The sequence below is a fragment of the Macrotis lagotis genome, chromosome 2 (assembly GCF_037893015.1).
Source record: "Macrotis lagotis isolate mMagLag1 chromosome 2, bilby.v1.9.chrom.fasta, whole genome shotgun sequence".
NCBI classification, from domain to species: domain Eukaryota; kingdom Metazoa; phylum Chordata; class Mammalia; order Peramelemorphia; family Peramelidae; genus Macrotis; species Macrotis lagotis.
The window spans coordinates 177105378-177177466 of NC_133659.1; the positions used below are offsets into that span (position 1 = coordinate 177105378).

Consider the following 72089-nt stretch of genomic DNA (forward strand, 5'->3'; position numbering starts at 1 on the left):
AAGTGAGGGATAATCATGAATTGGCTCTTAATCAGCACATATGCCCCAGGGGGCATGAGCAAACCACCAGAGACTGACAGAGGGACTTCCCTTTAAGTAGGTATCAGCACCACCTTGTGGTTAAATGAGCAAGAATTCTAAGTCACCCAACTGTTCCTCCAATGACATGCTTACTTGCTGGTTATTGGACACATGTATATGTATATATACATATGCATAGTTAAGTTAATGTTTATAGATAACCTAAAAAATTCTTCATAACCTCTGTTCCTGTTTTCTCACACTGATACCATTATTGTAGAAACAGGAGATCAAAAATGTCTTAAGAACCATTTTCTATTTATTTTCCTGCTTCATTAGTTGCTATAGTCAAAAAGTATGTCATCCAAGTGAGCAGTTTCCTGGTGTTGGATTTTTCTATTCTTAGCTAGGATGCTCCCTAAAAAGAAGGATCGATGTGTTAACAGACCTGTATCCAAAGTTTCTCTAATATGAAAGAACTTATGCTTAAGTTACATACTTTTCCGGAATCAACCTTCACACCACAATGAGGTATAAGAGGTAGAACTTAAGAGATAGAACTTAGTCATCAGCTCCTTCTAACCATTTACCATTGCTTGGCAACAATAACTTCTTTAAATAGATTAGACTGGAGTGTTTGATTGTATACCTAAACTGTAAAGAAGAATGGAAGCATGAAGAGGTTACATTATAAACAAGAGATCACTACATGTGAAGGATGTCATCTAAGGAATATCCTCTTAGAAAGAAAGAAGGAAGGATTGATCACATGATGAAAGAGAGATAACCCATGAATAGTTTGGTACATTGTTATCCTCAAGTTAAGATACCTCAAGAGTCCTAGAATCTCCTCTTCCATCTGCCCCATCCCCCATTCCCACCTTCAACTAAGAAACTTGTTTCATATTTTACAGAAAAAGTTGAAGCTATTCAACATGAGCTCCCTCTTCTCTTTATTATCTTCCATCACCTTCTGATAACTTTCTCCTTCTTTACCCTATCTTCCATGAATTATGAGATGAAAGGACCTTATTCCTTACTACCAGTCTCCAACCTACCTTTCTAATGTATACTAAAGTTAACTCATCTACTTGTTCAAGTGATCCCATTCAATCACATTTCTTCCAATAGTTTGCTCCCTCTGTCATTTCCCCACCCTTTATCCAAGCCATTACAGAAGTGCTTATAGAAGTTCTTCTTCTTCTTCTTCTTCTTCTTCTTCTTCTTCTTCTTCTTCTTCTTCTTCTTCTTCTTCTTCTCTCTTCCTCCTCCTCCTCCTTCCTCTTTCTCTTCTTCTTCCTTCTTTTATCTCTCTCTCTCTCTCTCTCTCTCTCTCTCTCTCTCTCTCTCTCTCTCTCTCTCTCTCTCTCTCTCTCTCTCAGACTTTACCTGCAAAGATAATTCTCTCTCTTTCTTAGGTCACCTGCTCCCGACTTAGGCATTCAAGCACCACAGGCCCCTATGCCTTGTGACCAGATTAGGCCTGCCCTAATGATTGTCTGCCCTTTCTCTCTTTCTCTTTCTCACTCTCTTTCTCTTTCAATCTCACTTTCACTAAAACTTCAGCCTAATCTGTCCTCAAAGTGGCTACCACTTTTCTAGAAGTTTTAATCTGTATACTTTGTAAGCCTTCTATAATAAATCCTGAGCAGTTTTTTTAAATCCCAAGGAATACATGAATTTATTCACTATTCAAGGCCGCTCAATCTTCATTTGATGACCCCAGATCTCTCCCACCACACAGGGACTGTCTTTTGTCTATTTTTGTATCCCCCAGTCCTTAGCATAGTACCCAGTGTGCAATAAGCACTTAATAAATGTTGGCTGATTATTGGCATATTGAGTGCAATTAATATATAAAGACATGGACAGTAGTGTCCCAAGATGAACAGGTATACATGGATTGTATTCTACACCACTAGAGGAAATGAACCACAGCTTCTACAAGAGCATTTTATAAAAGGCATAAAACATAATGCTTTAAAGGTGGCTGCATGAGTTTATATTTTAGAGTCTTTAAGGAGAGAGCGGTTAACAATCACGCTTTTATACTTATTCGAATTCATATCACCTTTCATTACAGGTTGTGACTCACAGTGCCTTCTTATCCTGTCTGATTCTTGCCCACAATCTCCCATAAATTTTTATGTGGGATCCATAAAATGCATTTGAGGACTTTAATCCTTATTAACTTTAAGAACACAAGTGCTATAAAGCTACCTATATGTAGTTCTTCTTCCTATCTGCTCCTTGATTGGATCAGCTCCTTTTCAGATCATAGATTACAGGTTCTCTGTATTGGCACCCCATACAGTGGCATATTTACCAGTCTCTAACCTACCTTTCTAGTGTACATTCTGAATTTTAATCAGTCTCTTTGTTTGATTTTGTCTCTTGGGAACATCTTGCATCCTCCAGGATAAGCTGATCACCTGAAATCTCAACAGTATGTGAAATAATTTCTCAAAACTTTTTTTGTTTCTTTTTTTGTTTTGTTTTGTTTTTCAAGCCAATGGAGTTAAGTGACTTGTCCAGGGTTACTCAGCTAGGTAATTTTTAAGTGTCTGAGGCTGGGTTTGAACTCAGGTGCTCCTGACTCCAGGGCTGGTATTCTATCCACTGTGCCACCTAGCTACCCCTCAAAACCTTCTTAACCCACTCAATTGCCTCTTTCCTCTAATCAGAAGGTTGGAGGGTGAAGAAATAAACTCCATTCCACCCCCACCCCCAAAAAACATTTTCTTTTTATAGTTCTTAGTACTTTCAATTAGGTGGCATAATGGGTAGAACCCTGGGCCTAGACTCAGGAAGACTCATCTTCCTGAGTTCCCATCTGAACTCAGACACTTACTAGTTGTGTGACTCTGGACAAGTCACTTAAAAGCCTGTTTGCTTAAGTTTCCTCATCTTAAAATAAGCTGGAGAAGGAAATAGCAAACCATTCCAGTATCTTTGCAAAGAAAACCCCAAATAGGGTTACAAAGAATTGGACATAACTAAAAGACTAACTGAACAACAACTTTCAGAACTTTCCAGATAACTTTGCATTATCTATCAATAGTCCTATTTTGACTCTGCAAAGCATCATGCTTCTAGACCATGCATCCTCTGGGGTTCCTTCCTCAACCCCAGTTATATTCCAGATTCCTTTTGTATGCTGTCTTCCCCCATTAAATTTTAAGCTCCATGAAGATAGGATTTGTCTTTCTTTTTCTTGTGTCTTCATAACTTAGTAGAGAGATTGGCACCATAGTAGGTGCTGAATAAGTCTCCTGAATTAAATTTAATAACATTATTATACATTCCTCCCTTATGGTTCAGGTAAACTATCCCATTTCCTTATTTTTTTTAGGGTTTTTTTTTGCAAGGCAAATGGGGTTAAGTGGCTTGCCCAAGGCCACACAGCTGGGTAATTATTAAGTGTCTGAGACTGGGTTTGAACCCAGGTACTCCTGACTCCAGGACCAGTGCTTTATCCACTGTGCCACCTATCTGTCCCCATTTCCTTATATTTTACACATCAAATCACTCTGCCTTTGTTCAAGTTATTCCTCATTCTAGGAAACCATTCTTTCTTCATCTCTACCTCTTAGAATTCCCAGTTTTCCTAAAATTTAAATTTAAGAATAACCTTTTGCATGAGGTCTTTCTCATGTCACTAAAAATTATCTTCTACTTATTTTGTACAAATCTTTTTCATACTTATATATGCCCATGTTTTATCTAAAAGAACTTAGGTTCTTAGATAGGGTCTGTTAATTTTTTCCTCTTTGTCAGAAATTGTAGCAAAGAAGGAGGGAACTGAGGGTAATTACTATGTCAGCAACTACCTAGTAGGAACAAGTAAAGATTCCTTCTCTATTTTGCCACAGAAGGGAATTGATTTTCTACTGCTAGTTCTGTTATTGGCACCATCCTCCAATCCTGCTTTCTCACTAGCTAACCTTCTTGGGGCTCTAATATTTTATTGTCATTACCAGTAAAGCAGTGGAGGACAAAGAAGGGTCTGGCACAGAGACAAATGCTTTCAGTCTCAGTTCCTCCCATTCTACTCATGAGCTCTATCCCTTCTTGTGGGGTTCAGTTCCAATGTTATTTTCTCTCCATCATTTTATCATTTTTGCATATTTAGTCAAAACTTTATGAAAATTGTCAAACAGAAACATGAGATCATTAAATGGGGATATGGATAGAATATGTTTTTACAATAATATTTTGTAACTATTGTGAATTGTTTAAAATAGTCTATCCAATTTAAGCCCTCTAAACCATAGTTAACTGAAAAATATGACTATGTAAGAATTTGTATAGTGTGCTAAAACTTATAAAGCAATTTATAAATGTTATCCCATTTAATCCTCACAACAACTTTGTGAGGCTATTATTATCTCCGTTCTACAGATGAAGCTATTGAAACTGAGATGGGTTAAATGATTTGTCTAGGTTCTCATATGTGGTTAGTAAGTGTATGAGGCAAGATTATGAACTTAGATCTTCCAAACTACAAGCCCAACATTATCCTCTGAACCACCTAGTTATCAAATTCTCAGAATGAAAAAAAAAGAACTGTTGGAATACACTTCAAATATGAGCTTCCATTTGGATTTAGAAATTAACTTTTATTCCAAAAAGATCAATTTTTCAATTTTCTAAGATTAAGGAACCAAAAAAAGAAAACAAAAACCTGAAAACAAAATGTTGAATAATTAAAGAAATAAATAACCAAACCATAGCTTATGAGCATAATGGAATTTTATAAGAAATGACAAAAGAGGCAATATAGTAAGTGAATCAAGAGTTCATTTCTGATTAAGGAAAACTTGTTTTCCAAATATACTTTTAACAAATACTGTGTAATATTAAACTATCAACAATCCCTTGCAAGTTCCCAAATACTATGTTTCAGAACTATTGACTATTTGCTTTAATTAAAGGAGTTTCATTTCGAGAAGGGTCCCTACCCAGATAAAATTATTGGTCAAGGAAAATAAAGAAAAGAAAACAGGAGAGGCAGTAAAAAGGGGAAGGGTAAAGGAAAGGAGAATACAAAATGCAGACAGAAATGAAATTATATAGGCTGAAGAAAGTAAAAATGAAACAAAAACTGACTAAAACTAGTAATATGAATGACAAAATCCAGAAAATGTAATAATTCAGAGTAAGACATAGAAGAAAACAGGATTTTTGTTACTGATTAATGCTGAAAGTTTACAGTTTCATGTATAATCATTTTGATGGAGGGGTTGTGATGTGTGTTTTTGTTTGTTGATGAGAGAGAAAGACAGAGAGGAAGAAGAAGAAGAAGAAGAAGATGATGAAGAAGATGATGAAGATGAAGAATGAGGAGGAGGTGGAGGGAGGAGGAGAAGGAGGAGAGAGGGAAGAGAGGAGAGGAAGAGGAGAGGAGAGGAGAGGGGAGGGGAGGGGAGGGGAAGAGAGACAAAATAGAGAGAAAAGAGTCAGAAGGGGAGTAGAAAGAGAGACAGAAAATGCTTTGCTGTATATACATACATACATACATACATATATATATATATATATATATATATATATATATATATATATATCTTCTGTTTTTCTTACACCACAGGAGAGAAAATAGCTTGGTATTCCATTAGTATATGAATCATCCTTTTTTAAGCATGGAAAGATTTGCATGAACTAATGCTGAGTAAAGTGAGCAGAATTGGGAGAATACTAGACACATTAGTAGAAATATTGAGAGATGGCTCAACTATGATAGACTTGCTCTTCTCAGCGAACAATGATCAAAGACAATTCTCAAGGACTTGAAATAGAAAATACTATCCACATCCAGAAAAAACACAAAACTATGGAGTTTGAATGCAGAGCATATGTTCACTTCTTACATTTTCTTTTATGGTTTTTTCTTTCTTTCTCATGATTTTTTTCCCTTTGATTCTAATTCCTCTTTCACAACATAACTAGTATGGAAATACATTAAATATAATTGTACACATACAATTTACACGAGATTGTTCACTCCTATGGGGAATGGGGAGGGTGTAGAAAAACATGGAACTTTTAAACTTACAAATGGATGAATATTGAAAACTACCTTTACATATACATGGTTGGGGGTTTTTAGCTAGAGGCACCTTGATATTGTGGCTAATGTGCTTCCTTAGGAAACAGGAAGATCTGACTTCAAGTCTATTCTCTGACATAGACTGGCTCTGTATGTCTGCTTTAGGCAACCCTCTATGACTGTAAGATGCAGAAAAGTATTGAATTAAATTGGTAGAAGGAGTTCCTACAATCAGAGTTCTAGTTCCTATTCCCCTGTCCTTCAGGCTAAAAGCAAATCTATTCTCATTAACTGGCAGTATCTACAAGACACCAAACATCTTTATTAAAATGAAAAATAAAGTTGAATGATATACAGACAAAATATTTGTCTTAAAGACTAAATTTTTCATTTTTCATCTAAATGTTCTAAATGGTGGACTAATCACTTCTGACTTCATTTTCTGGCAAGCTTTGTGTTTCTAGTTTTTTCAAGGTAAGATTCATTTTAGTTCACTTAAGTCTTCATTCTATTCAATTCAGTATTTGTGGAGCATCTATTCTGCATTCAGTGCTGCACTAGAATATGGGTGAAGTTAGGGAGAAAAAGATTGAGTCCCCATATGTCACTCCAAGGAGTGTTTCCATTTGTGCAAAAAGAGACAAAGCCAGGCTACTAGGTGGCCCAGTGGATAAAACACCAGCCCTGGAGTCAGGAGTACCCGAGTTCAAATCCGGTCTCAGACACTTAATGATTACCTAACTGTGTGGCCTTGGGCAAGCCACTTAACCCCATTTGCCTTGCAAAACCCTAAAAAAGAAAGAGAGAGAGAGAGAGAGAGAGAGAGAGAGAGAGAGAGAGAGAGACAAAGCATACATTCAAGGAAAATAGGACCATAGGATCATATCCATTTATTGATAAAGGGACAAAGCATGGACTCAAGGAATATAGGATTATATTCATTTATTGATATGAAGATAAAACATAGACTAAGAAATAATTTAATCAGGGATTGGAGGAACATAGTGTTATATACATTTATTGATAAAGGAACAAAGTATAGCCTCAAGAATCATAGGATCATATCTGTTTATGAATAGACAAAATATAGATTTCAGAAACCAAGGATCATAGGGAACATAAAATCACATCCATTTACAGATAAGGGGACACAGCAAAAACTTGTCATAAATTTAGAGCTGAAGGGAGCTTGGAGGTCAGCTAACAAAATGAACATCTTCAGTTTACTAATGAAGAAATTAGGACCTAGAAAGTTTTAGTGGCAATGCAATGTTCACACTAGCTATAGGTAACAGAGCAAAGATCTGAAGCAAGGCTCACTGACTATAAATTGATCACTATTTCCATGTACCTCTCTGTTAGATAATATTCAACCCTCTTAGGAAAAGGACAGAAATGTATTAGAAGCTTAGATGAGAGTTTGAGGAGTAGGCCCCCTCATTTGACTTGGGTAAAGAGAAATAAACCCTTGATTGCATAATAAATCCAAAGAATACCCAGGCTATTTAAGGTCTAAGCTGATTGATAACCACTGGTGCTATCTTGGACCACATTAAATATTCATGATAGAGTGAAAAGAGAGCATTGGTTGTGAAATCTCAGAGTCAGGAAAGTATGTAGCAATGACTTTGCATGTTCCAAAGTATATTTTGAGGGAAATAGATTATATATAAAACAGGAGATCAAAAGGTTGGATCATAACCTTCTTTGATTCCTGAAAGAGAGTGGCAAATAAGACCCCCCTCCATTTCCAGTCAGGGAATTCCAATGATGAGTTGAAAGGTATCATATTACCAAGTTCCTTTCCACTTCAATAACTAACTGTCTCCAGGGATGGAAGTTCAGAGCAGGGTATTGCCACATGAGGATCTTGGGTTACACCCTGGTGGTGACACCTGGTCTAGGGCAACTTGCCCTTTCATTTTAATAAGCATAAATGCCAACAGCCTTATTTTGAAATCCTTGAGTCATCTTATAAGTCTGACCAGAATTCCTAAGTGACTTTCTCATGAATGTGAAATCTTCCCTGGGTGTCTTCAATGAACTTAATTGAAGGCTACTACCACTCTCCAAAAAGAACTTCCCCAGGCTCCTGGTCAAATTTCATTCAGGTCATGAATCTGCAGCCAGAATTTATATGGAGCTTTGTAAATTCCAGATACTTCAAGAAGCTGTTATTTCATGGATTCCCTTCCCTAATACAGTTCACAACCCTTTTAATGATTTTCAAGAGTTTCCATGGCTGAAAAAATAATTATCTGACAACCTAAGTCTATCTAAACTTAGACTAGAACTGAGGTGAAGGATATATATCTCAGAGGTTATGCTCTGTAGACCATCAGAAGAAGGATCCAATAGAGATTTGGCTTCAAAATCACTATCTATCTATCTATCTATCTATCTATATCTATATCTATATCTATATCTATATCTATGTAGTTATTATTGGTGGTGTCAAAAGTGTGGGAAATCCCAGTGATATTGACAATTGCCAAAAGTTATTCAATACTATAATGTGGGCAAAGAATTTTTATACTTACCTAATTGTATCTTCACAATAATAACCCTACTAAATAGATACTAGTGGGCCCATTTTGTAGATAAAGTTATTGAGGCTCAGAAAGGTTAAGTGACTACAGTTTTGTTTAGTTAGCACCAGTAGCAGGAAGACACCTACTTGACAACTTATTGTTTTAAAGCAGGAGCTTTGGGGTTTTTGGGGGTGGGGTGGGGTTAAATTTTTTGTGTCATAAATCCCATGTCCAGTGAAGCCTTAGGATAATGTTTTTGGTCAACATTCAAAAATTAAAGAAAAGCTAAATTTCTGTTAGTGAAAAGAAAGATTTTTTCTTCTTATTCAAGTTCAATGAGTTATCCACAGTCACCATGAGGAACCATGGGTCCCAAGTGCAGAATCTCTGCCTTAGAGAATTATTTGAGTCACAATAATTTAATTGACTTGTCTAGGTGATATAGTTAGTATGTGACAGAAGTGAGACTTGAATTCAGGTCTTCCCCTCTCTGAAGTCGCCTTGCTATCCATTACTCCAACCTGCCTCTCCGGTCTCTTCCAACCTTACATTTCTACTCACTCCACCTTGACATAACACCAATAGGATGCTTTAACTTAGAGGCTCACAGTCCCTGGGATCAAGAGTTGTCAAGGTTGCAACTCAGACAGGGAGAAGGAAAAAAATGGAGAAAGGTAGAAAGGAAAGAAAAACATGCATACATAGGAGAAAGCTTCCTTCCTTGACCTCTTCTCAGGTCTCCTGCCACAATCTGACCCTGACCAATACTTGGCTCTGTGCAGAAGACACGGTATTTGTTGTCATCCTCTCTAAGAGAGCACTGAATGTGTGCTAAAGACTGATGTTAAAGAGGGAGGCAGAATATGCCTACCTCCCTACTTTTAGATTTGCAATTTCCTACCATTATTCAAAGTCCCCTATTTGGGATTTTACTCTGTCCAAATTTACAATACCCCAGACCTGTTAATTGTTATCTATTATTTTAATAGGTATAAAAATTAATTAGCCTCTATAAGTACCTCTATTCAAAATAAGTTTAACAATACGAATCTTCTTGATGTCTAGGACACTATTCTGATCTCCTGAGAAGAATTTTAGACATAGATTCAGGAGAGACATAGTTTCAAATACTACCTTTGAAACTAGTTGTAAGACCATGTCTAAATCATATAATCTTTGAGCTTATTATCTCATCTCTAAAATTAATCTCATGCAGTTGTTATATGGATCATTTGAGATAATGCACATAAAGTATTTTCCAAATCTTAAATATGTGTGTGCATATTTCGACTATCATTATTTCAAATATAACTGACAACTGTTTAACAATCATTTCTAAGTCTTAAGAAAGTACCCTGGGGAAGTGCTTCATTTGGGCCTAGTTGCTTGAATTCATTTAGTCATGTGTTCTCAAAATGACTCTGCTTATCTTTGGTTTCTATTATCTGTCATTCAAATTTGTTATGTTCTTTCCAGTCCAAAGACTAATCCAAGAAAGAATTTAATAATTTTGCCAAGCATTAAATGAGATAATTTGTGAGATTACTTTGTAAATCTTAAATATTATCATCATCATCACCACCACCAACACCATTATTTCTAAAATTCTTGGGTCATTCTCTTTTCCTTTCTCAAGTAATTTAGTAATTTAGTACCTGAGTTACAATTCTCTTGTCCCTCTAAATCTTTGAGTTTATACTATGGAAATTCAACATATGTATTGATTCTAAATGATTCTCTGTCTTATGCTTATAGAGCTGATCCTTCCTTTCCCTTCTCTTTCCTTCCTTTCCCTTCCCTATCTTCATCCTTTCCTTTCTCCACCTTTTCTTTCTCACTTTCTAAACTGAGAATCTTGCTTCTATTTTTTGTGATTTTCCTTTTAAAAAATATTTATTTTTCATTTTATAAGCATTTATAATCTCTTTATTCCATGATCTCTCCAAACAAGCAATCGCCAAAGAGAAAATAAAAAGAAAATACATAACAAGGATGCATGATCCAACAAAACAAATAGCCACAAAAACCATGTCCAAAAATTACATATCTCATTTTGCATTTTAAGTCCATCACCTTTCTGGCAGGAGGTAAGTAGTATACTTCATGTTCAATCCTCTGGATTTACAAGTTTATCATTGCAATGATCATAATTTTAAAGATTTTAAGTGTTGCTTTTCTTTATAATGTTGCTATCATATGAACTGTTCTCATTCTGCTCACTTCACTCAACATTAATTCAGTTTTCTCTGAAATAGTCCATTTTGTCATTTATTATATTATAATACAATTACATTACATTTTTGTGCCATAATTACTTGGGCATTTACCAACAGAAGGGTACCCCCTTTGGATTTGGAGTCTTGGCTATTATGAAAAGTTACTAATTCTGTACATATAGGATATTTTCTCTTTCTTTAATCTCTTTGGGGGTATAGATCTAGTAACACTCCTTATATAATAAAAAAATCACATCAATTTACAAATTAAGTTGGTAATAAGCACCATTTTTATTATATGGGTATGACCCAGTTATTAGCATTGAATAATTTTCCAGATATGCTTTACAAAGTGGCTATAACAAAAATATTTATAGCAACTCTTTTTTTGTCGCCCACACTAATTTACAGCTATATCAGGCTACGATTTGAAAATACAAAGCAGCATGTAAGGTCACAATGTATTAGAAAGTTCCCTGACTAAGAAGGTTGGATAAAAAAGGGTTCAGGTAAGTCTCTGTTCTGCTACTTAATAGCTCTGTGACTCTTAGAAACACACTTAGTCTATCTGATATTTAGTTTGACAAGTGTAAAATGAGGATACTTATCCTTTGTACTACTTCCCTCATGGTATGTGACATAATCATGTAACAAAATGGATGGCAAAAACAGCTCTGGGTAAACATGAAGGGAAATGAGTACAAACTAGAAATTTCAGGGAAGGTTTCATTGAGGAGACAAGATTTAAAATGAGAATAAAGCAATACTCCCATCTGTTGCTTAAGTATCTTCACTACAAGTTGCAGAAGAATGAGAGCATAAGAGATTATTTGGAAGTGTTTTTTACCAAGGCCTTTAAATGTGATAGTTTCCTAATACCTAAATGAGGAAAAGAAAGGGAAATAAAAGAGTTAGAGAACTATACCATTAATGACTGACAAAGACAATAGAATTTTAGCTAAAAAAATTCGTTATAACCAAATTATATTTACACCTTTGATGATTAAAAACATTTCAATTCACAAAAGCAAACCAAAAAACCCCATAGAATTACTTGGACATGTTATTCAATGAATAGAATGCTGAACAGGAATCAGAAAGACCTGAGTTCAAATTCCCCCTCAGACACACTTAATAGCTCTTGAACCTGGACAAATTATTTAACTTCTTTCTTAAAAAAAAAAAAAGAAAATAATATCTACCTCCCAAGGTTAGAAAGAAAAAAAAATGAGATAATATTTTGCAAATCTTAAAATGCAATGTAAATGTTAGCTATTATTATAAATTAATCATATTAAAAATATACAAAAAAACCTCATCAATATCTCACTCCCTCCCAAAAAAAACCTTTTGACAAAGTATAACACTTGATGGGTCTAAAAAGAATAAGTCAGACAATTTGTAGGCATAGAGGATTTTCTTAAATAAGATCAAATTAAATCTACTTAAAACTACAAATAAACATATATACAATGAGGATATATATATATATATATATATATATACACAATAAATCTCAGCAAAAAGAGTTTCCTCTTCCTAACATTATTATTTGATATAGTTGTATAAATGCTAGTAATAACAAGACAGAAAAAACAAATTAAAGTCATTAAAGAAAAACAAAGAAAAGGCTAACTATTCCAAATTATGAAGCTTTATTAGAAAACTCTAGGGGGAAAAAACAAAGAAATTCACTGTGACTAAAGGGACTAAAATGTCCATATCCTTTGTCCATTCACCAATTTAGAATTATGCAAATAAATTGACTAAAATGTCCATATTCTTTGTCCTTTTAACCCCTGCTATGCTAATTGTATTAACCTAATTAACTATTGTTTTCTTGGAGGCAATAAAACAAATTCACAAAAATCAATAAAATTTCTATGTTTTAATTTAAAAATCCCAGGAGAAAACAATAGGGAAATTTCATTCAAAATAATTATAAAGTGCATAAAATATTTAGGAATCAATCTGCTAAAATATGCTTAATGTTTGTTTAGATTATTTTATTTTATTTTATTTTTTCTACATTTTTCAAGATGGGGTTAAGTGGCTTGCCCAAGGCCACACAGCTAGGTAATTATTAAGTGTCTGAGGTCGGATTTGAACCCAGGTACTCCTGACTCCAAGGACAGTGCTCTATTCACTGTGCCACCTAGCCACCCCTAGATTTTTTTTATTAATTGCTTCTTTCTTTTTTAGGTTTTTCAAGGCAAATGGGGTTAAGTGGCTTGCCCAAGGCCACACAGCTAGGCAATTATTGAGTGTCTGAGACCAGATTTGAACCCAGGTACTCCTGACTCCAAGGCCGGTACTTTATCCACTGCGCCACCTAGCCACCCCTATTAATTGCTTCTTAAAGCTATTTAAATATCTGGAAAATTATTCAATGATAATATCTGGGCCATGTCATATAATAAAAATGATGCTATTACCAAAATTAATTTGTAAACTGATATGATTTTTTATTTTCTTGGAAGGAGCAAAATATCTAGAACTTTAAGGGAAATTATGGGGGAAAAAAGGTAGAAATGAAGAACTACTACTTCCAGACTCCAAATTATATTACAAAGCAGAAGTCATGAAGTTCATTTGAAGCATGTTTAAAAAATAAAAAAATAGATCAATATAACAGACTAGACTAGGGGGAATCAGAAATAATAGAACTCAGTAACTCAGTGTTCAATAGATTCCAAAACAAAATTCGCTTAGGAAATAACTCCATATTTGAATTTTTTAAACCAGCAGAGAAAACTGTAAAGCAATAATGCAGAAATTAGATTGGAACCAATATTTCTTACCATATTGCACAATAAATTCAAAATGGTCATGTGAACTGAATTTCAAAAATTATAAAATAAAACAAAATGAAGTTCATATATTTTTCATACCTTTAAGCAAGAGATGCATTCTTAACCCTTTATGAGACAGAGGCAATTATAAAAAAAATAAAATAGAGAATTTTAATTATGTGACATTGAAAAGCTTTTGTATAAACAAAGTTGGGTATATACCATATGAAAGGAAGCAATGACTAGGGGAAAAAAATCTATGTATTAAATATACTTGATACCTTTGCTATCTAGTATCTACAGACAACTAACAGATGTGAGTATGAATAAATAAATATAACCAAAATTCATTTCCCAGATGATGGTTAAAAGATATGAAGTTTTTAACAACCATATGAAGTAATCCTCCAACTTGCTAATAACTATAATACCAAATAAAGAAAAATAGGAATGAAAAAAAATTTGATACTTCACCTCAACCCTAGTAAATTGCCAAAGATTCTGAAAGACAAAAAAGAATCAATGTTGGAAGGGTTGGGAAAAGTGAAGTACACTAAGACATTGTTGATGAAGACATTAATTGGCTAACCATTCTAAAAAGCAATTTATAATTATGCAAATAAAGTGACTAAAATGTCCATATCCTTTGACCTAGTAACTCTACTGCTAGACAGAAAGGTAGTTGATAAAAAAGACTTTCTGTGTATATGAATATATTAATATATGTACTAATATGTGACATGCATGCATACATGTATACATATGCATGCACATGCATTTGCAACATATATATCAGTACTTTTACATGGTAGCAAAGAACTGCTAAATAAAGGTGATGCCATTTGATTTGAGAATGACTGAATAAAAGGTGGTACTTCCATATAATGGAATATTACTGTTCCATTAGAAATTACAAACATAATGACAATAGAGACTTATGGAAAGATTTGTATTAGCTGATACAAAATGAAGCAGTCAAGAAATAACCAAAAAATAATCAAAATTGTAAGTTGTGAAATTAATAGAATAAACTTGACTGCAAATAAAATATAAAAGACAACTCCCTTTTTCTCTATTTCAGGAGTCAGTCTACTAGTGTGAAATATTTCATATAATGTCAGTCTTTATCTAGTGTTGATTGAGTTTACTAAATTCTTTTGCTTTTTCTTCCTTTTCTTTCATTTAAAATTATTTTTGTAACAGATGGTATTAAGGGAGAGGGAATTAGAAGGAATAGAAGAAAAACTTTAAGCAATGTAAGAACAGTAAAAATCTATTAAAAATAAACAAACAATATTTTTAAAAGTGCAGATTTTATTTGCCCATGCAATAGAATGTATCTGTCAGTAGAGGGGGTGACAAGAGAAGGAAGGGAAGCTGAGTAGAGCTCCTGGTACAGAGCAAAACTGTTCCTAACAAAAAAAAGATGTGTTGATCTTTCTAATGACTCAGTTATCTAAGGGGGAAAAAATCTGCATATGATTCCTGGTAGTTGGCCCCTAGATTCCAAATGATTGACAATCAGGAATCCAGAGAATCAAAACAACTTTTTAAAAGTTGCTGCTAGGTTCCATTTAGATATTGTCATCCTGTGAAAATACATCTCAAGCAAGAGTTGGATCAAAATTAATCACTTTGAACTTTGGGTCATTTATCACTGAAGTGAGTGCTATGAGTCTTTGTCCAATTGAAAGATTTAAAAACCTTTTCAAAGCTGATTATTTCAATTAAAATAGTGCTGGAATTCTAGATTACAGATGATGGGATACGAAAGAGACCCTGAAGATTATCTAATAAAAATAATTTTAAAGGTGAAGAGATCTAGAATAAGAGAAGAAAAATTGATGAACCCCAAGTCACATAGCTAGTTAAGGTACTGAATTAGTACAGGTAATGCAGTCCAAGTGCTATTTCCATTATGTGGTAGCTACCCCCTCATCAATACAGGATTTGATTTGTATAATTTAAATCTCTGGACACCAAATTCACCACTCAGGATCATGTGCCATACCACATACCTTCTACTTTAAAATACACATTTTTAGCCAACATCACCAATTTTTGTGATCTCTTAGGCATAGGTGTCCATGCACCCCAGTAACTTTCCTAAATTTATAGCAGTTTTAAGAACTGCTGGAAAGACTAAAAAGTTTAACTGGCCATAGATAACAAAACCATTATATATCCATTCAAGGGACTACCTCAGGTTTCCTCTCAATTCCACTCTAAAACAGATAATATACAATCTAAGAGTTTAGAGTTAGAGGGGACCTTAGATGTTTTTCAGATCAAAAATCCACAAACTTCTCCCTAAGTATTAATATAGGTTTGATTTTTTCCTGGAGTGTCCTGAGGAGAACTAAGGCAGTGAAATTGAGTACATACAAAATGAATATCAGCTGAAAGATCTGGGGATGCTTAGCCCAGGGAAGAAAAATATCAGGTTTCCAAATATTGGAAGGGTGTCAACAGAAAAAGGGATTATATTAGTTCAGTAAGACCCCCTGAAGGCAAAATTGGGAGTAAAAGATGGAAGCCTCAGAGAATAATTTATACTTGACATAAGGGATAATTTCCTAACATTTAGAACCATCCTAAAGTGGAATGGGATGCTTTGTTAAGTTTTGGCATCCTAAAGACTAGATGATCATTTACTGGAGATGACTTTGAAGTGATTTTTTTTTACATGGGAGTTAATTTTTTTTAAAAAAAGAGGTAAATTTTCAGTTTATTTGAAAGACACAATATAATTTAAGACATTAGGGAGGAGGTATTCTACACAGTACATCAAATCAAAGCAGCCCAAAAAAGAAATAAAATGTGTCATCTATATAGCACTAGGCTATCAATTGTCTTACCAGGGGAATATTAGTAATTTGTTGTTTGTAAGATATTTCCCCAGAGTTGATTTTTCAGTCATAAGGGACATGGTTTACCATTGGTATCATTTAAGTATGTAAGTGTGTGTGTGTGTGTGTGTGTGTGTGTGTGTGTGTGTGTGTGTGTGTGTGTGTGTGTTTAATTCAGTCATTAAATCCTAGCAGGGAATTTAGAAAACAGTAAAACCCTGGACCTCCGACTACAAATCCAGTGCTTTATCTACTAAACCACAGCACCTCTGGAACCAGAAGTGACTATTACAGAACAGAACAATTATTTCAGAATTGGTGGCAAGGAGCTTTAAGGAAATCTAGTTTCCACGTGAGAAAGCAGCTTCTGAGAGAGAAAGGGTACTTCTCTATTGTCCAAGCTCTCTTTCTTTGATGCAATGCCAGCACCCACTCCCTGTTCCCCTAAACTTCTCAGACTTTGATTTATGTAATATTAGGGACTTCCCTCAAGTGAGCAATTTACAGATTCCAGCCTTTAAGCTAAGGCCCCTAATGAATTCCCCAAAGCTTCAAAGACTTTGGTTCTAGCAATATATTTAACCAGGACCCTGGTCTTTCACATTCTACCATGCATCTAGTGAGCTTAACAAAACTGCAAAAATTGATGGAGAAAGTAGAGTGCTGTTATGGATCAGGGATAGGGACTAGACTTCTGCTTCATTTGTTTATCTATTTATTTATTCACTATTGTTGTGTTTTGGTCTTTTGTTTGTGAGGCAACAGGGTTAAGTGACTTGCCCAAGGTCACACAGTTAGTATGTTTCAAGTATCTGATCAAGATTTGAACTCAGATCCTCCTGATTTCAGGACCATTATGCCACCTAGTTTCCTCTTACGTTTTATTTATATAGAAAACTCAAGAGATGGGGAAATTCCCCCTGCTAATGCAGGTCTATAACTGATGATCTTAGAGAACTACCTAGAGTGATGAGGTCAAATGGTTTGTCCAGTACTGTCAGTTTGTCAGAACTATCATTCATTTTATTTATATCTCCATTGCTTAGTACAGTGTCTATTACATAGAAGACAATAAATATTTGCTAATTAATATGTCAGGATTGGACTTGAACCCTCATCTTCCTAGCTCTAAAACCAGTGTGTTTTTCAGTATTCTATACTTCCCAAACATTTTGTCTAAGGACCATTTACACTCTCTTTTAATACTGTTCTCATTTACTTATTTTTTTCTAAGCCTAAATGATTGAAGACTCCCTTAATAATTTTTCCTTATATAGATTACAGTTATTAATATTTACTGAATTAAAAATTAGAATATTGTATTATAATTATTAAAATAGCTGTGACTTTGTAGTATACAAAGGTCTTGAGAATTCTGATCTCCAAAAAACACTTTAAGAACAACTATATAATACCATGCATAGGTGAAAATGAAGAAACTATTGAGAAATGGAATCTCAGTCAGTCAATCAATCAATCATCAGATATTTTTTAACTATACTAAGCCCTGGAAATATAAAGAGAAAAATGAAAACTGCCTTAAGAGGTACCCAGGGGGTTCAGTGGATAGACAGCTGGATCTAGAATCAAGAAGAAATGAGTTCAAATTTGGCCTCAGACATTTATTAACTATGTGACCCTAGAAAAGTCACCTAACCTCTGTTTTCATCAGTTCATTCATCTGGAAAATGGAGGTTATAATAGTTCCTACTTTCCAGGGATATTGTAAAGATCAGATGAGATAAATTTAAGAAGCTTAGAACAGTGCCAGACACATGAAAGCACTATATAAATATTATCTATTCTTATTAAAAACAGTGTCTTCAAGAAGATTATATTCTATTGGGGAAACAACATGTACAAAAGTATAAAGACACACAGATACAAAATATATTCAAAATGCATCCAAGGTCATTTCCTGGGTGGGGGGCAGGGAGGAGCTCTCATTAGGAAGGATTAAACAATTACTCATACAGAGGCAATGAACAACTCTGATGATACAAAAGGAAGGTCAGAAAGACCAGAACTTAAGAAAGCCTTAACTAGGGCTAATTTGGTGGTGCAGTGGATAGAGCACCAGTCCTAGAGTCAGGAGTATCTGAGTTCAAATCTGATCTCAGACTCTTAATAATTACCTAGCTGTGTAGCCGTTGGCAAGTCACTTAAGCCCATGACCCTGCAAAAAACTGAAAAACAAAAAAAGCTTCAGTTCTGCTTTCTTGAGTGTTGTCCAGGTTCTTTGTGACCATAACTGGATAAAAATGATGGAAAGTTCAAATTAATGGCTCAGATCACTGATGCTTATCTATCCACTAATTCTTTTCTTTCATATTTAACCAGATCTGTAATTTCAGTAATCTGGGGAACTCCTGGTAAAGAAGTGCCTCCACCAATAAGATCTGCCCTTCTTCTACAACTTAGAATGTTGGAGAGTTGTTGATGCATTGAGGGTTATTCTTTCATGGTGTAGTTATAACTCTTCAGGTGGTCATATTTTCTACTTTGGGGGTTATGAAAAGGTTGGTTACAAGTTGAGTTATCTGAATTTTCTGATAGTTGAAATAAAATTCTTGAGCTCTTAAAGCTAGGAAGAACTTTAAAATATCATCAAGTCTAGCCCCACTGTTGTTATTGTTGTTGTTTTTTAGCGTAAGACATTGAAGCACAGAAAAGAGAAGTAACTTATTGAAAGTCAACCAGAGTATTGGTGACGTATTGGGACTTCAACCCATTTTCTTTATTCCTATGTCAGGGATTTTCTACTCCCTGTCTAGGATATAAGAAGAGAAGTACTCACCTTTTCTCTTGAGGAATGTCCAAATGTTAACTCTCTGTCTTTAGACTCATAATAATGCCTAATATTTTTATAATGCTTAAGATTTGCAAAATACTTTTTGTATATACTCTCATCTGAATCTTGAAACAATCCTGGGAAGCAGATCTAATATTTGCCCATTTTTCAGATGAGAAAACAGGCATAGATAGGCTCAATGGTTTACCCAGAGACACACAGATAGTTCATGTCTGAGGTAGAATTCAAACTTAAGTTTTCCTAATTGACTCCATTGTTCTCTCCACTATCTCAACTAAGAGAGGGAGCATATTTTAGTGGAAGAAAGACTTGATTTGACACCAGGGGTTCTAGATTCAAGTCTCTGCTTTGCTATTTCATACTTTCAGTGATCTCAGGCAAGTTAAAAACTCATTAGATCTAATTCTTCTTTATCTAGGAAATAAAGGGATCAGGTTAGATGATCTGAAAGTTCCCTTTCATCTCTCTACCTACAATCCTATGAAATTACATTAAAATTAGGAAGGATGGTTTATTTAAACTGCTTAATTAGAAACTATGTCTCTGGTGCATTAATATTTCTTATTGTTGCTGTTCAGTTATAGCCAACTCTTTGTGACCCCATATGAAGTTTTCTTGGCAAAGATACAGGAGTTATTGGCCATTTCTTTCTCCTGCTCACTTTACAGATGAGGAAACTGAGGCAAAAAGGGCTGAGTGACTTGCCCAGAGTCACACAATATCTGAGAGCAATTTTGAATTCAGGAAAATGACTTGTCTCCAAACCCAGCACTTTATCTACTGCACCACCTAGAGCATTACTACTTCTTAAGGAAGTGGCAATTCTGTTCCATTTAAGAAATGAATTTCAGGGGGAGGGAGAAAGTTATTCTCCAGAACTGTTCTATCCATCAAACTGGAAGGAGGCCAGTAATTTTTTGGCAGGTTTGTTGACAAAATGCAAATGGCCAGTTGGCACTGGAACATTTTTGAGCTGAGTTGATGTTCTTTAACTCATAGTCATTCTAGAAACAGCTTGTTCTTTTCTTTTTTTTTCCCCATGGTCATGCATTATCTTGAGATCATCAAGTATTTTTAAGTTTGGAAAAAACAATAATGCCAGATTCCTGTATAATTTTCTTAAGTAAACATAGAGTAGACAACAAGGTGCAGTCTCCTTTCTAGAAGAGGACTTTAAAGATCCAATCTAAAAAAAATCACAGACCCATCCCCTGAATTGTTCCAAAGACTATGTCCAGAAGATAAAAATCTCTATAAATACATAAGTCTACAGTGGTGAGACCAATATTTAATTTCCTACTACCTGCTCTATGGCCATAGAGTCTAAATAGCTGAAGCTATCCTTCCAAGTATTTTGTTGAGCTACTGAGATTAGTTGTGTGCTAACATATCTATGGGGAGGGCAATGCTTGTTTTTCCTACTAAAGTAATCCTTTGAGTTAAAGTTTCTCTTCTTTTGAGCCCTTTATAAACTATGTGGAATCATAACTGAGAAGGCTCATTCAAGATTGTGTGAATTATTTGTGTGAGTAACCTAAGATTCTATTCTGTATGACAACAGTATTTTGATGATCCTGGAAAATGCTGTCAAAAATCTATGCCATTGTCTTACTTGAAACAACTAAACACCTTTACACTTGAAAACACTTTACCTGGGGTGGCTAGGTGGCACAGTGGATAGAGCACCGGCCCTGGAGTCGGGAGTATCTGAGTTCAAATCCAACCTCAGATACTTAATATATAATTATCTAGCTGTATGGCCTTGGGCAAGCCACTTAACCCCATTGCCTTGAAAAATTCTAAAAAAAAAAACGCTTCATCTAAATAAATAACTAAGTTTTGGTTATTTTTTCATTTTTTTCAATTTTTTCATATTTTTCATTTTTTCAATTTATGCAAAGGAAATTTCAATGAACTTGGAAAGAAGAGAGAGATAAGGATTTGAATATAACCTTTAATACTCATAATATTTCAGGGATGGATTTCAGTAACCATTGAATCCAATTCAAACCAACACATTTACTAACTGTTTCACCATAGCAAACACTTTATATCTCAGACCCTCAACTCTTCCCCAGTTTTGTAGATCTCCAATAATAAAATGAGAATGATAACAACTGTAATGCTTATTTTTACAGGGTGGTTGGATCAAGTGAAGTACATAGATAAGATTTCAGAAAGCTGAATGAACCATCTGCATCAGTATCATCATCATTACCATCATCAATGCCAATAATACATGCTCAACCTGGAAAACAGAAGACTTACGTGGTAGAACAGTTGAGAAAGAATGATAGTTGTCTTTGAGTACTGGAAGAGCAATAATGTGGAGACTGTAAAACTGTAAGACTGTAAAACAGGGGAATTGGGTATGAATTTCAAAAAGTAAAATCTGGAGTTGACATTGAGGAAAAAATTCCTAATCAGAGCTATCCTAGTACCTACTTTAAAAACAGAAAAGTAGGTCAGTGGAGCAGACTAAATGAACAAGAAACAGAAGGAACTGAAAACAATAGACCACTGTCGGAAACACACAAAAACATAAAATATTGGAGGGAAGCAGTCCCTTTTTGACAAGAACTGCTGAGAAAATTGGAAAGGAGTTTGATAGAAATTGGGTTTACCCAGTATTTTATGTTATATACTAAAATGAGGTCAAAATAGACATGTTAACTAAATAGAAAAGGTTACTTCATAGCAAAATTAAGAATTCATTCATTCATCAATTCTTTCTTTTTTCCTTATTCTTTCCTTCTTCCTTCCTTCTTTCATTCCTCCCTCCCTTCCTTCCAATATAGCTAGCAGATATTCTAAATCCAGTATTCTGAATACTATCTAGCCATACACCAAAACACCAGAGCCTCCAAAAGCTGGGAACTTCTTTTTGTTTTCCAACTCTTGTTCTTGGAGCAATTTTAATTATTTTTATTGTTAATTATTAAATTAATATTGACAGGTAAAGAGATAAGATATTCCTTTTTCCTGATAAGATAGCTTAATTAGAAAATCCTAGGGAATCTGCAAAGATACTAGTTGAGACAATTTATAATTACAACAAAGTTACAATCTACAAATTAAATGCTCAGAATTATCACCTTTGCAATTAGGAAAAGTATGGCCATCTTCCATGCTATGAATATCTAAATCAAAGCTCCTTACTTTCAGTGCTATTCTTCTATATTTGCTGTATAATTCATTACTCTCTGACTCAACAATAAAATGGGGATCATTGCACCTCTTTTTACAGGATGAGAAAATGTTTGTAAAGTCATTATCCCAGAGTCTGCCACATATCATGTGCTATAAAATACTTACTCACTCACCCCTTGCTATTTGCAAGTTGAATATGAGCTCCTTGAGAGTGAAGACTGTCACATTTTTGTATTTGTATCCCTAAGTCATAGCTATGTCAGGTTGGTTGATTCTTGTCCTCCGTTATGGAAGAAATCCAAAATGACATATGATGTTAGAGGCAAGTTACAGTGTGCCCATCTGTGGCTCATCAGACCAATTAGAGCTTAGAATGCAATATCACAATTTGGTCACAAATAGTCCATGTGAACAACCTGTGGTGGTTTCTCTAAACTTGTGTATCTCATGTTTCTTTTGTGTTGCTTCAATTCTACCTTACTCTCTGATGAGGGTATGCCATGCTGGACAGTCCTTTGTCAATGTCTTGCATACTGCACAATCAATTCCAAAGTTCTTAAGAGAATCCTTCAGTGTCCTTGTATGATTTCTTCTGACTCCCTGTGAGCATTTGCCCTGTATGAGTTCTGCATAAAATAATCCTTTTGGTAAGTGTACATTTGGCATTTGATCAAGGTGGTCAGCCCATCAGAGTTTCATTCTCTGTAGTTATTTAAATACTTGGCACTTTACCTTGAGAAAGGACCTCTTCTCCTACCAGGTGTGATCTTCAGAATCTTCCTAAAACAGTGCCAGTTACATAACAGGCTTTTTGATTGATCATTTGTGCATAGATTATTGAGACAGTGAGCTAAGCACTGAGGTTACAAAGACAAGAATTCGAAATCTCTGCTCTCCTAGACTTTATTTTTTATTTTTTTCCAATTATATATAAAGATAATTTTCAACATTTATTGTTGTAAGATTTTGAGCTTCACATTTTTCTACCTCCCTCCTTTCCCTCCCCGCCCCCATGACACTGAGTAATCTGATATAGGTTATATAGCTCATAGACATTAAATGCTCCTGAGTCAATAAAATCTGAACACAATTTAGGGGAAAATCAATTATTTAAACAACCAAAAAGCATTTTTTAAAATCCCCAAGCAACTGTGAATGTCTTAGCCTTTCAGATCAATACAATGATCCAAGACAATTTCAAAGGACTTATGTTGAAAAATGTGATATGCATCCAGAGAGAGAATTGATAGAGCCTGAATTCAAAGTGAAATATATTTTTCCTTTATTTATTTTTCTTGGTTTTTTTTGCAAATTGGTTAGCATTGATTCCACATGATTCCACATATTTCTTGCCTTCTTAATGGGTAGGGAAGGGGCAGGAGAGAAGCAGAGAATTCAGAATTAAATATTTTTAATGAATCTTTAAAACAAATGATATTATAACAACTTAAAAAAGAAGGACTTGAAAAATGTAATTGGGAAATATTTAACAAAATAAATAAAACATAAAAAAATACAAGTCTGTAAGGGTTAAAACTAAGAAAGAATAATCATAATTTTGCCCCAGAGCATCAGCAGCAGAAATGTAACAAATGCCCTCATTCAGAAGCAGAAGCAACTGAGCTCAGCAAAATGTTGATGGTGTTTAATTATGAACTTCCATCAAGAAAATCTGAACTCAGATACCCCCCCCCCAAGATGTTAGTTTTGTGATACTAGGTGAGTCACTTAACCTCTCTTTTCCTTAATTTCCTTAATAGATCTACCTCACAGGGTTACTGTGTGGATTAAATGTTACATTGGTAAAACATCTAGCACAATTTCTGACATATATTAGGTACGTTGTTGTTGTTATTGTTATTATTATTATTAGTGAGCTACTGTGGTATTAAACTGTCTTTCATTCAACTGAATTTGTCTAAATTAATTGTCTAAATTTTCACACCATGAATCAAAAAATTGACTTGAAGACATTCTTCATCATTGAAAATTCTTAGTAGTACATTCAATTTATTGAATATGCCATTTATTGGCTTTGCAACCATGGGAAAAGCATTTAATCTCTATAAATCTCAGTGTATTATACCTGGCAGTGTAGAAAAACAGCCAACCTAAGAGTCAAAAAAGATTCAGGGAAAGAGAGAGAGAGAGAGAGAGAGAGAGAGAGAGAGAGAGAGAGAGAGAGAGAGAGAGAGAGAGAAGAATGAAAGAGAGAGAGAAGAATGAAAGAAAGAGAGAAAGAAAGAAAGAAAGAAAGAAAGAAAGAAAGAAAGAAAGAAAGAAAGAAAGAAAGAAAGAAAGAAAGAAAGGAGACAATAGGGAAGCCAGGTGGTGAAGTGAATAGAATACCAGCCTTGAATTCAACAGAACTTGAATTTAAATTTGACTTCAGAAACCTGTGTGACCCTGGGCACATTCCCCCCCCCCCCCCAAAGAGACTTGGGTTCAAATTTTGTCTATGAATCATATTGACTGTTTGACCTTGGGATTGTCATTTGATATCTTCATGTTCTAGGCAACTCTCTAAGGTTAGAAATCATATATAAGTAGCTGATCTAAATGAATGTAGGGAGTTCCCTCCCCAGTAGTCCTTCTCTTAGGAATTAAAATTACAGAGGTGAGTTGAAAGAAAGAAAGAAAAAGTGCACTACTTCAGAATGTTATTATAAGACAAATGCATTTTAAACTTTTCCCCCAAAAAAGTGAGTTACTGTTTTTAATTCTCAATGTGTGCCAACTGTATTTTGTATTGTGAGATCACTGCCCTTTGAAATACAAACACGAGATGAAAATATTCTTTAAAAATAATAATAAATTGGCTGGTGGACTAGAATGAAGATGTGAAGTCTCAATTGTATTCCAAACACCTTCTGAAATGCATCTACCTTCACAGTACAAATTCAGACACACTCTTTAAAGAAACCTGGAAAGGGAAAACTGGCAAGCTCCAGGATCCAATGGAATATACTTGAACTGGATGAAGACCATATTAGAAACTATGCCTTGCTTGGAACCCCTGGGACATTCTTCAGAATTGCAGAAATATTGCCAAGTCAACCACATTATAAGAAAGTATATTGAAACAAGTAATGAACAAGTAATCCAATGCATATGGGAATGCTTTGGACAAAATGCAAATATATATGCAATTCATGAGGGAGAATGATGTAGCCCCAAACTGTGGTGAACATGACCACAAAATCAAAATATGCCAATATCCCAACCTAAAACTAGAAATCACTGCCTCTTGTAAAGGTAAACAGAATCCTTAGCATCCCATGGGTTTTTCAATAGATTTTTCTTTATTTCATTTGACATTTTCCAATTACATGCAAAAAAATCCCCATTCATTTTAAAAAAAAATTGAGTGCCAAATTCTCTCCTTCCATTCTGCCCTTCCCCCATCCCTTGAGAAGGCAAACAATATGATATTGATTATATGTGTGAAATCATGCAAAACATATTTCCATATTAGCCACATTGAAAAAGAAAACATAAAAAACAATAAAAATAAAGTAAAAGAAGTTTGTTTCAATCTGCATTTAGAGTTCATCATTTGCTGCTCTGAAAGTATATAGAATTTTTCATCATGGATTTTTGTAATTATTTTGGATCATTTTCTTATTTAGAGTAAGTCTTTTACAGTAGATCATTCTTGCAATATTACTACCTCTGTGAAAAATATTCTCCTGGTTGTGTTCACTTCATTTTGCATCAATTTTGCATTTTTAAGTTCTACATTTATCTTTCTTGCATCCTTTTAGCATTTATAATTTTTATTTTTCTAGAATAGTGACATTCTAAGATTTATAACCCTGAGTTTATGTATTCCTCCTTTTCTTGCTTCCTTCCTTCCTTTCTTTTTCCTTCTTCCCTCACCCACTTCTTCCCTTCTTCCTACCTTCCTCTCTCCTTTCCTTCATTTCTCCTTCACTCCCTTCCTTTCATTTACTTCAACTCCATCCTTCTCTCTCTCTCTCCCTCCCTCTTTCTCTTCCTTCCCTCTGTATTGCCTTCTTTTCTTCCTTCCTTCTTTCCTTCCACTGTGCCACCCAATTGCCACTAATAAAGCAACCAAGATTAAAGGAGATAAGTGAATCAGCTAAGGTCACATATATCAGAAGGGACCTTCGAAGTCATTTACTCTGATTTCAGAGCAATATTCTTCTCTTCATGCCATATTGACTCCCTACTAAGGTATAAACTATTACTGGAACCTTGGATTTTTTTTATTACTTCTATCACTATTTACAAGTTTGTCGGGTCATAATTACCATGACATTTATTTCTCATTTCAGTCCCTCACTTCCTAGTATGGGACTGTCTTTAATTATTTTTGTTTGTATCCCGTAGTGTGGCACATAGTAGGTTCTTGACAAATATTTATTGACCAATAAGTATTTATTGAGCAAAAAGGATGAGTATTTGGTTGGAAGGCACTGAGTCTTCATTCTAGGCTATCATTCACAAAATCTATGTCTCAGATTCTGAAGAAAAAAACTTTGAAAATGAAAACCAGAGGAAGGATAGGAATTACTCAAAGAACAGTACAGCACAAAAGGAAGCAACTTTTCCAAATGCAGCTACTCTTTAAACAGAGGCATTTGGCTACATCGACAGAGAGGCTGGGTGAAATTCACCCAGCTGCAAGTCAATGGTTAGGGATTTCCTTTCACCACATTTTCTCTGGTCCCTTAATTGTTTTTAAACCTTGCTGAGTACTTTGTTTACAATCCCTAGTACAAGGATTTGCATCCCCTGCTCCTGTTTGTGCTGTCCAAGAGTTTGTCTCAGCTCCATTCTGGCTAGAGCAAGGTAAGGATTTTCTTTCTTTTCTGTTCCCTGATCTTAAGCTCCGAGACAGAAAAAGGTAGGAAGGTAGGGTTTCTCTCTCTCTCTCTCTCTCTCTCTCTCTCTCTCTCTCTCTCTCTGTCTGTCTGTCTAAAGGACAGATCTAATCTGATCATTGATGAGGGCTTGCTGGGAAAAGTTTCCAAAACCAAAGACGTCTCTTTCAGCCATGTGCTCCAAGACTTGATTCAGAGAGCTCAATTTTTGCCAGAGATTTCACTCTCATTTCAAAAAGGGAAGGGTGCAGCATACTGATGATTTGTTTTAAAGTGAAATTAAGTTTTGGAGGTAAAGGTATCATTACTTATGCAGGTTCTTTGTAAGATCTGTGTTTCATGCCTTTTAAATGTTTCCTTTGCATCCTGGACTTGCTGAGAGTGGGAAACATTAAAAGAAAGCTGACATTGTTAACCAGGAATTCTTAAGTTTGCATTTGGAATCTATAAAAACTGAAAAGAGAGTGTTTTTCTTTGTTGAGAGGTGGGTGGCTTTCCTTAAGGAGATCTCTAAGAGATCAAGTCACTTTGGACTTTTTATTTATTTAGGCTATCTTTGTCTGTTTTCTTCCAAGCCTGAAGGTTGGAGTATTCTACATTTTTTCTCCAAGAAGGACTTTTACAACAGCTTCCCCACCTCCAAATTTTTTACTGAGCTTGCCTTCTCAGTATATTTGTGGGGGAGGGGCTAAGATTCTTAATGAGGGAAAAGATTGCCAAAGAGTGAAAGAGAAATCAAAAGGCTGGAGTGAACCTTTGTAAGAGAAAGATCACAGTATCTTCCCAATATACATTACTCTATATACATATACATATGTATATGTATATACATATACATATACAATATACATTACTCTACCCATCTTAGAAGGTTCATTATTTTTCTGCTTCCCTCATCTCAGGCATTGTAGTTACTAGGAAGCCAGAGCAATAGCAACCTGGTGTCAAACCAGAGGGAAGTAGGGGGTTTGATGTGGGGTAAGGGAATAGGAAAAAGATTGTTGTATGCAATAAGGTCCCACCTTTTATTAACAGGACAGTCACACCTTTCCCCTATGAATGGTTTCCCTATATTTACTATCACTTCCCAAAGCATATAATGATCTTTTAGAGATTTAGTGAAAATACACACATACATGTATGTATATGTGTATGTGTATGTGTATATATGTATATAGATTTGCATTTATGCATGTATATTTGTGTGTATAAATTCATGTATATTTGTGTGTGTTTATATGAGTATATATCACATATATATAAGGCAGTGGGTAGGAATGGGCGGAATACTGGACTTAGAGGTAGGAAGATCTGGGTTCAAATCTCACCTCAGATATTACATTATATTATGCTGTATTATCCTGGAGAAGAGACTCAGGTTCAACAGGAAAATGAGGATGTGCTAGAACGCCATTAACTTCTCTTCCAGATCTATGTCTATGATACTATGATCTCTGGAAGGGTTAGGAGAATATCAAACACCAGGGAGCCTACATTGGTCATTGATCACCTGGGGATAGCTCCCTCCAACCCCCCACTTACTCTGTAAAAGGCAGCTTAGACACTCCAATTATTCCTACTCCCTCCAAGCATATAGCTTACCTCTTCCTCAGACAAGTAAGCAGGGTGCTGAACTATGACATTTATGGGACACATGCAGAATCTACATGTTCTGATTTTTCAACCTTTTTATAATCATAAGGATGTAAGTAAACTTCCATTCCACCCTCTACTCTCCTCCTCTCTTCACACATTTATTCATGATTCTTTTTTGGCAAATGAGAAAATATAATTATTAAATAGGGAGCAACAATGCACCTTTTCAGAAAGTAACTTAGATGTCTAAGAGACTTGCATTGCCATCTTTTATCCTGCCCCTGTCCCCCACATCCATTCCATGTTTCCTAAAGCAAGTGAACAAGGGAAAAATCTATTTTGCAATTTTATGAAAACGTGAATTTATCAACCTGCTGAGTTGCTAGAAAATGCATGATACCCCCCCCCAAAAAAAGAGAACTGTCTTGGGATTTTAAAATCAGGAACAGATTAAGAAAAGGTTGTATGATAAAGTGCCATTAAAAAAACCTCATTGTTACAATCTAGCACTTGTAATTGTTCAAGATTCTTAAAGACCAAAATTTTAAATAACAGATCTTGCATGTGGAAACCTATACATGTAAAAGATATAGAAAAGATGAAAAAAAAGCTATCAGCATTCCCATTTGAGGGTCATGAAAGTTCTTCTCTGCCATGTCAGTGTGCCCATCCTTTTCCTAATCATTGAAGCAGACTGTGAGTAATCATGTTTAATTGGCAACAATTTTAAATCAACATTTTGCTCCTTTGGAAATCCGATGCCCTCATCTTCCTCCCTTCCCCCATCCCCAAGATTAACTTGCCCTGAATTCAGCTTTCTACAAAACTCCTGTGCTCCTGGCCTATTCACACCCATTCAGAAGAGGAAGGCTGGAAAAGCTTAGGAACATAAATCTTTTTTTCTAGTTCGTGAGGTTAACCCAGCTGCCTGGTGGCTTCCCAGCTGTTCCTGCTGTCGATAATAATTTCCAGCCTTTGACTGTCCTCTGGGAGCTTCCCCCAGGGCTGCCCTCAGCTAGGTCTAGAGCAGCACTGACTGGGGTTTTTAAACCTTTCAGTTCTTCTGAAAACTCTTGGGGCAAAGAAGGAGGGAGCAGTGGGGGCCCTAAGCTGGAAGCCTGAGGGGGAAAACATGAGTAATGAAAGTCAGGATCCATATGAAGTCAACTTGACGAGAGAAATCAAAGTAAAAGCTGTGTCCTTTCTCTAGGGACAGATTCTGACAGAATCGTCAGAAGCGAACGATTCTGACACTTAACCCATGTCAGAGAGCAAAAGCTGGGAAGGGCTAAAACTTGGAATCTGCTGGCAAGGAAAAGGAAAAAAATGACGGGGAGGGAAGAGGAGGAGGGCAGAGGGAGGGGATAAAAAGAGAGGGAGGAAGGGAGAGAAGAGCTTTGGCTCTTTTTGATGTTGGAGGCACAGGGTGTTAGAGGCAGAGGAAAAGAGAAAAGAGCTCCAGAGTTCTGAAGCTGAGTAGGTTGTTTGGGGGTTTGGGTTTTTTGTTTGTTTGGTTGGTTTTGGTTTGTTTTTGCTTGTTTGCTTGTTTTTCTTTTTGGCTTTTCTCCTTACAGTTTCTTTTTTCATTTATCTTTCAAAGAGTTCCCCCTGGCCAAGACACAGTACCAGAGGGATTAGGAGAGTTGCTGCTGCCTTCTTTTTCTCAAATTGACAGAAGAGGTTGAGAGAGATAAGATTTATTCTTTCTTCTCAAAGAGATCACACTGAGTCTGATGTCAATGGATTTCCTTTTTTTGAGGTAGGTATAAGTAACTCGAGCTTGGGTCTTGCCTATAGTTTTTTCTCCATTCCATTAGTTTTAGTGATATTTACCATGCCTCCATTTCATTATTTTAGTGGTATTTCCCCTACCCCCACATCCCACTTCAAAGTCCTAGGTAGCCTCATCTCTGATTGGCAGTCTCTTCTGCTAACTGAGGGCTTGAGAAAAGCAATTATTGTGCCTGAAACAGATACAAACGCTCTATTAGATAGTTGTAACAAAATGTTGGAGAGACTGCCTTCCCAAAGGATGTCTGACTTCTAGGACCACGGCAGAGTCTGGTCTGTGAAAACTGATTTGTTTTGATTTTATTCTTAGTGGATATTGAAAATATCCAGGGCATCAGTTTATATGAAATGTCTCTGTCAGATGGCCTTTAAGGGTGTTGGTAAGGTCTTGTAAGAGGCTGAAATACCCGCCTTAAGTCCCTCTGGCTGTCATTTCTCAAAACTGGGAGGAAATGACTAACGAGCCTGAGTAACAGGCAAGAATTTCATCTCACTGACCCAAATTCAGTCCTGCAGATAAAACTGCTTTTCTGTGTGTAAGTCAGGAGACTTTCAGAACAATTTCAGACTGATTTATAAAAGAAGAGATTTCAATAAGGTTCAATCAGGAGAATTGAAGTACAACTGTTAAATTTTAGTGAAAATTAGCTCTGTGAATATATATATATATATATATATATATATACATATATATGTGTGTGTGTGTGTATATATATATATATATATATATATATACACACCCATGCATGCTCATGTGAATAGTTCCAGGCTTCAGTTTACTTCAATAGAAATTTAGCCCCTATTATGTATCTGTAATAGGCAATGAGATTGTGAAGACAAGGTTGCAAAGTCCTTGCCCTCAAGTAACTTATAGTTTATTGAGGGAAATAACATGTACACATAAATTTGTACTAAATACAAAATAATTGAGGGAATAAGAAAAGGGAGAAAATTAATAAAGATCTATTTAAGAAGTAATTCTTAAGTTTGCTGGAGTGCTGGAATATTGAATCATGTAAACAGAAAGGCACATTAAAGATAATTAAAAGTGGAAAGGGAGCAAGCACTAATGATTGGGGAAATAAGATTCAACTGAAAATCAGTTTTATTTTAAATAATAAGAAAAATGAAAATTGAACACTCTGCAATACCACTTTCTCTTCCTTCTCCTCCTATCTTCCCCAGCACATAGTCCCTTTTATTTCTTTAAGAATGAAAAATTTGTGGGTCAGTTTTCATTGTAAATTATATACTCATTATAGCTAAAACCTTGTAACACCTCCCTCCACAAGAGGTGTCTGGAGCATACCTTTATAGGGAAGAGTGAAGCAGTAACTCTGGAGACCTGCATGTTTTTTCATCTTGTTAACTGTATGACAAAAAATAGAGGAGTCACAGTCTGAGTTTTTCTTGTTTTATTGACTCTGACTCCAGCTGACAATCACTTTTGTCAATGGATCATCTTTTGGAAAGAATTCATGTCAACATTGACTTAAAGTACTGTCAGAGATATCTGTTTAAAATTCTCCCTCCCCTTGCACTGATGACATTTTAAATCTGGATTCAGTTCTTTCTGTTCTCTTACAAGGGGAAAAGGAGCAATAGGCATAACGGAAGAGCTAGTAAAATGTTTGTAGACCTCCTGGGTCTATTAAACACTGTAAAATGCTTCCTGGTTTTTATAACCCCTATTTCTTCAGTTTTGTTGGCCTCATCTATCAGCTAATGGTGAAAAACATGAAGTTAACTTTAAAATGACTTAAAGCAATTTGGATAAATCTATCAAGCAGAGATATTGGAGAGTTAGGATAATAAAATATATAATTGAATACAATAGTGTGAATGGAAAGAGCAGGAGAAGCTTCTGGTCCCAGAAAAAATAATGAAACAGATAAGTCTGTTTTAAATTTTAAGAAAAAATGAAAATGGAACACTGTGTATACATCTTCAGATATCATTACTGTCATTTTTGCTTATTTTTTTTCATTACTTGAAAACATTTAATTCAAGGGGAAGGTGAGAGAAAGGAGTAAGAGGAGTCCTAAATTCATAAATGACTATTTTGCATTAATCAATAGGGTATTACTCAAATAATTTACCAGGGGGAAGGGAAGGCATTAGGTTGAAGAGGTTTTCTCTAGCCCTTTGCCTCTCAGGAAGCACAGTGAATAGCTAATTGGACCTGGAGTCAGTAAGACCTAAGTTCAAATCTAACTTCAGACACTTTCTTTAGCAGCACTGAGTCAATGGTATACAAACCTTTCTGACACTTACCATGTTAGAGAGCAAAGCTGGGAAGGGCTAAAATTTGAAATCTTATTGTCAAAAAAAGCATAGTAACCTCAAGCTAGTCATTAAATCTGTTTGCCTCAGTTTTGTGATCTGTAAAATCAGGTTATTAGTAGCACCTACCTCTCAGGATTGTTGTAAGAATTAAATGATAGTAAAGACCATATTTAACACAGTAGTACTATGTAAATGTTTGTTATGATTATCAAAATTACAAATTGCATTTTCTTGGTATTGTCTAGAATGAAATTCTTCAGCTGAGTATCTCTGTTTTTTTCTACACAGCATAATCCTTAATGAACACTTCCAGAATTAGTCTAAAAACTGACCAAGAAATCCCTGCAATACAATATGACTGAAGAGCACTTTAAAGAGATTTTGGGAACATCAAAGTGTCCAGAGCCTGTAAGAATGGAGAAGAGCAATAATGAGTGTGTGGTCACTGCCATTCCCCTTGTCAGTGAGGTTCAGCTGACAGCTGCTACTGGAGGAGCTGAACTCTCCTGTTATCGCTGCATCATCCCCTTTGCGGTGGTCCTTCTGATTGCGGGAGTGGTGGTTACAGCTGTAGCCTACAGTTTCAATTCCCATGGATCCATCATCTCCATTTTGGGGCTTATATTATTGTCATCTGGACTTCTTCTGTTAGCTTCCAGCGCCTTGTGCTGGAAGGTAAGACAGAAGACCAAGAAATCAAAAAGACGAGAGAGTCAGACTGTTCTGGTGACAAATCAGCGGAGCCTGTTTGCTTAAAAAATGATTCAAATAGTAATCCAAGACCTGAAAACTGCCAGACTTGTCAGACATTTATGAACATTATATACATACTCATCTATATTTCATGCACCTGGCATTATCTAAATGTTAATTTAGATAATGCAATTGGCAAACTTTAGAAGAGTTTGCTAAGGAGTCAGGGAGAAGAAAGAGAGTGGAAAGGGGTTCTCATGACCTGTGTCTTTTTTTATGACATGCTTGATGGCAAATATTGTTTCTTTCTAAGAAACATTTCTTTCTCCACATCACAGTTGTAGGGGATTATGTGGGACATGCAGATTGTTAGTCAATGCTTGGCTAATATTTTTGGTTGTTGTTTAGTTATTTTAAGTAGTGACTCTTTGTGACTCCATTTGGGTTTTTCTTGGCAGAGGTACTAGAGTCCTTTGCTATTTCCTTCTCCAGCTAATTTTACAGATGAGGAAACTGAGGCAAACAGGATGAAGTGATTTGCTAAGGGTCACACAGTAAGAGTCTGAGGCTGGATTTGAATTTAGCTCCCCTGGCTAATATTGGAAAGCATCAACAAAGCAACAAAACAATGGGACAGATTTACTATATCTTGAGAGTTGCCTACAAAAGAAAATCGCTAATGTAACATTGTAGCATTTAAACACAATGAAGACTTCAAAGGTGTAGATCACTTTTGATTTTATTTCCTTGAAATTCTTTGATTCCCCATCCCCACTCTATAAGCTAATTCTCTGACATTATTTTTATTATTCTGTTCCAGTGACCTCATGGGTGGTACTTTTTTTCTTGAAGAGTAAACTCTTAATTCATTAACTTTTACTGTTGGCTAGATATAAACATGTTTGTAATGCTTTGTCAAAAGTAAACAAAAGATGAGCAAAGCTGGGAGGTAATTTTTTTGGATTAAATTAATATTGAAATTATCCAATTTAGCACTTTCAATGAGTTTTATATAAAAGTTTTTAAATGCAATTTTCCTTTAAAATAATAAATAGTGCTGCTAGAAGCTTCCTAAAGGATTTTTTTCATAGTGGAAAATTTATTGGAAGCTTAATCACCCAGAATCCATTGAATCATTTGAAATGGTTTTCTGCTGTCAGAGAGGAATAGGGAATGTTCCTAACTCCTCTGAAGAAATGTTTCTTTCTGCAATGAATTCTATTCTGAAACTTTCACTTTAGTGGGAACAGAGAAGAAAAAGCAGAATCACATTTGCTCTGGATGAAAGCCTTTCTCTGTAATTATAGCCTAGGAGATTTAGGGCTTGGATTTCAAAAATTTTCCACTTTGGTTTGCATAAGATGCTTCACTTATTCTAGTTAGCTCCAATGGCTTTAATGCAATAACCAATGAGATCAAGGTTACTTGTTCTGTCTTTGTAGGGATCATTGATTTTCATCTTGTCTCCTAGTCAAGGACTGCTCCCTGAATCACAACTTCTTATTTTTTTTTATGAAGGTGTGTTGTTGCTCAGTGGAGAATGAGTCAGAGAGTTTATGAGGTTATGTATAAACCCTACCCTGTCACTGAAATAATAACTCTCTAGAAATAACCTATTGATAGTGAGACAATCTTTTCTGCAAGCCACCATGTTCAGGCAGAGGAGAAAGCATTGGAGGCCCCCCTGCCACCAAGGGCTTAAGTTACTCTGGGAAATTGCTGGGAATATGAGGAGGTTCTAGGACCTAGGTATTCCCTCATTCTTTGACAGACTTGGATGACTTAAAAGAATGTTGTAAACTCTTAGTAATCACCAGACTCTTCTAACTAGAAGTGGGAGAATTTGCTAATCATTTTAAAATTTTTGTAGAAAAATGAGGAAGTAGGATGAATTCTACATAATTGTCATTCTTTTAAATTAGTCTGTTGGAACAAAGTGAGATGGTTTCAGTCCATCCTGAAATAATGGCAACTCATTTCAACCTACTTCTTTGTGGAGCGCGGGTTCTAGTTGGGAATCAAACCAGTACCCAGAGAATACTACCTTTCAAAATGGAGAAGTAAATTCAGGAATTTTTTCTCCAAACCACCAGAGGGCTCTGTATAGCAGCTTACGTATATATTTCTCAGGGATTTAATTAGACTCTGGGGAAAATTGGTAGCCAGCAAGATACCTCCTGGGACTAAAGTAGTGAAGAATTTTTTCCTATCTGAATCTTGGTAGATTTACCCAGGATGTAATATTCTCCTTTATTTTTTTTTAACAGAGGAGATACATCATATTCCTCACTTTATAGTGAGGAATTTTATTGTTGTTGAATCATTTCAGTCATTCTGATTCTCTGTGAGCACTTGGCAAAGATACTGGAGGGGTTTGCCATTTCCTTCTCCAGCTCATTTTCCAGGTGAAAAAACTGAAGCAAACAGGATTAAGTGACTTGCCCAGGATCACAGAGTATCTAAGACTGGATTTGAACTGAGGTCCTCCTGACTCCAGGATAGGAGTTCTATCTACTATGCCACCATGAATATCTTATGGTTCCTCCCAGACCTCCATAGAACTATGTACCTCAGGGAATGTTACATGCTTTTTCAGGCACCTGCAGATTATTATTCCTTGGTTTCCTGACTCTCAAGAAAGAGAATCAAGGCTATGTTGTTCAACTCAGAAGACAAAAATTTGTCTTAAACTATAATCCTCTGGGAGTTGTGACAATATACATTTCTCTGCATGAAGCACCAAGCATATAGTTATGAATAAATGGGAGCTTATAAAATGAATCATGAACAAAAAGGATATTAGAATTACTCAAAGCTTATAGAACTCTTTATTGGCACAAATTACATTTGCATATATTTTCATTTTTATCCTTATAACATCCCTGTAAGACAGATTGTTCTAATATTAATGAGGTATACTAGATAGAGAACAGATAGACAGATAGATGATAGATAAATAGATGCTCAAGCAGATAAGCAAATACATATATACATACATATATATATATATATATATATATATATATATTCAGAGAGAGAGAGAGACAAGGAACAGGGACAGAGACAGAGAAAGACAGAAAGCAGAGACAGAGAGACAGAGAGTCAGGGCCCTATCCTACCTTACGCTCCATCCCCATACTTACCTAACCTTGAGAGAGGAGAGGACTGATATTCCAGGCAAAGCATGGAAGCTGGCACAGGAAGGGATTGTTAAGGGATTACTATTTTCCTATCCCAATTTATAAATAATGAAATAGAGGAACAATGAGACCAAGCAACTTGCACAATGTCATGTCCATCAGTCTTCATTTTCAAAGAGGACTACTGACAATTGTGATGTCTTGTTCATGAATTAGATTTAGTGAAGCCATCCATGTAGTATGAAACTAGATTATATTAACATATATTAAAATTATATTAACATATACAAATTGAGTAATACATCAAGGACTTATGATTTCACCAGTTTGAGGAATCATTTCATTAGTATGGTTCTATAACTTAGATCATAAAGTTTAGGAAAGTTAATTAAGTTGTCCATAGCTAAAAAGCTCCTAAATATCAGAAGCAGGATTTTATCCCAGGTCTTCCTGACCTCCGGTTCAGGAGCACTCTATCTAGAATGCCATGAAGCCTCTCCACTCATGCAAATAAATATTCACACACATGTTGAATGAAATGTAAACCATAGCTAATGTTGATAAAAGCTATTAACTGGTTAATGTCAAATGTCTGCTTAGGAATTCAATGGTTAAGCATTTGACTAACTGGTCTCAACTGTAAGCACTCACGTTAATCTTTACATCAATCAAAATGGTTAAGAATTAAAATGAAATAGGGAGAATACTTTATCCAAGAAAAAAGTAGCAACACCCTATCTTTGCACATAGCATTGTAAAATTTAAAAAGAGTTTTAAAATACATTTTTTCAAATGCCTTTCAACCACCCAAAGAAATTCAACCTGAATTGTTCAGATGAAGAAACTGAGTCATACTCTACAGAGCACAAAGTACAAAAAGATATTTTTATTGCAAAGTATAAAAATAAATTTATAAAAGATATAAAAATGTAAAAATAATTTTTAAAAGATCATAAAAAATAATCCAGATCAAACAATGACAATAGAGAAAACATTAGCAGGCAGGTAATATAAGAATCAGGGAATAAAGCATGAGCTGAAGATAAAAAAGAGTGGGTAATTCAGACCATCTACCTGGACAATCAGAAATAGGCAAAATGACCAAGCAAGAATGGGACTTGATGTTGATCCAATTGCATTTGGGTGCCGAGGTGCCTTCCAGAATTAGTCTCAACAAGTAAGTTTGACTGAACTCCCAGGTAGGGGCGAATAGGTATACCTGGTGGGAGTAACGGGACATGGAGTCGGGCAATTTCTGTAGGGGGTTTTAAAGGAAAAAATGACTTTGGTGTTAGTTATTTGACACCCCAGAAGGTTTTTCACATGCATTTTACAACCTCATTTCTTTCTCTTTCTTCTTAGAAGGAGGAAATCTTTTCTGCCAAAAATAAATAACTCCCATCCCCCAGGGCTCAAACTGTGTTTGAAACTTGAGAGCTAGAAAATTGAATGTTCCAGATCCTAAATGAACTCAAACAGCTTCCCTTCCCCCAGGCCAGGAACCCTTCTGGGATGATTAATAATATTATGATTCATTTCACAGTGAATTGCAATGCACAGCTGAGTTGGGTTTGAATGGCTGCCATCTTTGGCATCCAGGTATCTTTCACAGCATCTAACTTGGCAAGTGGGCAATGATATTGTCAGTCAATTTATTAGGGGGGATTCATTCACATATAAACCCTTTTCTTCATGTAAATTTGCATCTGAATATAAAAAGATCTGAAAGTAAGGGTTTGAAGAAATGTCCAAAATTATCTACATATGCTAAATTCTGGATTATAAAGATAGATGCACAACTGACACACTTTCTTAGCTAGCATATGGATAACAAAATATTCAACAAGTTTGGAAATATAGTCAAATTACTCTTATACCATTCATATATCTGACTAAAAGTAGTAGTATAACTAAGATGCTGAATGGGTGAGTTTTTTCCCGTTATCCTCCCATTTTGGCTTCTGCTGTTGTTGTTGATACTGTTATTTCAGATTTTTTATTTTAGTGGTGTAATAAATTTCCAGTGAAGAAACACCTTGTACCAAAACAGAGCACTAATTGCTCTACAACTTAAGCCTAAGGGAGTTAACTTAGAAGCACCTGATTTGCCTCAGATTTCAGCCAGTGTGTGATAGAGGCCATATTTGAATCTGTCTTTCTGACCACACTATGCTTATCTAGTCTCTAATATTTACTTTGAAGGATTTCATGTGATTATATTAACATGCTTCTGCCCCTCACACAGGTGGAAACCTGAATATATAATAGCACTGTGGAACTACTATTATACAGATCCCAATTTCACTTAATAGAAGGTTTTTCATATGTATTTTACCTTTAAACCAACATTCTAGTGATGAGTCTCTCTGATGATAACCATACAGTTCATCACTGAACTTATAATCAAAACTTTTCCAGCTTTTGTAGAACTTTCTAGAACTTGGACTTTGAGAGCAATAGATTAGAAAGTCTATAGAGTCACTTCTCCCACTTAATAAGCATTGCAAGAGAATTACTGTGCAATCTCCTGCCAATAAAATCTGTTAATCTCAGCAGTAATTAGACTGGTTATATCTATGGTTCACTCTGAATCTTTCAACTTAAAGTAAATCTCAGAAATAAGCATAGTTATTTTTCAGTAATTCCCAATTTCTCTTCCCCTTCTTCCTTTCTTAGCCTCTCTCTCTCTCTCTTTCTTCCTCTTTCCCTCTCTTTTCCTTATTTCCTATCTCCTTCTTTCTCTCCTTTTCCTCCTCCTTTCCCTCCTTCCTTCTCTCACTCATTTCCTTCCTTCCTTCTTTCCCTACTTCTCTTCTTTTTCATTCCTTCTCTCTTTTCCTTTTCTTCCTTCCTTCCTTCCTTCCTTCCTTGCTTCCTTCCTTCCTTCCTTCCTTCCTTCCTTCCTTCCTTCCTAGTGGTCTGTTTTCTCCTCTTACATTATTTCTTATATCATATGTATTTCCATATATATATATATATATGTGTATATATATATATATATATATATATCACTCCCCTCATCTACTATTCCTTATTAACAAAGTTTTTTTTGCAAGGCAAATGAGGTTAAGTGACTTGCCCAAGGTCACACAGCTAGGTAATTATTAAGTGTCTGAGTTGAATTTGAACTAAAGTACTCCTGACTCTAGGGCCGGTTCTCTATCCATTGTGCCACCTAGCTGCCCCTACAAAGATTTTTATTTTAAAAAACAGTTCAGCAAAACCAATAAATACATTAATTTTATCTAGTAGCATAAGAAAAGTTCCATACTCAAAATATTTCAGCTTGTGCAACAAAAAGAAGCTGATGCATCTCCTCAACTCTTCTCCAGTTCCATAATTCTTCTCCAGTTCCATATATCCATCATAATTACATAATGCTCTGTTAATGTTTCCATTTGCATTATTTTATTCACTGTGTATATAGGTAGATTGTTGTTGTTTTTTACCTTTACTTATTTCAAATTGAAATAGTGATTTTAAGAATTTCTGTGTATCTCTAAATTATTCATTTTCACAGTGTCATACTATATTAATATTCTATTACACTCACATATAACAACTTATTTAGCCAGTTCAAAATTTGTGGGGACCTACTCTTTGTCAAGTTCTTTGCTGCCACAAAAAAGTGCTGCTATGAATTATTTTGTTTATATGAGACCTTTCTTTTACTGACCTTATTTTCACATGTAACAGTGGGATGTTTGTGAAAACAAGACATGATAATGATCCCATGATTTTTCTAGTAGCAATGTATGTCTATGAGAGTTGAAATCTAAGGAAAACTGAGTGTCCTGCTGAATTGTCACTTTAGAATGATGGTGCTGGAGAAGAATTTTGTGAGCAGCTATTCAGGATACAAAAATAAAAATGAAGCAATCACTGGCCTGAAAGAGCTTCTGTTGGAGAAACAACATGTAAATATACAAAATGTGCATAATAAGCACAAGATAATTCATTTGGAGAAATCACTAACTGTGGGGTAAAGGAAAGGAATCATGTAAAGAAAAATGACATTTGACATGAGCATTTTAAGAGACGAAGGAAAGAAGAATTCATTCCAAGGAAACAATTTCTATCTCCATCACAATTGATGTAATCACAGAAGGCCCAGGTTGTTCAAATGAAGCAGTCAGTCCAAATTAAAATAAATCTGTAATCAATCTTAGATGAATAAAATTCTGGCCATTGGATAAAGGCAAATGATAAGGAATTATCCTGAGAGCCCACTCTCCTTAGAGACCTCAAATATGCAGAGGGGAAAGTGTAGTTTATAGACAGCTTATTCTAGGAGTATATCTGTGAAGGAAAGAAGTGGTCTGGGACTGATAGTTTTGGGGTGTTGGAGAGTCAAGTGAGAAGTTTCATTGGTTTTGTTGTTGGAATTTTAAGGATTAGGCAAATCTGACCAAGTTTGTAGACATAGTTGGGGAAGGCATAAGAGTTGATTGGAAATCAAAGAGAATGATAGGAAAAAGTAATCTGGAGAAAATAGGAAAAAAATGAGACCAAGAACATAAATGGAAGGGTTGGTAATGACAAGAAGGTTCATCTCTGAGACTAGAACAGAGGAGGAGAGTATGATGGAGGATGCTGAGGTGTGCAAAACTAGGTAGGAGATGAAACTCCAAAAAATGGTCTCAATTATTTCAGCCAGATAAAAGGAAATTATTTTAGTCAGATAAAAGGAAAGGTCCTCTGTTGAGAGATATAGGGAAGGATGGTGATCTAGGTGACAAGGATATGAGAAAACTTCAATCATTTGCTCAGCAGAGGACCTTTCCTTTTTCCTGACTGTGATAATTGATTCACAATGAGGACCCAGTTGAGTTAAAGTAATATAACTTTTAAAATATATTTTGTTGATATCTTTTGTTTTTATTTAACTTACCTAGATTTCTCCCCATATTTTTCCCTTTCTCTGTCCAAAGAGTCATCATTTATCAAAAGGTATTGGGTTGTTTTTCTTTCAGAAAATAGAGAAAAGAAAAATCAATAAGCAAAACCAATCTGTATTAAAATTTTTTTCATAGTATGTAATGAACCATGGCCATGGACCTCCGTTTCCACAAAGTGGTGGTGGGGAGCAGGGTAGTCTTCTCAAATGTCCTCATTGGGGCCATGTTTGTTTCTTACAATTATACAACATTCTTTTTTTATATTGTATTGTGATAATGGTTCTCTCTATTTACATTGTTGTCATTATTATGTATATTGCCTTCCTGACTTTGTTTACTTCACTTTACATCACATCATGTAAATCTTTCCATGCTTCATGCATCATTTTCATCATTTCTTAAAACATATTATATTACATTCATATGCAACAATTTGTTTAGCTCTTCCCCATTCTATGGACATCTATTTTGTTTTCAATTCTTTACTACCATAAAAAATGCTGCTGTGATTATTTTGTTATATGTAGCTTTGCTTTATGTCAATGACCTCCTTAAGATATATACCTAACAGTGGAATCTCTGAGTCAAAGGAAATAGCTATTTTAGTCACTTTATTTGTATAATTCTGAATTGCTTTCCAGGATAACTGTACCAATTCTTGGCTCTACAAACAAAACATGAATTGTGGCTATTTTTCCCCACAATCACTCAAATATAGACTATTATCATTTTTTATCTTTGACAATTTGACAGAGTTGAAGGGAAGCATTAAGATTGTTTTAATTTGCATTTCTTTTATAAGTAATGATTTGGATATTCATATATTTGTTATCATTTATAATTATTTTAAGAACTATTTATTTTTATCCTTTACTACTTGAGTGTCATATATAAATATATATATATATATATATATATAGTCTATATATCTTTTGTCTTATATTTATTTATTAGCATAACTAGTTCATACAAATTAGCTTAGGTCTACCATCCATACACTTCATACAGGCTGGGCCTAGCCCTTCAGGTATATCCAAGTAGCACTATTCACTGAGTAGCAGTGAATTTATAGGAGCTCCTTTGTGTTTAAGACTAGAGGGGGTGTGACTTCTTGGGGCAGTGGAAGGAGAAGAATTGGGAAAGGATATGACAGTGTTTTTTCATTGTATTAATCCTCAACAGATCACCCAGTTTTTGATTCATAAGAGATCCAATGGTATTACTCAGAAGCTTTTAACCACTTCCATTGAGAACCTTTTGCTAATTCCAAAAGCCATAGAATTACTTTATCAGCCTCCTATTGTAAAAAAATAAAAAAGCACACAGAGATAATTTTCCATTTTAAGGTAAAATTCAAAATGAATCTCTTCTTGAGTTTTTTGTTTCGGTGTGTTTTTTATTTTTTTTTTTTATTATTTTTTGCTCTGAGTGTTTAATGTGGGCTTGGAAAAATGGCAGCCAACCAGTCATAGATCAGATATAATCCTATTGTTAGGTGAAGAGGGGGAAAGAGAGGGAAAGGAACTAAAAACTAAAGGAACTAAAAAGAAATCCTCCAAAATGGAGAAAGGTTGATAACTATGCCCTCAGTTCTCTATACAAGGTGCCTTCCTGAGTATGCAGGCCTGTGGGAGCAGAAGGGCATGTGCTGTCAAAGTTTTCTGCTCCTACCACCGTTACTACCAGACACTATAACAAAATTGCTTACTTCAGGGGAAAATGGACAGCACATTTTAGCATTTTCACAGTTTCAACTTAATCAAGGCAGGAAGCTTTTCTGCTACTGGGAGGCTAAGTTGCGTCACCAGAACATCTGACTCTGTATCTAGTGTCAATCATTTTGCTTAAAGAAGAATATTAAGTGTCCTCTTACAACATGAAAGTGGACCTTGAGTGACAATTAGCAAGAAGTCCACAGCATGACAAATAATTGGACAGGTCGATTAAAGAAATGTCTTTACTGTTTAAAATGAGAGGAGCAATTGATAGATACAAAAGACTGGCTACTGAGTTGGGTTTTTCTCCCGAACCCAGAGCATTCAGGTACCCATAAAATAACTGGATCAGTTTTTATTTGAGTCAGGGAGGAACCTGGAGGTTTGTTGAATGCCACCTGCTTTAGTCAAGGAAGAATCACAGAATCAATTTCTAACAAGGGAAACAAGGAAAAGCTTTCATTTACTATTAGAAAGGCAAATCTCAGCTGAATATTAAAAAAAAAAATTCCAAACAATTTGAGTTAGCCAGAAGAAGCATGAATTGCCCTGGGAGATTATCCCTCATTGGGAGGGCAAAGGATTATGAATACAGAGTAGGAATTGACTTTAGAGATCATCTAATCAAACCATTTCATTTTGCTATAGAGGAAACTGAGTCAAAGAAAGGTGAAATAATTTGCCCAAGATCAAACAGGTAGTAAATGGGGAACTTGTTGTTAGGAGGCAACATAATGGCACAATTAGATAATCCATAGATAGAATAGTAGACCTGGAAACTGGATAGACATGAATTCAAATATAGTCTCAGGGGGGCGGCTAGGTGGCACAGTGGATAAAGCACCGGCCTTGGAGTCAGGAGTACCTGGGTTCAAATCCAGTCTCAGACACTTAATAATTACCTAGCTGTGTGGCCTTGGGCAAGCCACTTAACCCCATCTGCTTTGCAAAAACCTAAATATATATATATATATATATATATATATATATAGTCTTAGATACTAGCTATTTAAATCTAAAAAAGTCACAACCTCATCCTTCTTAACCATAAAGTGGAAAAAATAGCACCCACTCCCCAGAATTGTTTTATTAAATGAGATAATACTTGCAAAATGCTTCACAAACTTGAAAGTGCTTTAGGAATGATTTTATTGTTCATCATTTCAGATGTTTTTTGTGACCCCATTTGGGGTTTTTTGACAAAAATATTAGGGCATTTTGCCATTTCATTTTCCAATTCATTTTACAGATGAGGATAGTAAGGCAAATAAGGTTAAGTGACTTGTGCAGGGTCACACAGTCCATATCTGAGGCATATTTGAACTTGGGTCTTTCTAACTCTAGATCTAACATTCTATCCATTACATTACCTTGCTGCTCAAATAAATGTTAGCTAAGTTGCTGCTCTAACTTGTATAAATGCACAGAATTTGAAATACAGTCTTTAACAAACTTTTCCCATTGTACCAGTACTCTAAGCAAAACTGGATAACCAATCACAGGCAGTGTTGAAGAATGGATTATCCTTCCTGTGCAACTCTTAGAATGAGTATGGCAATTTGAAGTTAATTTGCATAGAGCTAGGAGATCAGTAGGTCAGGATGTACCTAGTATATCTTTTCTGACAGATCTCAAAGTTCTAGGCTTAGTCTATTAAAGCCAAACCAAACATTAGCTCTTCCAGTTTTGTACAAAACCAGATGTGCAGGAAAAAAATTGGTAGGCAGGGAGGGGAGAAGTTGTCTTGCTCATTGTAACAATTCAAAAAGTCTTAGATTTAGAGATAGAAGGGATTTCAGAAAATATCAAATCTAATTCTCTAATTTTATAAATGAGTAAACTGAGGCCCAGAGAAGTCAAGTGACTTGACCAGGTTCATACAGTATAAATCAGAGGCAAGATATGAACTCTAGTGTCAGCTAATATAGTAATAACCAGGGAACTGATAGTTTTGGGAAAAATTCATCCCCAAAGCTTTCTGACTTCCCTTAATAAGTAACAATGGTTCATAGTCATTTTAAAGTAAAAACAGAATAAGATGAGCTCAACACTCTTTTTTCTTTATTCTTTTTTCAATATTTTTTATTTATTTTATATTACAATAATCTTGTTATAAGAGTAAACATAACCCCCCTCCCCCTAAGATGAGAAACCTCAAGAAGAGAGAGAAAAAAAAATGTACTTCAGTCTGTGTTCAGATTCCAATGGGTGAGCTAAATACTCTTAAGAATGCCAACCATTCTGTTTCAATTTGCAGCCTGGGGAAAGTATTTGAAGTCCCCTGTGAAAATAAAAACCTTTCCTTGGACTTCAAAGCAAAATGGGAACAATTTTAGAAGGTTGCAATAGGAGTCTGATCATTATGGGTCCAGGGTCCAGCATTGCCAAAGATGCTAAGGTATGTCTCTGGGGAACACTTAGAATTGTGCTGGTCCTTTTCTTTCTCTGAGTTAAGTGACTTGTCCAGGGTCACACAGCTAGAGAGTATTAAGTACCTGAGACCAGATTTGAACTCAATTCCTCCTCACTCCAAAGCCAGTACTCTATCTACTCCATCTAGTTGCACTAGTCCTTCTTAAAAGAATTAGGTAGATGAAAAGATGAAAGAACAAGACAGAGAAGCAAGGGGAATGACAACTCAAATTAACTTAAGTGTAGGTTACCTGGAGGGGAGATGGGAAAGGAATTCCAACTTTTCAATTTAGAAGTGTGACTTTGGTCTAGTTTGCCTAATACAGTGTGAATTCTGTGGAACAGTGGATAAGTGGACTACATTTGAAACCAGGAAAAATGATTTTAAATCCTTCCCATGATCCTAGATCCTCTATCGCCCTAGGGAAGTCACTTAAAGTTTCTAGGTCTCAGCTTTCTCATCTATAAACAAAGGGGTTCAATTAGATAATCTCTGAGCTCTAGAGTGATGTTCCTTCAAGCTCTAAATCAGGAGTTCTTAACCTATGAATTTTTTTAATTTTATAAATATCTCAATAAAATTGGATTTTTTGTAATCTTAGGTATTTTCTTTTATGCATTTAAAATCATGAAACCAAAGAAGAATCCTTAGGATTCACCAGCCTGCCAAAGGGGTTCATGACATAGTCAAAAAAAAAAAAAGACTGCTTTTAGTCTATAAACACTGTGAAGTAGAAATTTGACAGTATCAATATTTGACAAACACCCATTATAATGTGCAAAGCACTGTTCTTTGCTCAGAATGGGAAACTGGTCCCTGCTCTTAGAGAAAATAGATATTCACAGAAAAGTAATACAAGGTTATTTGAGGAGGGTGGGGGAATTAACAACAGGGGAATCCAAAAGGCATTTTAGGGGAGGTAGTATCTGAACCAAGTTTTTTGAAAGAAGATTAAAGATTTTGAAGAAATGGTGGTAAAGAAGTGTGTTCCTTACCATGGGGAAATAATAGGAATTCATAGAAATAGGGGATGTGTAATAGAGGGACAGGGTGGTATTGCAGAAAGAACATTGAACTTTGAGTCAGCAAGGCCTAGGTTCAAAATTTGTTTCAGAGATTGACTATGTGGTCCTTGACATCTCTGTGCTCAATTTTCCTCACTTGTAAAATGAGTTGGTAGGGACTCAATGGTCTCTAAGGTCTCTTTCAGCTCTAAAATGTATCCTTATTTTGAATTATGGGACATTTAGGTAGTGCAGTGAATAGACCACCAGCCCTGGTTCCAGTAGGACCAGGGTTCAAATTTACCGCAGATGGGAAAGGAATTCCAAATTTTCAATTTAGAAGTGTGACTTTGGTCTAGTTTGCCTAATACAGTGAGAATTCTGTGGAACAGTGGATAAGTGGACTACATTTGGAACCAGGAAAAATGATTTTAAATCCTTCCCATGATCCTAGATCCTCTATCACCCTAGGGAAGTCACTTAAAGTTTCTAGGTCTCAGCTTTCTCATCTATAAACAAAGGGGTTCAGTCATTTGATACTAGTTGTGTCACATGGGGCAAGTCACTTCCCTCCAATTGCCATGCAATAAATAAAAAAATAAAATGATATTTATGATTCTATGATCATAAAAAACAGTAGAACAAATTAATGGAAATAATGGGAAAGAAGGATAGAAAGTAAGATTTAAGTCAGATTCTGAGTAGTTCTAAGAACTGGGTTATCTATATTATATTTTAATCCTGAAAGTAATAGGAAATGGCCAATTAATAGAGCTCATGGAATGTTTTTCCTCAATTCATCCAGGAACCTCAGGTAACACCAGCTTGAGTAATAAAAATATGATTGCATGGCTGTAACTATGCATTATGATTCCCAGGCTATGCTGTGGGCTCATCAAGCAATAGTTTCTTAAGCCTTTGTAAAATAACACTCCTTTGGAATATGCACTTTGACTGCAGATTTTATATGGATGACAGATGAGGCAGTCCCTTTCTAAAGGTCAAGTGAGACACAGTAACAGTGGTGGCCCACTTGATAGGTTTTAAGGATCACTGTAGAATAGAGAAAAAAAGCTCTGCCTCAGTCCCTCTGTCTTTTTTTCTGTATCTATCTCTGTTTTTCTTTCTTCTCTTTTCTTTTTTTCTTCTCTCTTTGTCTCTGTCTCTCTGTCTCTTTCTGTCTTTGTCTTTGTCTCTCTCATCTTTAGGATTCTACCACATCTCCACTGAATAATAGTAGGTAGAAGGCAAAAGGATATTTTCTCCCATCATTCACCTATCCAATAGCAGTGGTAGAATAATTGTGATGACTACATGGTAGAATAATTGCCTAAAGATGACTAGAACTAGACCTAAAGATATTTGTTGCCTTTTTTGTTTTTGCATTTCTTTCCTAAATGCAGATAATAGAGCAACAATTCTCAGAAAGAACATTTCCAAGCTTGGTATTATCTATGAGTTTGAGTAAGATCACAGGATCATAGATTTGGAGCTAGAAAGTAAGGTAATTAAGTCCAACCTTTTCATTTTACAGATGAGGAAACTGAGGCTGGGAGAGAGTAAATGATTTTTTCCAGAGTTATACAGCTATGAAGCATTTGTTGCAAAATTTAAACACAATAACTGTCCACCATATCAGTTACCTGTGCTTGGGTTCCTAAATTAAGGCTGGTAGTGCTGAAAGAGGTTTTTCCTGTAATGTACCTCTTCTTGGAGAAGACAAACCAAACCCAAAGTAAATCACCAGGAGGATACTGCAACTGAAGGGTCTAGAAAACCCAAGCCTTGAACTGTCTAACATAGAAAAGTCAGAAGTGTTAGTGATATCTGTTCATCTATTCAATTAAGTTATCGTTACCTCTTACAAAAGATGTAGTAAAGCATGCTTAAAATTCTTTGTATTTCAAGCATCTTTTCTAATTGTACCTTTGATTTCATTGTTACAAATATCTCACCAAAAGAAAGTTCTCTCTTCAAGTGCAGATTGGCAACTTCTCTACAATTTATAGTCTTATTACAGAGATGTCAGGTACACTAAGCAGCTAAGTTACTAGCCTGGTGTCAAAACAAGTACTCTCATAGGCAGAACTTGAAGCCAGATCTTCTTAAATGAGTAAACTTTCTAATTCTATACCCCACTGGAGTAGAAGAAATAAATAGCTGTCCTATATCTGATATATTCTTTACACATTGCTTTCTTAGAAGGGAACCTCTTAGAAGGGAGACCTTAGGAAACTATACATGTACGTTATTTACAATATTTCTCCCTGAGTTCTAGGATAAGGACAATGAGTTACAGAGAGTAAGAAAAACTTGATCTCTTCTGTTGAAGGTCAGGCTCTCCCAAGAGAGAATGAATTTGGTTCTTGTAAATTTAAAGCTAGAATACTTTGTGGGTAGCTCCTTCTTCTCCCCGCCCGCCCCGCCCCACAACTAAATGACTTTTGCAAAAGAACTTTTTTTTGGATGATATGGTTACTAGAAAGAGGCTGAAGACAGAAAGAGACTCAAGAATCTCAGGTGTAGACACAATAGTTGTGACTTAAGGGAGTGGTTTTAAGGTAGAGTTAGTGATATAGAAACTATTTAGAGAGCTGAAAAAGGGTATTATAGAATTTGAGGAAGATGATGTTGAAATGGAAATAAGGAAGCCTCCTAAGGCTACTTACAGTTTACAGTTTACACAGCTAGAGTCAGTTTTGCCTTTGAATTTTAGATTACGTCCTTCTCCAGAATGAATATGCACCTATCCAACACAATCTTTAGGAGACTAAGGAGGTTTAAAGAGCTTAATATAGCAACTTCCTACCCTTCTACCTCCTCCCCATATGCCCCTTTGAACTTCTGAAACATCAGTTTTCTATCCAACACTTTCTCTTCTGTATATAGTAGGAACAATTGGTGTAAGACAGTCAAATAAGACCAATGGAAGGAAGATGCAGATTACTAATGAAAGAAAGAAACTAGGAGACAATTTGTTTTATTAAAAAAAAGGACTCCTGTTTGATTTAACAAAACAAAACAAAACAAGATTAATCATGGGATTATTTTCAGCAGTTAGCTTCTTCACTGCAAGGGATAATTTGATTATCAAAAATTCAGTTCTACTTAACTACCTAGGAATACCCAGATTAGAAAGTAAAGGACACAATAAGAGAACTTTAATGAGGGATTCTGTTGAAAGATAGTATATGCCCAAGGCCGCAGGGCTAGGTAATTATTATGTGTCTGAGACGGGATCCAAACCCAGGTATTCTTGACTCTGGGGCCTGCGCTCTATCCACTATGCCATTTAGCCACCCCATACGCCACCTAGCCGCCCCTGAAAGATGGTGTATTACAGATGAAAAAATGTTGAATTCAAAGTCAGGGGAGGGGAGTTCAAATCATCCCTCTCTAAAATGAGGGATTGGATTGATGGCTTCTATGGTCCCCTCTTTGGAGATAGTATGCTGACAAGAAAATTCTCCAAACCTAGCTATGTTAATGTGGATAAATAGCCTCTCCTTATACCCACCAAAGCAAAAAAAAAAAAAAAAAAAAAATCTTAGGAAAGAGATCTATGATCTCTGGAGAGAAGGAAGGATTTTTCTAAGAAAAGGTGGCAGTGAAGTATTTTAACTCTTTCCAGATCAAAGATTGAGCTGGTCTCAGAAGGAAATTATGCTTCACCTGTGGAAGCCTAAGTAAATTAGTGCTGGTTTATGCTTACACAGGTAAAAATTCGGTTAAAGGTTAGATGAAGACTTCTTTTATTTTTGTTAAATTTATTATTATTATTTAATGTTTTTGCGAGGGAAATTGGGTTAAGTGGCTTGCCCAAGGCCAAACAGAACTATTGGTGTAAGACAGCTAGGTAATTATCAAGTGTCTGAGATCGGATTTGAACCCAGGTACTCCTGACTCCAGGGCCGGTGCTTTATCCACTGCGCCACCTAGCCACCCCAGATGAAGACTTCTTTACCATGTTCTGAGAAGCTACAGGATCCTTCCATGTTTTATTTTATTTATCCTGGGACTAGGTAAAACCTCTGCCTTCAACATTTCATGTTAGCTGAAAAAGTGGGTGAGTGAAGGGGATGTGGCAAAGAGGCAGTCCAGCCCAGAGGTAGGAGGATTAATTGGATGAACTCTTTAGGTCTGCCCTCTCCCAAGGATTCTAGAATCCTTTCCTTCTTGGAAGGGGTGGGGTGGGATAGGAGCTGGGATCAATGTTATGGTCACAACTGGAAGACTCTCCCTTCCCGAAAGTGTCAGCTGTATTGCTCCCCAGAACTGTAATAATGAAGAAAACATTTCCAGGGATGGACAATTATCTAATCAGGGAATTACAATGGTAGATGATGCAAACATTATGGTACTTGTAAATAATTTCATTTTTTTTAGGGCTCCAAATACAGGAAACAGTGCTTGCAACTACACCCTGAATTGCTATTGTACAGAGAGCTTATTATGGCACAGGACAAAATTCTGAGATAATAATCAAATTAACAAACACTTATTGAGCCTCCCTGTTCAGGACTCCCACACCAAGCACTGTTGATACCAGGAAATATCCTGATCTCGCCATTTGCTTGCTGGGTGATCCTGAACAAATTATTTAATATCTCCTAGCTTTACCTCAGCTATGAAATGGGACTTATATTATCCATTTCAAATAAAATCATAGATTTAGAGGTAGAAGGGAGTTGGAAGTTATCTAGTCCAAAGGAATCACTCAAATAGAAACAGATCCCTATGGGAGTCATATTGACTTTGAAAACCATATATTATCATTAGCTATTTTGAAAACCATAGATTGCCATTATCTGTATTTTATTTATTTATACTTATTTTGTTAGACATTTCCCAACTTTTTTGACATTTACTTTTTGTTTTTGTGAGATGATGGGGTTAAGTCACTTACCCAAGGTCACACAGCTAGTAAGTATCAAGTGTCTGAGAACAGATTTGAACTCAGGTCCTACTTAAGCCAGGGCCAGTGTTCTATCTACTGCATCACTTAGTAGCCTCCCAATTACATTTTAATCTGGTTAGGCAGCACTCAGGAATTTAGCACAGCTAATACACATCAAGTTAAGCACCTCTGTTTTAATCCAACTCCATGATTTTACAGATTAGGAAACTGAAACCCAGACAGGTTAAATTACTTGTCCAAGATCACACAAGCAGTAAATAGAAGAGTTGAGATTTAACCCTTATGTCCTACTGTGATGCCACATAGTTAATTCATTGATGGGCAATTAGGGCCACAGTGGATACAATGCCAATACTGGAATCAGGAAGACATCTTCCTGAGATCAAACCTGACCTCAGACACATACTAGTGGGCCTGAGCAAGGCACTTAGCACTATTTGCCTCAGTTTCCTCATCTATAAAGTGAACTGGAGAAAGAAATGGCAAACCACTTCAGTATCTCTGGCAAGAAACTCCAAATGAAGTCATAAAGATGCAGAAACAAATGAAAAACAACTGACAACATCAAGGTAGATAGATAGGAATCAAATCAAAGTCACACAAGCAGTAAGTGTCAGAGCTGGGATTTAAACTCAGATCTTCCTAATTTTAAGATGAGTTCTCTATCCTGTTATGTTGCTTGTGAATTTAGATACGATATATACTTGTGTAGATTATTTAACATGTGGGCATATGTGTATATCAGGGCAACTTGAAGGCGAAGTAGATAGAGTACTGGCCTTGGAGTCAGGAGGACAGGAGATCCAATCCAGCCTTAGATACTTACTAGCTGTGTGACTTTGGGCAAGTCACTTAACCCTGATTGCCTTGTATCCAGGGCCAATTCCAGTTGAAGTACTATGGTTATAATACACCTCTCATTCTTTTTCCCTCATCACATGTAAAGACCATCTTTTTCCAGGGTTCATTTCCTTGATGGAATCTCTTGATGGTCTTCATTTCTTCTATCTAGCAGCCTGCTCATATCCACCTTGGGTAATCTAGATTGAAGACTAATCACACTCATCATGGGTGTTCTAGGTGGCAGCCTGCCCACAGCTACTGGTGGTAAGCTTATGAGAGGATAAGAAAAGGAGTCAGACTGGATGAACAGCACAAGGATGGGTCATGATCTTCATCACTGGAGAGGAAACCCAAAGTTATGCTGCTGTCAGGTCTAATGGACTCCAGTTCAGAGATTTTAAGTGATTTGCCTAGAATCACCCAGCTAGTAAATGGCAGAATTAGTATACTTCCTATTATGTCTCATTGTGCCTGGTATGGGAGACTTGAATAGAAAGACTCCAATAACTCTGAGCACTTACACCTCAGAAATTTCAAATGCTACAAATCAGGAATCAATGTATTGATTTGTCAATTATCTGAGAGATATTGAACTCCCCACCTAAGTGCTAACAATCTGCAAAATTCCTAAGTGCAGGCTAGAACAAATTATAATGAAATTGGAAAATTTTAAACAAAATTTTAAAAATATATGATACAGCATAAATACAATTAATTTGTGGTTTTTGAGTTTAAAATGCTGCCAGCAAGGATCTGGTCTATTTGAATTTGACACCACTGATATAGACAGATTAAATTTAAAAGTATAACATATTTACATTCTTTCCTTAATGGTTTGTAAACAATTATTGGCATCTCCCTAAAAAACGAGCCAATTCAATATGAACTATTTCCTTTTGTGTATTTATCTATTTTGAATTCTATAAGTGAAATAAACTGGCATTTGATCTTTGGGGTCTTTTCCAGATCTCTATAGTTACTTTCCAAGTGAATAAACAGAATCAAGAGATATAGAGTATAATGGTTATTCCTATGTTTCATGTCAATCAAAAAACTTGGATTATCTGGATTCCTTTATCTTTAAGATATTTCAAATATGTTCTAGATATTTAAAACATGTCATATCATTTTTGTTGGAAGTAATGGCACCAAGTTTGAACAATTCTTTGATGTTATATTTTCCCAACTACCAGTGTCACAAAGAATGAGAGTTCTTGTTACCAGGGTTTCTTCTAAGGATTTCTGGACATTATTTTTCTGTTTCTTTTTGGTGCTCAGTGAATGATAATTTTCAAAATGGTGTTTTAGGGCTTTTTTTGGTCTTTTCAATGGTTAGCACCCTCCCTCTCAGACTATACTGTATTTAACTGTTTTGTATTCATTTGTTTTTATTCTCTTTATATTTATTCTCCATATACTTTTATATATGCTCTTGTCGCCTCATCAGAATATGAGTTCTATGCAAGTAGAATCTATTTCATTCATTTTATTTGTAGAATTGACTGGTGTTGAAGTGATATCAGGAAGGCCTGAATCCAATTAAAGGCAATAATAAAGGCTATTTTCCAGGGTCAGAGTGAAGATAAAATGACAAATGACATGTAACTAGCACATAGTAGGAGTCATATAAATTTTTATTCCCTTCCCCTTACATGCCAGTACACAGTCCCTGGAAGATACTATATGACTAATATTAGATCCTTTCCTCTAAGATAATCTCTTATTTATCCTTGGATATCTTGTTTGAACAGTTGTTTGGCAAGCTTTCCCTCCACCACCACTACCCTCCTCCACAATTAGATCATGAACTTCTTGAGGACAGGGACTATTTTTGCCCTTTTTTGTCTTCTTAGTGCCTATTATGTTCAGATACATTAGTAGACACTTATGGGTTATTTAATAAATGGTACTTTAATAAATGATCAATGAAAGAGCCCATGGCACAACTCCAACAGTAGGAAGAACAAAAGTGATGCTAAACACAATGTCCTATTCCTTCATGATTGTGACCTCCTCTACTGAATCTCTTGTAGTAGTGATAATTATTATCATTGAAGAACTGTTTTCCATGTGAATATTAAATGCTCTAGAAGTCTCATTGTAAAAGCTTGTATTTCATATGTGAATAATTTATGAATGTAAAACTCACTTTATACTTTATGATTCTCAATAGAAGGAAAAATATCATGGTGCTAATCAATGGTCAATAATCTCAATAATTACAAATCAATAATGAGTTGCTCTTATTTAAAACCCTGGAAAATTTGGCACACCATTTTTCCTCATTAACATATCAAATATTTATAAGTAGTTATAGATGTTTTTGAAACAATACAAAACATATTTGCTTACTTGGTATAAAGTATATAAACATTTAAGTGGTCAGTTGCTAAAGTATTCCTTTGTGGTTTCATCTTTTGGAAGTAGATAGGTGTTGACTTCTATGAATAGAGCTGAGATCAAGCCTGGATCAAGGAAGAATCTGGTGAATTGATTTGCTAATTATTCAATTACTACTGTGAAACCTTTGAGCCAGTAATTTTAAATCTTATCTAACCCTGTTATTTTCCAATTTACAGCAAAAGTAAAGTTATAGTCACTTCCCATTGAATAACTATTCTGTTCCTTGCTCTGAGAGCACATACTTTCTAGTTTGCTTTTGATCCAACTTGTATTTTTACTGTTTAGAAGTTGTTGGACCCTTTTAGAGGAGTAGGCATTTTTTGCATTCTCCTAAAGAGATATTTTCTGTCTTTTTTTTTGCTTCTTAAGCATCTATATAAAGTTATTTTAATTGGTATAAAATTGAATTGTTTGGATTTCTGTTATTGTTGCTCTTTTGCTTCATTGACTACTAATATAATTCTTCACCTTGTGACTTTCATTTTTCAATTGCTAAATAATAGAATTTAAAATGTCTAATTTTTTTAAGTTTTCTAAATTTTGTTTTGTATATTTCTTTTTTCTTTTCTCTAGTGAAGTGATAGGTCATTCAAGTTTTCTACTGATTCTGCTAGCTATTAATGTCATTTTCTGAGGTCTTTTTGTAGGTATTAAATGCCTCCTGCCATAGTGGTGTATGTCACAGATGCTTACAGAAGTTTTGCCCTATAGCCCTACCTCCCTTCTACAGTTCTATAATAAAGGTTAGCACATATACTAATATATAAAGTTGATGTAGCTTTTTGTGTATATGTATATGTGTGTGTATGTGTACAGAAAAGGGGGAGAACCAAAATTAGAGACAAATGAAGGAAAATAAAACCATAGCTCATAACTTTAAATGTGAATGAGTTTAACAATCCAACAAAACAAAAAAAGTGACAGATTGGATAGGAAGACAAAACTCTACAGTCTATTGCTTATATTAAAAAAACTTTAAAAAAAGACATACAAAATAAAACTGAGTAAATGGGGGGAAAGTGAGTCCAAAAACCAATTTGACAAAACAAAAACATATATTTTAAAAAATAAGATGATTAAAAAATGAAACTGCCTTATGGTGAAAGAACCATAGACAATAAATCAATGTCAGTAATAAATTTATAAGCTCCAAATGCCTTAGCATCCAAATTAACAAAGGAAACATTAACTAAAACTGCAAATAAACATAAACAGTAATAAACAGTGCAGGAGACTTCAGTGTTTCCCTCTGTTTTGGATAAGTATATCATAAAGATAAACAAAAGGAAAAATATGGAACTGAACAAATATTTTGAAATACTAGTTAAAAGACTTATGGAATCTTCTAAATAGAACAGCAAAAGAATAAACATATTCCCAACAACATATGGACTGTTTATAAAAATTGACCATATAGAAAGATAAAGTGAACAAATGTTAAAAGAAAATTTTAATAGATCTTTTATAGACCATGATGAAATAAAAAATTCTTCCCAAATGGTTTCAGGAACCACAAACCAACTATACAGACCCAAATGGAGATTTAACAATGAAACTCTAAATATTGAGTGGGCCAAAGAACAAATGATAGAAACAAAAATTATTTGAAAAAATAATGATGAAATTCTCTTTCTCTCACTCTCTCCATATATATATATATATATATATATATATATATGTATGTATGTATGTATGTATTAGGCTGTTTAACCACTCCCCCCCCAAAAAAGGTTAAATATGCCATTTGCCCTTCTAAAGAACTGGCATCTGCTTCTCTTCCTGTTGGTGGCTGCTGGTGGAAAGGGCAAGGAAGAGAGAGTTTCATATTGTCATTCATCCAACTAGTCCACATTCCTCTTACTGAAAAATAGAATCAGCAGACAGGAGGAGCAGAGGTTTTTAAATTATTTAGAACTGGTTCAGATGGAATAAATCACTTCCTTAGGTTTAAAAGAGTTCTGTAGCTCCATCTGAATCACCTATTGTCATTTGTCAGCTTCCTTCCCCTACCACACCTCACCTCATCCCATTATCAGGCCAGGGACCTTCCTTATTTCCAGTTTTCAAAATCCTACAGTCACCCAAACATCCATCCTAGAGATACCTTAAGTCCCTAGAGTTGTTCATGGAGGTCAAGTGGTTTCTTATTATCTCCAGGATCAAATACAAAGTCCTGTATCTGGAATCAAAAGTTCTTCATAGTCTAGCCCCTTTCTATGCTTTCATTATTAATTACTTATTATCATTCACGAACTCTTTGAGCCAATCTCGCAGTTTATTTTGCAAGCCTTTGAACATGATATTTCTTCTCTTCTCGACATGTCTGTCTATTGGTTGTCCCTAAATTTCTCTGCCCCCTCACATCTATCTTGTAGCTTCCCTAGATTCTTCAAAACTCATCTCAAAGCCTATTTTCTGTAGGGAGCTTTCCTTGGTTCCACTAACTGACAATACGTTCCCCTCAAAGATTCCATTTGTTCTTCCCTTTTCTTGTATCTTCTAAGTTGTTTACATATCATCTCTTTCATTAATTGAGAGTAGGGACTGTTATTTGTATTGGATTTTTTGGCCTTTCTTTGTATCCCAAAGATACAAAGCATAATATCTGAGTAATAATAAATGCTTGCTGTTCACTGTCCCTGCTCTGCCCTTTAGTTATCAACTTAGAGACCTTGGAAGCAACAGCTGGAAATATCTTTGTCCCTGAACTGAGCAGTGAAAGTTCTTAAAGAGTTGAGAATTTGAGCGAAGCAGAAGCAAGTCGCTGTTAGCGGCTAAAACAATCACAGGATTTTGAGAAGAGACAATTAAAAAAAAATCCCAAGCCCCATTCAGCAGTCTCTCCTCTCCATTCAGCCCAGGGAGGACCCTCCCACCTCACCCCCGCAGTTTATGAATCTAGTTAGCAGAATTCCTGGAAAACTGGCCCATGGTTCATCTTTCTTGTGAACTCCATCCACCTGTCAGGTTGAAGTTTGGTGGGAAGCCAGGAAAGACAGGAAATAATAGGCAGCAGGATACTGATGTGTGTGTCAATGGCCCCGACCCTCCCATTCCTGAGCACAAATGAATTTCAAGCCTGGGAGGCTTCACAGTCCATTGGCTCCAGACCCCACAGAAACATTAGGCGGTGAGGGGTGGGGGAAGATGACGAAGTTTTAAAATAACATTGAAGTCGCTGCCCTGGGAGAGCTGCCTCACTGCTGCAGGGAAAAAGTCCAATCGTTGCTGAAACTCATCCCTTTGTTCTTGCTGGCTTTGCTCTATGCATACAAGGCTAGAAAAAGAACATTTGGGATGCCACCATCCCCCTACTCAATCTCCCCCCCCCCCCAATAATCTCTCCTCCTCCTCACCTAGCTCATGGACTAATTCTATTCTTTCTTTGGAGTTTCTCTTTCCATCCAGGTTTTGGAAACTTATTTTATCTCCCAAGATTTGACTTCCCCAACATCCCTCCCCAACTGTTATTATTTTTAAAACATTCTGTTTCTCATTAGTTTGTTTCAGGATACAGCAGGGAAAGACCTGGAACTCCTGATTTTTTTCTACCTAGAGAACTAAACCAGACAGACAAACAGACAGCCCTATTGGCACTTTGGAAAATATTGACTCTAGAAGGAAGGAAACATTAGAGTCGGGGGTGGGGGTGGGGCTGACACTTCTAAACTGGCAATAAATCTCCATAGTAGCATAGACAGGAGAATGTTTGAAGTCATTCCTTCTTTTGGGTGGCCTTCCTCCCTTTTGCAAATTCAAATAGAGCGGATTTTTTTCTTTCCTTAATTGTTTAATGGCAAATGTGGAAAAATCACTAATAGTACATCTGGTTGTAGTTACCTTCTTGCTGATTAAGTGACTTCAGAACATGAAAACAGGAAGACACTGAATTGTTCTTATGAATGAGTGAATGGATGGTTGGATGGATAGATGGATGAATGAACAAATCAATGAATGAATGAGCAAATGAATGAAAAATTGTTTATTCAATGATTGCTCTCTGTCAGACTCTCTAAGCAAGGGGAAAAGAAAAAGAAAAATCTAGATAGTCCTCATTGTCAAGCTGCTCATACTTCTGATTACGAGAGGCAACATATAGAAGAAAGTCAAGCTAATAAGCACATGGTAGGACCTGAAAGTCTTAAAGTTCTTCATTGATGAGGATGGCAAGGCTCAGAGGTCCCTGGGTTATAGAGGCAGATAAAGAAACTATTCTAAGAGACTGTAGGGCAGAGGTAAAGCAGATGGTAAGCCAGGAAGATCTTTAAAAAAAAAACCACTTCTTATTAAATGACTTGCCCAGGGTCACACAGCTGGTAAGTATCAAGTGTCTGAAGCCAGATTTGATGTTATGTCCTCCTAGGACCAGTGTTCTATTCACTGTACCAGTTAAATTTTGCTAAGATCCTCATCTCCCTGGACATTAAGTAATAGGAAATAGAAGTGAGATATGAGTTAGTTATAACCTCATCCTAAATGGGAAGGTGGTTAGATATGTTTGTCACTAAGGAATTTCCATCTCTAAAAAAATCTTAGAGTAAGGGAGACTGACTAGGGTGTTTCAAGACCACTTCTTCTTCATTTCAAATGAGGAAACTGAGGGAGAGAGGGCTTAAAAGGCTTGTGTAGGGTCACACACTCAAAAAATATAGGAAGTAGAATTTGTACCAATTCCTTCTTGACTCCCAAGTTCAATGCCCTGTGCACTATACCATAATGCATTGCCTGAAAATTTTTCTATCCAACACTTAATTTGTTCCATAAAGTATTATTTTTGTTAGCAGTTGATCTTCTTTTTTTAGGTTTTTGCAAGGCAATGGTGTTAAGTGGCTTGCCCAAAGCCACACAGCTAGGTAATTAGAAAGTGTCTGAGGCCAGATTTGAACTCAGGTACTCCTGACTCCAGGAACTGTGTTCTATCCACTGCACCACCTAGCCACCCCTAGCAGTTTATATTGATCTTTAAGTGAACCTGCTGGGTATCTCTGTCTATATTTGCTAACCAACTCTCTTACCTTTGCTAAAGGGTAGAATAGAATCAGGAATATCTTGAATACAAATTCTGCCCCGATACTTACTAGCTATGTGATCCTGGGCCAGTCACATAACATCATTGCCTCATACAACTCCTTAAGTCATTTCTATTAACTTATGGGTGGATTATGATAGTGAGGGAGAGAGTTCTCATATTCATAACATTATAGATAGAAAAATTTCCCCTAGTCAATCTCATATTTAGAGAAGGCAATGGGGAAGTATTTGTGTTGAAAGGCAATATTGGGTATGGAAACCAGCACTGAACTAGACATTTTCAATATTGTTCAGTTGTTTGTCTAGCTATTTGTGAACCCATTTGGAATCTTCTTGGCAGAAATACTGAAATACTGAAATAGTATGCCATTTTCTTCTCTAGAGAATTTTATAGACGAAGAAACTGAGGCAAGTAGGGTTGTGTACTTACCCAGACTCACACAAGTATCAGGTTGAATTTGAATTTAGGAAACAAAAGTGCTCTCTCCATTGCATCACTTCCCTGCCCCATCCTTCCTTAACAGGAAATAATAGTTCATCATACTACAAGTTTTTCAGCTATTCTCCATGTATCAGTGCTTTCAAGCTAATTCTATTCAGGTTACTTTAGTGATCCACATAAGTTTCCTTTGTTTAAATGATATTTTGTATAAGATTTAGACAAAAATTATCTAAATTCATTCTCTATATTGAGAGGCAATGTATAAATGTGCGATGTATATATAGTGCAGCATATAAATGTATATATGGTGTAATATATATATATATATATGTATATATAGTGAAATGTATAATCAGCAGTCCCCAGAGTGAAGAAGACCTAGATTCAAGTTCCCCCTCTGATGTATATTAGCTATATGATCCTAAACAGACCTTTTATCTTTCTCTGCCCCCAGGCAACTTTTAGACTTTAGGAAATAGAGATGAAAGTTTCCTCAGGGAGTTGCCAACATTGATGAAATCCCAGATCGTGTGAAAATATATATTAAATATATCCCTATAGAAACTAAGAGATGCTTTGACCTTTAATAACTTCAAAAGCATAAATGATACAAAATTAAAATTATAGAAAGATTTGAAAGATTATTTATTAAAATTTTATAATACTGAATGTTTCTTATTAAAATTCAACATAGCCATGATCTTGTGCTGAACAGTACTCCAGTAGATTTTTAAACTACAAAACTTTTATTTCTCTTGATTTTTTTCCCTTTTTTGTTCTGATTCTTTTTTCACAGCATATCCAATATGGAATTATGTGTAACATGATTGTACATGTAAGTTAAAGGAGAACAGGTTGGGAGGGAGAAAACCTTACAAAAATGAATGTTGAAAATTATCTCTACATATAAATGGGTAAATAAATAAATAAAACTAAAATAAAAACTTTTGTTAGTTGCAGCTAGGTGACACAGTGGATGGAATTGCCAACCTAAAGAATGATTTTTCTGAGTTAAATAAGTCTGGCGTTGGACACTTAACTATCTGGGTGACCCTCAACAAATCATTTAATCCTGTTTGCATCAGTTTCCTCATATGTAAAATTAGCTAGAAAAGGAAATGGTAAACCACTCCAGTTTCTTTGCCAAGAAAACCCCAAAACGGATCAGAGAGTCAGACATAATTGAAGTGATTCAACAACTTGTAGTTCTTTTCCTGTCATCAAAAAAAAGAGGACATAACTAAACATTCCTCCTCAAATGTCTGATCAAAGTCCTTGGGAACTGATTATTGTTTTTCCTCATTTTGATTCATATCTGTCTTGTTGAAAGAATGTATCTCAACATTCTGGACTAGAACTCTTCTCTTGATTTTTGTACATATTTGTAGACTCAAACCTTTTGAATATTCCCTGGACCTTTGCCCCCAAGATGGGAATGCTTTGTTCTTCTTATGTCCCTTTCCCTGTCAATAATACCACACAAAACTCTGCCCTAGATTGGATACAAATTGTCCATATGAAATTTTCTAATTTGCACATCTTGCATTTCTCTTGAATTTCTACAATTCTGCTTTGCTCATGTGAGTACATCATACTGAGTGATCCTTTGCCAAGGCCTCCCATGTCATGCAATGACTCCAAAGTCCTTCAAAGAGACCTTGAAAATATCCGTGTATTGATTCTTCTGACAACCATGTGAGTTCCTTCCTTGCGTGAGTTCTCCATAATTAAAAGTATATTTCATATTCAAAGACAGACTGGTCAATCAGAGTTCTTCTGTTTATGATAGAGTTCGAATGCTTGACATTTATTCTTTGTCCAGTACCTTATCTTTCCAGGTGATCTTCAGAATCTTCTTAAGACAATTCAAATGGCAGGGATTCAGTTTCCTAACGTGGCTCTGGGAGACTTACAGGTTTCAAAGGCATACATATGAGATCAGCACAATAACTCTGAAGATCATCAGTTTGATAGTCAGTCCAGTACCTCTTCTTTCTCACACTTTTCTTCAAGGTCTCTCAAGCACCAAACTAGCTCTGGCAATGTGTATATCAATCTTACTGCCAATATTTTGATCCCTAGAATGTATATTGACAAGGTCAGTGTCCTTTGGAACCTCTTAAAAAAATATTGAGCTACCTCTGGTAATGTGTGTGTCAATCTTATTATCAATATTTTAATCCCTAGAAATGTATATTGACAAGGACTTATTTATCTAGCATTAAAATCTTCTGTTTGCTATAACATATGGTTCACCTTTTAGATGGTGACCGGTGGAGAATCTGTGTTTTCTTGGTGGTATCAGATCAAAGATTACACAACCAGCAGAAAATTGCTGGATAGGAGAAATAAGAATGTAATACCAATCTTAATATAACCTTCAGAACTGTTAAATGACCACAATGGATTTGGAAAATATCCTAATAAAAACCTACACAATATTTACAAAACACAGATCATTATTACCAGTTTCCTTTCTAACTCTAAATCTATGATCTTTAGTGAAATACCACAATAGACCATGTGTTTACCATCACGCAATTGAATAAAGATGTGTGCAAAATCCCACTGTATTTTTTACTTATTGATTTTTCTTTTTTTTTAAAGAATTCATTTATTTAGGTTTTTGTAGGGCAACAGGATTAAGTAACTTACCCAAGGTCACACAGCTAGGTAATTAGTAAGAGTCTGAGGCCACATTTGAACTCAGGTCCTCCTGACTCTAGGCCCAGTGCTCACTGTGCTACCTAGCTGCCCCTACTTATTGATTTTCAAAAATACATCTAAATTGGTAGAACAAAATGCAATTGTAAAGGTTCTGTCTCAGCAAGATGCATCTAACAAGATCAATTCTATTCAAGATTCTTTTGATCATAAAAAAATATAGCAGTTCATGAAACAGGGAACTGCTTTATCTTTATCAGGAAGAAATCCAGTACAGAATTCAAGTCAAAGAAGGCTTCCCTTTGGATGAGTGACTCTAAGACATCACAGTTTGTTGCTTCTATTCTTCACCAAGAGCCTACAGAAACACTAGGTTGGTGAGGGATGACAAAGTTTTAAAATAATATTTACTCAGCTGACCTTATATTGATGTTTCAGAGAACAGGACCCAACTCTTTCTGAAATACATGTATTTGACCTTACTGGTCTTGATCCAACACACAAAACTTGGATACTGTTGGATGGAGAACAAGCTATCCTCAAGATGCTATTATTTGTAGTTAATTAACATTGTACTAATGGAGGGGGGTGGGGCTAGGTGGTACAGTGGACAGAGCACCAGCCCTGGAGTCAGGAGTACCTTAATTTAAATCCGAACTCAGACACTTAACAATTACCTAGCTGTGTGGCCTTGGGCAAGCCACTTAACCCCATTGCCTTGCCAAAAAAACCCCTAAAACCCCCCCAAAAAGCATTGTACTAATTGCTCCATGCTCGAGAACACTGGAAAGCTTCCAAAAGATATCCATAATCACTCAAAAGAGTTTTGCCTGTTTAAATATAACTCAAGTGAGTGATGAAACTGTATTGCCCAAATTATGACATACAGTTAGAAAGTTCCCTATAGAATTTGTAGGAAGAGATAATCTGGTGGATATAGAATTATAGGGGAAGGAGGGAACAAATTAGATTACCTTAAGAAAAAAATAATTGAAACCTATTTATTCCTCCATCCCACCTCCATTCCACTAGCAAAGGAAGACAAATTCTCCAAAAATTTCTACTAATGACTTCTAAATATCCCCCAGAAAGACCCATTTAAATATCAATAGTCAAAAAAATCAATGGTCAACCAATGTTACATCTCAAGTCAAATATTCCCTGAACACTTTCTTTATATATTTCCTTTGTACCAGCAACTAACTTATCTTAAATTCAAAGCCATAAAGAGGGCAGGGAAAATGTGACTTTGTCCCAGGGGTACTAAAAATTAGGTGACAACAATGCTTAAATAATTTTTAAAGATTTTGAAATTTTAAAACTTGTCACATTTTCATGTTACCAGTATATACACTCCTTCAGCAACTACTAATGAATGAGCTTAGCACCTAGTTAGCAAGAATAATTCATTAAAAAAAATCTACCAGATGGCCAGCATTGCTATTATAGTCATTTGTGAACCACCATAGGAATACATTCTCCATCTATTCAGTTAATGGGAAAGCTATCCCTACAGAGTAAAGGGCAAAATCTTTGGTCACCACATCATCATCCATTTCTTATATACATTTAGATAGCATTAGAAAGTCTAAAAAATATAGTGCCTCAAATGATCCTCACAATAGCATTGTGAGATAGATCCCACAAGTAACATAATCCCCATTTCACAGATGACCAAATTGAGAGGTTAATTTATAGCTCATATTCATGCAACAGGGAAGTGTTTTAGGCAAGATTCAAACCCAGATCTCCCTAGACTCCAAGTTCAGCAAATTCTGCTGATGAATTCAGCCACAAATAAGGTAAAAGAAAGACAATTCAGGATCCTGGATATCCCATCTTTTTGAATGACTTAAAGGAAATCGTGACCTGCCATCTAGCTGTTAGTCACCCATCCAAGAAATGTAATTGTCTAAATCAGTGATTTCCCATCTCAGAGATTCATCTGTTAAAATCTAAAACACCAGCCAAAACTTGATTGTGAAATAATGAAGTTTCAAACCACGTTGGAAATAAGCAAAGCACAGGAGATACTTCAGCTGTGAGAGAGAGGAAGTCAGTGCCTTGAGATATGAAAGAGTTCTGTGGGGGTTTTTTTTAATGGCTCCCACTGGATTTTGTCTCATATCATGAGCTTCTTGATCTTCTCAGAAATGATGCACTTGGAGCATTATTCTTAAAGTTTTGTAATATACAAAACCTTTGCTTATCTAGTATTATTTTTTAAGAGAGATTCTGGGAATTAACTTTTATAATGAGACTTAGTGGTACATTCCAAGTGGGAGCCTGATCTTACAACATTTAGAATGCTGAGTACAAGAGAAATGTATGGTCTTTGTTTTAGTTCTTTCAACAATCTTGTCCCGAGGGCAGGGACTGGCTTTCTATTTAACTTTTATTTCTATCAATACTGAGCAGAGCTTGGCACATACATAGCACATTAATCAATTCTATCCTTCGCTTTTTTTCTTCTTTCACTTTTTCCTTTCTTCTTTGCTTCCTATCCTCCTTCTCTCCTCCCTTCCTCTTTCCTTCATTGTGGAAGTGGGACTGAGACCTTAACTAGGAATTCTACCCCAGCCCTCACCCCAAGAATCCTGGACTGATGACAAAGAGCTAGTCACTTAAACTCTTTGACCACCAGCTTTCCTATCTTTAGCTCCTCCTAATTGCTTGAGATACATGGTGAGCTCCACTCTAGGTCAAACTATCATCACCTTCTCACCTAAATTATTGAAACAGTCTTCTCATTGGTAACTACTTTCAGTTTCTCTCCTCTACAAAACATCCTCCACACACAGTTATCAAAATAGTATTTTGGTAACATAGTTTGACCATAAGGCAGCTAGATGGTACAGTGAATAGAGCAATGACCCTGGAGTCAGGAGGACCTGAGTTCAAATCCAACTTAAGACATTTAATAATTGCCTAGCTGTGTGACCTTGGACAAGTCACTCTTAATTCCATTGCCTTAAGTAAACAAAATTTTTTTTAAAAAAACATGATTTGACCATATTACTAGTCTAAAGGGAAACTGACCAATGACAGCTCAGTTCCTTTGAGAACATCCAGAATACCCTATTTAATACAATTATACTTGAATTACAAGCATGTGCAAGTATTCTATGACTATTTCTGGTCTTTTCATTGTTGAGATGTTTTAGTCATGTCTGACTCTGTGTCTCCATTTGGGATTTTCTTCATAAAGATTACTGGAATGGTTTGCCATTTCCTTCTCCAGCTCATTTTAGAGATGAGGAAACTGAGGCAAACAGGTTTCAGTGACTTGCTCAGGGTCTCACAGCTAATAAGCATCTGAGGTCATATTTGAATTCATGAGGATGAGTCTTCTTGATTCCAATCCCAGTGCTCTTCCCATTGTGGCCCCGAACTGCCTTTCTAGTCTTCGTACTATGTGCCTTTTTGAATGACTACTGAACTGGAAATAGGTGTTCATACAAAAGACTACTAAAGGGACAATTTGTTTTCTATCTTGGTAAAGAAGGATGTAAAAATTTCTCTAAGTCTCTGGATGGAGAAAGAAGGCTAGTATAAGTGTCCTGGTACATAGTAAGTACTTAATATTTGTTTTCCATTCCTTTATTCACTGAGTTAATGACTAAAACTGCATCAAGAAAGTAACCCCCAAGCCCTGGTCAGTGAGTCAATCAACAAACATTTATTAAATGCTTACTCTATATTAGATAATTTACTAAATGCTGGTGATAAAAAGAAAAGCAAAATAAGCCTTTGCCCTCAAAAAGCTCACATTTGAATTTGGAAGAACCCAAGCAAAGCAAGAAGTATATGAAAGATATATTTAGTGTAAATAGCAGATATTCTCAAAGGAAGGGGGGATATTAATTTTGTAGAGGGACCAGGAAAGGACTCTGTGGAAGATAAAATTTTAAATGAAACTTTGATGGAAGTTAAAGAAACTAGGGAGCAAAGGTGAGTAGGAAAAGCATTCTTGGCATGAGTTAGATAATGATGAGCCATGTTTATAACTGCAAGTACATCAGTATAATTGGATTGAAGAATTTGAGAGGGGGTGGGGGAGAGTCAACCATAAGAAGACTGAAAAGGGAAAAAGATCAGGTTGTAAAGAACTTTAGAAACCATTAAGAGTAATTTATGTTTTACCTCAGAGATAATAGGGAGTCACTAGGGTTTATTATGGGAAAAGGGTGACATGGTCAAATCTGTGATTTAGGAAGATCATTTTGTTAACTGAGTAGAGGATAGACTAGGGGCTGTGGAGAGGATGGGGAGATAGACTTGAGGCAGAAAAGCCAGCCAGAGGACCACAGCAATTGTTCAGAAGGGCAATGATGAGAGCCTACACAAGGATGGCAGTTATCTGAGTAGAGGGGAAAAAAAGATAAATATATGAGAAATAAGTTGTAGTTAAAGTTTCTTTAGTAGCTGAATTTAGAGTCAGGAAGATTTAATTGGGTTGGATGGCCCTGGAAAAAATAGAAACAATAAAGACTGATAGACTTGGAGTCAGAGGACCTGGGTTCAAATTCTTTCTCTGTTACTGACAAACTGTGCAACTACACAAAACTTACTTATTTCCTCTGTGTCTCATTTTCTTCATCTGGAAAATAATGCTGTTGTCCTTCATTGTCAAAGAAGACCATGACATCAGGGAGGAGATGCCATGACAAGCACGTGAATTAGATTTTTAAAAATTTATTTATTTGTCTTCATCCATTTGTACATACATATTTCCAAGTTACAAAATTTCCCTCTACCATCCCTTTCCACCCTCTCCCCTCATCAGGGCATAGTTAGGTTAGCATTTTACATATATATATATATATATATATATATATATATGTATATATACATATATATATATATATATGTGTGTGTGTGTAATATTTGTAATATATATTGTTAAACATATTTACAAATTAGTAATTTTTGGCATGAGGAATTAGGATTTTTTAAATTTATTTAAGGCAATGGGGTTAAGAGTGACTTGTCCAAGGTCACACAGCTAGGCAATTATTAGGTATCTAAGATCAGATTTGAACTCAGATCCTCCTGACTCCAGGGCTGGTGCTCTATCCACTGTGCCACCTAGCTGCTCCAAGAATTAGGATTAAGGCAAAGATATACACAAGAGATAATTTTTATAAAGTGTTCATCAGATTTGGAAGGGTTAGTTTTTTTCTGTGTGCTTTGTTTGGTTTGGTTTTTCTTCCTCTGCTTGGGGATAATATGGTCCACAACCAGTCAAATATAGTTATCCTAGCTCTCTGGACTATCTAGAGGAGTTGCTTCCATCAAGGTTGTTCATCTCATAATGTTGTTGATATGTACATTGATCTCTTGGCTCTACTCCTTTTGCTCAGCATCAGATCCTGTAAGTCATTCCATGCTTCTCTAGAGTCTGACCATTTATGGTTTCTTATAAAACAATAATATTCTATAGTATTCATGTATTTGTTTAGCCATTCCCCAATTGATGGGCATCCCCTCAATTTCCAATTCTTTGCCACTACAAAAAGAGCTGCTATGAATATTTTGGAACATGTAGGACTTTCCCCATTTTTAACAATTTCTTCTGGATATAGTCCTAGAATTGGAATTGCTGGGTCAAAGGGTATGAACTGTTTTATTGCTCTTTGGGCATAGTTCCATATTACTCTCCAGAAAGGTTGGATCTGTTCATAACTCCACCAACAATGCATTAATGTCCCAGTCCTCCCACAACCTCTCCAACATTAATCATCTTCCCTTTTTTATCATCTGGGCTAATCTAATAGGTGTGAGATGATAGCACATTGTTTTAATTAGCATTTCTCTAATCAATAGTGATTTGGAACATTTTTATATGATTATATATAGATTTAATTTCTTCATTTGAAAACTCTCTGATCATGTCCTTTGATCATTTATCAATTGGGGAATGACTTGTGTATGAATTGGATTTGAGTGAGGGGGGGTGCTGTGCTAAGTCACAGCCTCACTTTTCTCCTCCAGAGCCATCTGGGTCCAGTGGCCAGATATGAATCAGGATGACTGGAGATGACTCTGGATGATAGGCAATCAGAGTTAAGTGACTTGTGCAAGGTCACACAGCTAGTAGGTATCTGAGGTGGATTCAAACTCCTGTCCTCCTGACTCCAAGGTCAGTGCTTTATCCATTGTACTGTCTAGCTGCTCCATCTGGAACTGGAACAGATGACTTCTTAAATACCTTTTTTACTGCAACTATAATTTAATAAACAGAGGTTGACAAACAATAAATAAATATGTTAAATGACTTTTGAACTTTGCTAGGGTCTATTATTTAAGAAACATTATAGAGAGATTGAAAATCTGAAGCTTAACCATAAATCCCTTACAAATCAAAATTTCCAAGTACAGTTGACATTATTAGATTTGAATTGAAAAAATTAGAGTTTGCTTTCTCAAAGATTCTAATCTTCTGGGGTAAAGAACAACAAATAATATGCTAAGCCATTTAAAAGATTTTTTGACACACACACACATGGAAAAGAAGATGTATTTTGTTTTAAATATGTATTGTGGTATTTTGTATACTGTGCATAATTTTACTTTCCTTGCTTTAGTGATCAGAGCTCCCAGCCTGGAAACCCCCTTTATAGATGTTGATAAACATGGCTATAACTTGAGGTTTTAGAGAAATTCCTGGGATATTAAGTAATTAAGTGATTCTCATTCTGTTACAAAACCAGGATATGTCAGAGAGGGGACCTGATCTCAGGTTTTCCTGATTCTAAGGATTTTAGTCACTCTGCTCCAATGTTTCTGTCTTGAAGCAGGTGCTTAATAAATGCTTATTTAATTGAATAAAATTAGACTTTTTAGAATTAGTTATACTTTAGCATGTGTTTTGGAAATTTGCATTTATTCCAATGCATTTGTATCATAACTTGAATTTCAAATTTGTTTATGCTTAATTGCACCAGAGAGAAACAGCAATAACACATAAAATTATATTATTTCACAATAACTCCTGATCTGTAACACTACTGATGATCTCTTCCTCAAGGAAACTTTAAATCTTTTTTCAAAGTGTCATATTCATTGTATACCTTCTGATGCAATTAGGAGCTGTGGGCAGAGGAAGGCTGGGTGACACCCACACATTCCATTCCACTCCTCCTTCTACCAGGGCTGCAGTTCCAGTCCCCAAATTCCAGAGCTGAGGTTGTTCTCTCCCCCATACTGTAGACGTTGCCAGACTGCAGGCCAAGCCACAGTCTGAGACCATAAATATCACCACTATTTATTGTAATATTTCTTAACCATTTAAATATTTAAAGCTCTAATAGTATTTTTTAATTAAATTCCTATCTTTTTTCATGTGTCACTGACACATTTTCTACCCTCATTTCCCCTATTATCCCTGTGGCTTTTACTGAACAATTTTGCAAAATGCAGTGATTTTTAGGAATGAATAAGTCAAGCACTGTCAGGTTATAAAAGAGTTGACTGCACCTTATTCAAGAGGGAGTGAAAGCTCTTAGGAATAAACTAGAAATTTAGGCAGTAAACATAAATTAGGAATTAGTGGGTTTACTGTGGAGGAATGAAAAGTACATGGGTTCCAAAGAATTGGGGATAAAAAGAAAAAGTCCTTTGGTGTTGCTTGACAACTCTTGTTTTCTAAACACTCTTGTTGATTGCAAATCAACAGCCTGGAGAAGGATCTGTGAAGTCTCCCACTCAGCCCTCCATGTTGTTCTTATATTTAGACCAGTGGGCCAGTCTCTCTGTCTCCACTGTCCTCCAGATTTGTATTTTTTTCCTTGCAAAAGTTAAGTGTATCCAAAGGAAAAAATTTGACCAATGTGAAATTATTTTGTCCTGGATACACAGCCCAGTTCTTAGTGTAAACAAATCCCAGCTCTAGAGAGTATTGCAGTTATAAGAGTGAAAGAAAGAGAGCTGAATGGGGACGTTCCTTTGGAAGAATGAGAATTAGGGGAAGACTTCTTTGTAGGCATAGTCCTTTCAGACAAATTGGCTCAAAGAGATCAGAGGGTTCACAAAACCCAACGTGGCATCTTGCCTCCTCCTCCCTCCCCAGAGTCAGAGTCATGGCTTTATGTCATTAAATCAGACTGAATTGGGAGGGAATTTCATCCTAGTGCCATAGCAATCCCTGACATTGGAAAATGGGGTAATTGTCTAGAAAAAAGAAGGAAAGAAAGGAAAAAACCCTCTCTCTCTCTCTCTCCCTCTCTCTCTCTCTCTCTCTCTCTCTCTCTCTCTCTTTAACCATCTCCTGAAATGAGAAATTAAGCACTTGGTCATTTTAAACTTATGAACTAAATAATTAATTCACTTTTATTCAACTAGAGTCAAGGATTTTTGTGCTATTGTTTATAGGTTAGTTTTTTGCTTGTTTCAAATATGAAACTGAAATAAAAAAATTATACCAAAAGGAAGATAAATATTGAAGATTTGTTTTTCTAGAGCCCCAAACAATTTTTTTTTCTCTTCCAGGGGAAACTAATTTAGTACTGACAGGAGATTGTAAAGAAAGGGGATTGTAAAGAAAGATAGATTTGTTTTTCATTGATGTTCCAAATGACATGGTGGGGCTTTTTGCTTATTTTAATTAAAAAGCCAGAGGGAGACAGATTTTCATGGAAAAGATTTTTTTAAATATAAATGATTTAATCAAAATGGAGAATTTCTGGTGCTCTTCCAATGTAGATCAACACTTTCTGAATGCATTGTTATCTCAAAGAGTTGCTTGGGGAATGGAAAGGTTGAATAATCATGGACAAACATGGATAATGGATCAGAGGCAACATTTGGACCAAAGTCTTTCTCACTTCAAGGTTCATCTTTTATTGATGACAAAATAATACCTCTCTATAAAACATAATAATCAAATAAAAACAATCAAATAAAAACTAGTCAAAAAGCAGCATGATGGGGTGGCTAGGTGGCATAGTGGATAGGGCACCGACCCTGGAGTCAGGAATACCTGAG

General features: G+C 35.7%; 1 protein-coding gene and 1 long non-coding RNA gene across 5 annotated transcripts; both read left to right on the forward strand.

The window, feature by feature from the left end:
• The first annotated feature begins 298 nt into the window (after positions 1–298).
• LOC141513646 (uncharacterized) lies at positions 299–24371 on the forward strand. 2 transcript variants are annotated; one of them, XR_012475848.1, is made up of 4 exons: positions 299–2467; positions 10553–10688; positions 11229–11326; positions 21409–24371. It is a non-coding gene; the product is annotated as an uncharacterized LOC141513646 (long non-coding RNA). The 2 variants fall into 2 exon arrangements; XR_012475847.1 differs by lacking the exon at positions 21409–24371 and adding an exon at positions 13020–14192.
• A 2629-nt stretch (positions 24372–27000) lies between these two features.
• On the forward strand, positions 27001–39372 carry TMEM100 (transmembrane protein 100). Of its 3 annotated transcripts, none has more exons than XM_074223672.1 (3): positions 27001–27235; positions 30464–30622; positions 33229–39372. In XM_074223672.1, exon 3 carries the CDS (start codon positions 33295–33297, stop codon positions 33694–33696), a length of 402 nt encoding a protein of 133 aa, XP_074079773.1. In that variant the 5' UTR covers positions 27001–27235; positions 30464–30622; positions 33229–33294; the 3' UTR covers positions 33697–39372. The 3 variants fall into 3 exon arrangements, with proteins under 3 accessions (XP_074079773.1, XP_074079774.1, XP_074079772.1); XM_074223673.1 differs by lacking the exon at positions 27001–27235 and adding an exon at positions 30232–30343; XM_074223671.1 differs by lacking the exon at positions 27001–27235 and adding an exon at positions 30232–30339.
• The last annotated feature ends 32717 nt before the right edge of the window (positions 39373–72089 follow it).

What these genes read in the sequence shown, in the direction of transcription:
- TMEM100 (XM_074223672.1), top strand. Translation starts at nt 33,295, where the DNA reads ATGACTGAAGAGCACTTTAAAGAGATTTTGGGAACATCAAAGTGTCCA.